This window comes from Hordeum vulgare, chromosome 7H (genome assembly GCF_904849725.1).
Source record: "Hordeum vulgare subsp. vulgare chromosome 7H, MorexV3_pseudomolecules_assembly, whole genome shotgun sequence".
NCBI classification, from domain to species: domain Eukaryota; kingdom Viridiplantae; phylum Streptophyta; class Magnoliopsida; order Poales; family Poaceae; genus Hordeum; species Hordeum vulgare.
The window spans coordinates 619,453,305-619,514,183 of NC_058524.1; the positions used below are offsets into that span (position 1 = coordinate 619,453,305).

Sequence of the window (60,879 nt, forward strand, 5' to 3'; positions counted from 1 at the left end):
TTCCTTTTTTTGGCCACTCGCATCCAATCGTGCCCTGCAAGATCTGCAGTTCTCAGAATGCCACTATTGTCTCCGCCACCCCAAGGTCCCTATCCAAGGGAGGCATCAATTCTAAACACCACCACACCCAAACCTGACATTCTATTAAGAACGATGGGGACACACATTAATGTTGCCCGCAGTGGTAAGTACCATGCTTATCATACTGCTATATGATAAAACATACAAAGTGCATAGTATCATAAGTTAGTATCTTACGTTGAACCATTTAGTGCCATTCATGATGCAATGTTATATAATATTTAATATGATATATTATCATTTCGCTCAAAATATCATACGCTACCATTTTGATTCAACAAAAATGATATTGTATAATGGTATGAGATTGCATCCTCTCTTTCTTCATTTAATCGTGTTCCTCCTTAGCCAAATTGTCTAGATATCATGCATGATAGGACCTACGATACTTTCATTAGGGGTAGCCTAACGTGTAGTGTTAAGTGTACTATTAGCCTAGTTTCTGATTAAGTGTACTATTAGCCTAGTTTCCGACCGTTGAGAATCTTGTCAGTTTTTCCACTACAAAATTTGTAATATTGGCTAGAAACAGTACATTGCATCTTGAGATATTTGTGTAGAACCGACGTACATAGCTTGCATAACCGCTAGGTAATTTAGTACCAACATACCATGCAAGGCCTCATTGCCAAATTTTAAGATGAATCTGCATCCACTTGTTATTTTAAAAATTAAGAAACATGGACCTAAGAGCATGTCTAGCTGATCCCTTCAAAACATCCAAAGAAGTAAAAAAAATCTGGTTTTATGGATCTAACTGGACATAACTGATTTCTTAAATGCTTTGGACGAGTATATTTTTTACTCCTCACGTCCGCCAGCGAGTAAATATATTCGGCCGACACAGCCTCTAGGACAACATATCAATCCCTCGCGTTGGGTGGTGGGCTGTCATCAAGGGCGAACAGGGAGATTGGTGACCGTGGTACGTGGATTCGCTAGCCGCGGTAACGGTGGATCCGGGAAGCCAAGCTAGCGAGGGAATGTCGCTACGTCGAACCACGATTGCCGTATTGCATGCTATACTCTCAGCTTGTTGTAGATATATTGGCTGAGATTTGCCATAAGCAGATCTATGATCTACTCTATCTGACAAGATGATGCTTGCCATTTATTGAAATGTAAGCCAGGACCTGATCACTGGTCCCTCCAGGTATTATATTATGTGGGACAACCAGATGACCAACCACTTTGCATGCAACTTGAAACCATCTCTACAGTGTGACTAAATCAGGTGGACATCATCTAGTGTTTTTCTTCCATTCGTTCCAACAGGTTCCACTAGGAAGAACACAATAGCAGCATCCTGGTTGGCAAACAAAAACAATGACAAAGGTCTAGTGTTGCTTCCATCTTAGGAATGTTAGATAAGCACACATATATATATATAAACAGAAACAAACAAAGGTTTTCTACAGTCACGTACACCTAGTTTGGCCTATCAAAACTCCGCGACTGCGTCCGGACGCATCCGCAGACACGACCGGACACCTCTTAATCTCGCAGCACTTTATTCTGTGGCATCATAAGAATTGCATGTAAACCGCGGCACTTAATGGTTGTAATAACATAAATTAGGAATTCAATGATTTCACTTTCCACGGATGCTCTATATATGGTCTTAATATTTGTACATTTTTTTTCAAAATTACCAAACATAATCTATTACCTTCAAAGAGTATCTATAGATGTATGTAAATGGACATACATCACTGGAACCGAAGGCATCAGGACATGTTTCTCGTATCTGTTGGACAAACTGATCATTTTTGAAAATTATATAAAGATGTAATATCACCAGTGGTTCCTAAACTTGCCATTGATGTTCACGTTAGTGTAAACTTGGAACTTACGACGTACCGGTTCTAAAACATGGCACGCTCATGAATATGCAGTGATGATCTCATCCGTCGACGTATAATTGATGGCCTGCTTTACATATGTCTTCATAACTAGCAGGCCACATATGTTAGCCCGGTGTGAAATATAGATAAAAATTGTGGTAAGCTAGACTCGAACTAGGGACATCGCTGTAGAAAAACAGGCACCATAAAGAATATCTTCCTCCCTTTCCTTTTTCTGGCCACTCGCATCCAATCATGCCCTGCAAGATATGCAGTTCTCAGAATGCCACTATTTTCTCCGCCATCCCAAGGTCCCTATCCAAGGGAGGCATCAATTCTAAACACCACCACACCCAAACCTGACATTCTATTAAGAACGATGGGGACACACATTAATGTTGCCCGCAGTGGTAAGTACCATACTTATCATACTGCTATATGATAAAACATACAAAGTGCATAGTATCATAAGTTAGTATCTTACGTTGAATCATTTAGTGCCATTCATGACGCAATGTTATATAATATTTAATATGATATAGTATCATTTCGCTCAAAATATCATACGCTGCCATTTTGATTCAACAAAAACGATATTGTATCATGGTATGAGATTGCATCCTCTCTTTCTTCATTTAATCGTGTTCCTCCTTAGCCAAATTGTCTAGATATCATGCATGATAGGACCTACGATACTTTCAATAGGGGTAGCCTAACGTGTAGTGTTAAGTGTACTATTAGCCTAGTTTCCGATTAAGTGTACTATTAGCCTAGTTTCCGACCATTGAGAATCTCGTCAGTTTTTCCACTACAAAATTTGTAATATTGGCTAGTCACCGGTACATTGCATCTTGAGATATTTGTGTAGAACCGACGAAGATAGCTTGCGTAACCGCTAGGTAATTTAGTACCAACATACCATGCATGGCCTCATTGCCAAATTTTAAGATGAATCTGCATCCACTTGTTATTTTAAAAAATAAGAAACATGGACCTAAGAGCATGTCTAGCTGACCCCTTCAAAACATCCAGAGAAGTAAAAAAATGTGGTTTTATGGCTTTAACTGGACATAAGTGATTTCTTAAATGCTTTGGACGAGTATATTTTTTACTCCTCACGTCCGCCAGCGAGTAAATATATTCGGCCGACACACCCTCTAGGATAACATATCAATCCCTCGCGTTGGGGGGTGGGCTGTCATCAAGGGCGAACAGGGAGATTGGTGACCGTGGTACGTGGATTCGCTAGCCGCGGCAACGGTTGATCCGGGAAGCCAAGCTAGCGAGGTAATGTCGCTATGTCGAACCACGATTGCCGTATTGCATGCTATACTCTCAGCTTGTTGTAGATATATTGGCTGAGATTTGCCATAAGCAGATCTATGATCTAGTCTATTTGACAAGATAATGCTTGCCATTTATTGAAATGTAAGCCAGGACATGATCACTGGTCCCTCCAGGTATTATATTATGTGGGACAATCAGATGACCAACCACTTTGCATGCAACTTGAAACCATCTCTACAGTGTGACTAAATCAGGTGGACATCATCTTGTGTTTTTCTTCCGGTCGTTCCACCAGGTTCCACTAGGAAGAACAGAATAGCAGCATCCTGGTTGGCAAACAAAAACAATGACAAAGGTCTAGTGTTGCTTCCAGCTTAGGAATGTTAGATAAGCGCGCGCGCGCGCACACACACACACACACACACACACACACACACACACACATATATATATATATATATATATATATATGTAAACATAAACAAACAAAGGTTTTTTTTACAGTCACGTGCACCTAGTTTGGCCTATCAAAACTCCACGGATCCACAGACACGACCGGACACCTCTTAATCTCACAGCACTTTATTCCGTGGAATCATAAGAATTGCATGTAAACCGAGGCACTTAATGGTTGTAATAACATAAATTAGGAATTCAATGATTTCACTTTCCACGGATGCTCTATATATGGTATTAATATTTGTATATTTTTTTCAAAATTACCAAACATAATCGATTACCTTCAAAGAGTATCGATAGATGTATATAAATGGACATTCATCACTGGAACCGAAGGCATCAGGACATGTTGCTCGTATCAGTTTGACAAATTGATCATTTTTGTAAATTATATAAAGATGTAATATCACTAGTGATTCCGAAACTTGCCATTGATGTTCACGTTAGTGTAAACTTGGAACTTACGACGTACTTGTTCTAAAACATGGCATGATCAATATGCAGTGATGATCTCATCCGTCGACATATAATTGATGGCATGCTTTATATATGTCTTCATAACTAGCAGGCCACATATGTTAGCCCGGTGTGAAATATAGGATAAAAATTGTGGTAAGCAGGACTCGAACTAGGGACATCGCTGTAGAAAAACAGGCACCATAAAGAATATCTTCCTCCCTTTCCTTTTTTTGGCCACTCGCATCCAATCGTGCCCTGCAAGATCTGCAGTTCTCAGAATGCCACTATTGTCTCCGCCACCCCAAGGTCCCTATCCAAGGGAGGCATCAATTCTAAACACCACCACACCCAAACCTGACATTCTATTAAGAACGATGGGGACACACATTAATGTTGCCCGCAGTGGTAAGTACCATGCTTATCATACTGCTATATGATAAAACATACAAAGTGCATAGTATCATAAGTTAGTATCTTACGTTGAACCATTTAGTGCCATTCATGACGCAATGTTATATAATATTTAATATGATATATTATCATTTCGCTCAAAATATCATACGCTACCATTTTGATTCAACAAAAATGATATTGTATAATGGTATGAGATTGCATCCTCTCTTTCTTCATTTAATCGTGTTCCTCCTTAGCCAAATTGTCTAGATATCATGCATGATAGGACCTACGATACTTTCATTAGGGGTAGCCTAACGTGTAGTGTTAAGTGTACTATTAGCCTAGTTTCTGATTAAGTGTACTATTAGCCTAGTTTCCGACCGTTGAGAATCTTGTCAGTTTTTCCACTACAAAATTTGTAATATTGGCTAGAAACAGTACATTGCATCTTGAGATATTTGTGTAGAACCGACGTACATAGCTTGCATAACCGCTAGGTAATTTAGTACCAACATACCATGCATGGCCTCATTGCCAAATTTTAAGATGAATCTGCATCCACTTGTTATTTTAAAAATTAAGAAACATGGACCTAAGAGCATGTCTAGCTGATCCCTTCAAAACATCCAAAGAAGTAAAAAAATCTGGTTTTATGGATCTAACTGGACATAACTGATTTCTTAAATGCTTTGGACGAGTATATTTTTTACTCCTCACGTCCGCCAGCGAGTAAATATATTCGGCCGACACAGCCTCTAGGAGAACATATCAATCCCTCGCGTTGGGTGGTGGGCTGTCATCAAGGGCGAACAGGGAGATTGGTGACCGTGGTAGATGGATTCGCTAGCCGCGGTAACGGTGGATCCGGGAAGGCAAGCTAGCGAGGGAATGTCGCTACGTCGAACCACGATTGCCGTATTGCATGCTATACTCTCAGCTTGTTGTAGATATATTGGCTGAGATTTGCCATAAGCAGATCTATGATCTACTCTATCTGACAAGATGGTGGTTGCCATTTATTGAAATGTAAGCCAGGACCTGATCACTGGTCCCTCCAGGTATTATATTATGTGGGACAATCAGATGACCAACCACTTTGCATGCAACTTGAAACCATCTCTACAGTGTGACTAAATCAGGTGGACATCATCTAGTGTTTTTCTTCCATTCGTTCCAACAGGTTCCACTAGGAAGAACACAATAGCAGCATCCTGGTTGGCAAACAAAAAACAATGACAAAGGTCTAGTGTTGCTTCCATCTTAGGAATGTTAGATAAGCACATATATATATAAACAGAAACAAACAAAGGTTTTCTACAGTCACGTACACCTAGTTTGGCCTATCAAAACTCCGCGACTGCGTCCGGACGCATCCGCAGACACGACCGGACACCTCTTAATCTCGCAGCACTTTATTCTGTGGCATCATAAGAATTGCATGTAAACCGCGGCACTTAATGGTTGTAATAACATAAATTTGGAATTCAATGATTTCACTTTCCACGGATGCTCTATATATGGTCTTAATATTTGCACATTTTTTTTCAAAATTACCAAACATAATCTATTACCTTCAAAGTGTATCGATAGATGTATGTAAATGGACATACATCACTGGAACCGAAGGCATCAGGACATGTTGCTCGTATCTGTTGGACAAACTGATCATTTTTGAAAATTATATAAAGATGTAATATCACCAGTGGTTCCTAAACTTGCCATTGATGTTCACGTTAGTGTAAACTTGGAACTTACGACATACCGGTTCTAAAACATGGCACGCTCATGAATATGCAGTGATGATCTCATCCGTCGACGTATAATTGATGGCCTGCTTTACATATGTCTTCATAACTAGCAGGCCACATATGTTAGCCCGGTGTGAAATATAGATAAAAATTGTGGTAAGCTAGACTCGAACTAGGGACATCGCTGTAGAAAAACAGGCACCATAAAGAATATCTTCCTCCCTTTCCTTTTTCTGGCCACTCGCATCCAATCATGCCCTGCAAGATATGCAGTTCTCAGAATGCCACTATTTTCTCCGCCATCCCAAGGTCCCTATCCAAGGGAGGCATCAATTCTAAACACCACCACACCCAAACCTGACATTCTATTAAGAACGATGGGGACACACATTAATGTTGCCCGCAGTGGTAAGTACCATACTTATCATACTGCTATATGATAAAACATACAAAGTGCATAGTATCATAAGTTAGTATCTTACGTTGAATCATTTAGTGCCATTCATGACGCAATGTTATATAATATTTAATATGATATAGTATCATTTCGCTCAAAATATCATACGCTGCCATTTTGATTCAACAAAAATGATATTGTATCATGGTATGAGATTGCATCCTCTCTTTCTTCATTTAATCGTGTTCCTCCTTAGCCAAATTGTCTAGATATCATGCATGATAGGACCTACGATACTTTCAATAGGGGTAGCCTAACGTGTAGTGTTAAGTGTACTATTAGCCTAGTTTCCGATTAAGTGTACTATTAGCCTAGTTTCCGACCATTGAGAATCTCGTCAGTTTTTCCACTACAAAATTTGTAATATTGGCTAGTCACCGGTACATTGCATCTTGAGATATTTGTGTAGAACCGACAAACATAGCTTGCGTAACCGCTAGGTAATTTAGTACCAACATACCATGCATGGCCTCATTGCCAAATTTTAAAATGAATCTGCATCCACTTGTTATTTTAAAAATTAAGAAACATGGACCTAAGAGCATGTCTAGCTGACCCCTTCAAAACATCCAGAGAAGTAAAAAAATGTGGTTTTATGGCTTTAACTGGACATAAGTGATTTCTTAAATGCTTTGGACGAGTATATTTTTTACTCCTCACGTCCGCCAGCGAGTAAATATATTCGGCCGACACACCCTCTAGGACAACATATCAATCCCTCGCGTTGGGGGGTGGGCTGTCATCAAGGGCGAACAGGGAGATTGGTGACCGTGGTACGTGGATTCGCTAGCCGCGGCAACGGTTGATCCGGGAAGCCAAGCTAGCGAGGTAATGTCGCTATGTCGAACCACGATTGCCGTATTGCATGCTATACTCTCAGCTTGTTGTAGATATATTGGCTGAGATTTGCCATAAGCAGATCTATGATCTAGTCTATTTGACAAGATAATGCTTGCCATTTATTGAAATGTAAGCCAGGACCTGATCACTGGTCCCTCCAGGTATTATATTATGTGGGACAATCAGATGACCAACCACTTTGCATGCAACTTGAAACCATCTCTACAGTGTGACTAAATCAGGTGGACATCATCTTGTGTTTTTCTTCCATTCGTTCCACCAGGTTCCACTAGGAAGAACAGAATAGCAGCATCCTGGTTGGCAAACAAAAACAATGACAAAGGTCTAGTGTTGCTTCCAGCTTAGGAATGTTAGATAAGCACACACACACACACACACACACATATATATATATATATATATATATAAATATATATATATATATATATATATATATATATATATATATAAACAGAAACAAACAAAGGTTTTTTTTACAGTCACGTGCACCTAGTTTGGCCTATCAAAACTCCACGCATCCACAGACACGACCGGACACCTCTTAATCTCACAGCACTTTATTCCGTGGAATCATAAGAATTGCATGTAAACCGAGGCACTTAATGGTTGTAATAACATAAATTAGGAATTCAATGATTTCACTTTCCACGGATGCTCTATATATGGTATTAATATTTGTATATTTTTTTCAAAATTACCAAACATAATCGATTACCTTCAAAGAGTATCGATAGATGTATATAAATGGACATTCATCACTGGAACCGAAGGCATCAGGACATGTTGCTCGTATCTGTTTGACAAATTGATCATTTTTGTAAATTATATAAAGATGTAATATCACTAGTGATTCCGAAACTTGCCATTGATGTTCACGTTAGTGTAAACTTGGAACTTACGACGTACTTGTTCTAAAACATGGCATGATCAATATGCAGTGATGATCTCATCCGTCGACATATAATTGATGGCATGCTTTATATATGTCTTCATAACTAGCAGGCCACATATGTTAGCCCGGTGTGAAATATAGGATAAAAATTGTGGTAAGCAGGACTCGAACTAGGGACATCGCTGTAGAAAAACAGGCACCATAAAGAATATCTTCCTCCCTTTCCTTTTTTTTGGCCACTCGCATCCAATCGTGCCCTGCAAGATTTGCAGTTCTCAGAATGCCACTATTGTCTCCGCCACCCCAAGGTCCCTATCCAAGGGAGGCATCAATTCTAAACACCACCACACCCAAACCTGACATTCTATTAAGAACGATGGGGACACACATTAATGTTGCCCGCAGTGGTAAGTACCATGCTTATCATACTGCTATATGATAAAACATACAAAGTGCATAGTATCATAAGTTAGTATCTTACGTTGAACCATTTAGTGCCATTCATGACGCAATGTTATATAATATTTAATATGATATATTATCATTTCGCTCAAAATATCATACGCTACCATTTTGATTCAACAAAAATGATATTGTATAATGGTATGAGATTGCATCCTCTCTTTCTTCATTTAATCGTGTTCCTCCTTAGCCAAATTGTCTAGATATCATGCATGATAGGACCTACGATACTTTCATTAGGGGTAGCCTAACGTGTAGTGTTAAGTGTACTATTAGCCTAGTTTCTGATTAAGTGTACTATTAGCCTAGTTTCCGACCGTTGAGAATCTTGTCAGTTTTTCCACTACAAAATTTGTAATATTGGCTAGAAACAGTACATTGCATCTTGAGATATTTGTGTAGAACCGACGTACATAGCTTGCATAACCGCTAGGTAATTTAGTACCAACATACCATGCAAGGCCTCATTGCCAAATTTTAAGATGAATCTGCATCCACTTGTTATTTTAAAAATTAAGAAACATGGACCTAAGAGCATGTCTAGCTGATCCCTTCAAAACATCCAAAGAAGTAAAAAAAATCTGGTTTTATGGATCTAACTGGACATAACTGATTTCTTAAATGCTTTGGACGAGTATATTTTTTACTCCTCACGTCCGCCAGCGAGTAAATATATTCGGCCGACACAGCCTCTAGGACAACATATCAATCCCTCGCGTTGGGTGGTGGGCTGTCATCAAGGGCGAACAGGGAGATTGGTGACCGTGGTACGTGGATTCGCTAGCCGCGGTAACGGTGGATCCGGGAAGCCAAGCTAGCGAGGGAATGTCGCTACGTCGAACCACGATTGCCGTATTGCATGCTATACTCTCAGCTTGTTGTAGATATATTGGCTGAGATTTGCCATAAGCAGATCTATGATCTACTCTATCTGACAAGATGATGCTTGCCATTTATTGAAATGTAAGCCAGGACCTGATCACTGGTCCCTCCAGGTATTATATTATGTGGGACAACCAGATGACCAACCACTTTGCATGCAACTTGAAACCATCTCTACAGTGTGACTAAATCAGGTGGACATCATCTAGTGTTTTTCTTCCATTCGTTCCAACAGGTTCCACTAGGAAGAACACAATAGCAGCATCCTGGTTGGCAAACAAAAACAATGACAAAGGTCTAGTGTTGCTTCCATCTTAGGAATGTTAGATAAGCACACATATATATATATAAACAGAAACAAACAAAGGTTTTCTACAGTCACGTACACCTAGTTTGGCCTATCAAAACTCCGCGACTGCGTCCGGACGCATCCGCAGACACGACCGGACACCTCTTAATCTCGCAGCACTTTATTCTGTGGCATCATAAGAATTGCATGTAAACCGCGGCACTTAATGGTTGTAATAACATAAATTAGGAATTCAATGATTTCACTTTCCACGGATGCTCTATATATGGTCTTAATATTTGTACATTTTTTTTCAAAATTACCAAACATAATCTATTACCTTCAAAGAGTATCTATAGATGTATGTAAATGGACATACATCACTGGAACCGAAGGCATCAGGACATGTTGCTCGTATCTGTTGGACAAACTGATCATTTTTGAAAATTATATAAAGATGTAATATCACCAGTGGTTCCTAAACTTGCCATTGATGTTCACGTTAGTGTAAACTTGGAACTTACGACGTACCGGTTCTAAAACATGGCACGCTCATGAATATGCAGTGATGATCTCATCCGTCGACGTATAATTGATGGCCTGCTTTACATATGTCTTCATAACTAGCAGGCCACATATGTTAGCCCGGTGTGAAATATAGATAAAAATTGTGGTAAGCTAGACTCGAACTAGGGACATCGCTGTAGAAAAACAGGCACCATAAAGAATATCTTCCTCCCTTTCCTTTTTCTGGCCACTCGCATCCAATCATGCCCTGCAAGATATGCAGTTCTCAGAATGCCACTATTTTCTCCGCCATCCCAAGGTCCCTATCCAAGGGAGGCATCAATTCTAAACACCACCACACCCAAACCTGACATTCTATTAAGAACGATGGGGACACACATTAATGTTGCCCGCAGTGGTAAGTACCATACTTATCATACTGCTATATGATAAAACATACAAAGTGCATAGTATCATAAGTTAGTATCTTACGTTGAATCATTTAGTGCCATTCATGACGCAATGTTATATAATATTTAATATGATATAGTATCATTTCGCTCAAAATATCATACGCTGCCATTTTGATTCAACAAAAACGATATTGTATCATGGTATGAGATTGCATCCTCTCTTTCTTCATTTAATCGTGTTCCTCCTTAGCCAAATTGTCTAGATATCATGCATGATAGGACCTACGATACTTTCAATAGGGGTAGCCTAACGTGTAGTGTTAAGTGTACTATTAGCCTAGTTTCCGATTAAGTGTACTATTAGCCTAGTTTCCGACCATTGAGAATCTCGTCAGTTTTTCCACTACAAAATTTGTAATATTGGCTAGTCACCGGTACATTGCATCTTGAGATATTTGTGTAGAACCGACGAAGATAGCTTGCGTAACCGCTAGGTAATTTAGTACCAACATACCATGCATGGCCTCATTGCCAAATTTTAAGATGAACCTGCATCCACTTGTTATTTTAAAAAATAAGAAACATGGACCTAAGAGCATGTCTAGCTGACCCCTTCAAAACATCCAGAGAAGTAAAAAAATGTGGTTTTATGGCTTTAACTGGACATAAGTGATTTCTTAAATGCTTTGGACGAGTATATTTTTTACTCCTCACGTCCGCCAGCGAGTAAATATATTCGGCCGACACACCCTCTAGGATAACATATCAATCCCTCGCGTTGGGGGGTGGGCTGTCATCAAGGGCGAACAGGGAGATTGGTGACCGTGGTACGTGGATTCGCTAGCCGCGGCAACGGTTGATCCGGGAAGCCAAGCTAGCGAGGTAATGTCGCTATGTCGAACCACGATTGCCGTATTGCATGCTATACTCTCAGCTTGTTGTAGATATATTGGCTGAGATTTGCCATAAGCAGATCTATGATCTAGTCTATTTGACAAGATAATGCTTGCCATTTATTGAAATGTAAGCCAGGACCTGATCACTGGTCCCTCCAGGTATTATATTATGTGGGACAATCAGATGACCAACCACTTTGCATGCAACTTGAAACCATCTCTACAGTGTGACTAAATCAGGTGGACATCATCTTGTGTTTTTCTTCCGGTCGTTCCACCAGGTTCCACTAGGAAGAACAGAATAGCAGCATCCTGGTTGGCAAACAAAAACAATGACAAAGGTCTAGTGTTGCTTCCAGCTTAGGAATGTTAGATAAGCGCGCGCGCGCGCGCGCACACACACACACACACACACACACACACATATATATATATATATATATATATATATATATATATATATATATATATATATATTTAAACATAAACAAACAAAGGTTTTTTTTACAGTCACGTGCACCTAGTTTGGCCTATCAAAACTCCACGGATCCACAGACACGACCGGACACCTCTTAATCTCACAGCACTTTATTCCGTGGAATCATAAGAATTGCATGTAAACCGAGGCACTTAATGGTTGTAATAACATAAATTAGGAATTCAATGATTTCACTTTCCACGGATGCTCTATATATGGTATTAATATTTGTATATTTTTTTCAAAATTACCAAACATAATCGATTACCTTCAAAGAGTATCGATAGATGTATATAAATGGACATTCATCACTGGAACCGAAGGCATCAGGACATGTTGCTCGTATCAGTTTGACAAATTGATCATTTTTGTAAATTATATAAAGATGTAATATCACTAGTGATTCCGAAACTTGCCATTGATGTTCACGTTAGTGTAAACTTGGAACTTACGACGTACTTGTTCTAAAACATGGCATGATCAATATGCAGTGATGATCTCATCCGTCGACATATAATTGATGGCATGCTTTATATATGTCTTCATAACTAGCAGGCCACATATGTTAGCCCGGTGTGAAATATAGGATAAAAATTGTGGTAAGCAGGACTCGAACTAGGGACATCGCTGTAGAAAAACAGGCACCATAAAGAATATCTTCCTCCCTTTCCTTTTTTTGGCCACTCGCATCCAATCGTGCCCTGCAAGATCTGCAGTTCTCAGAATGCCACTATTGTCTCCGCCACCCCAAGGTCCCTATCCAAGGGAGGCATCAATTCTAAACACCACCACACCCAAACCTGACATTCTATTAAGAACGATGGGGACACACATTAATGTTGCCCGCAGTGGTAAGTACCATGCTTATCATACTGCTATATGATAAAACATACAAAGTGCATAGTATCATAAGTTAGTATCTTACGTTGAACCATTTAGTGCCATTCATGACGCAATGTTATATAATATTTAATATGATATATTATCATTTCGCTCAAAATATCATACGCTACCATTTTGATTCAACAAAAATGATATTGTATAATGGTATGAGATTGCATCCTCTCTTTCTTCATTTAATCGTGTTCCTCCTTAGCCAAATTGTCTAGATATCATGCATGATAGGACCTACGATACTTTCATTAGGGGTAGCCTAACGTGTAGTGTTAAGTGTACTATTAGCCTAGTTTCTGATTAAGTGTACTATTAGCCTAGTTTCCGACCGTTGAGAATCTTGTCAGTTTTTCCACTACAAAATTTGTAATATTGGCTAGAAACAGTACATTGCATCTTGAGATATTTGTGTAGAACCGACGTACATAGCTTGCATAACCGCTAGGTAATTTAGTACCAACATACCATGCAAGGCCTCATTGCCAAATTTTAAGATGAATCTGCATCCACTTGTTATTTTAAAAATTAAGAAACATGGACCTAAGAGCATGTCTAGCTGATCCCTTCAAAACATCCAAAGAAGTAAAAAAAAATCTGGTTTTATGGATCTAACTGGACATAACTGATTTCTTAAATGCTTTGGACGAGTATATTTTTTACTCCTCACGTCCGCCAGCGAGTAAATATATTCGGCCGACACAGCCTCTAGGACAACATATCAATCCCTCGCGTTGGGTGGTGGGCTGTCATCAAGGGCGAACAGGGAGATTGGTGACCGTGGTACGTGGATTCGCTAGCCGCGGTAACGGTGGATCCGGGAAGCCAAGCTAGCGAGGGAATGTCGCTACGTCGAACCACGATTGCCGTATTGCATGCTATACTCTCAGCTTGTTGTAGATATATTGGCTGAGATTTGCCATAAGCAGATCTATGATCTACTCTATCTGACAAGATGATGCTTGCCATTTATTGAAATGTAAGCCAGGACCTGATCACTGGTCCCTCCAGGTATTATATTATGTGGGACAACCAGATGACCAACCACTTTGCATGCAACTTGAAACCATCTCTACAGTGTGACTAAATCAGGTGGACATCATCTAGTGTTTTTCTTCCATTCGTTCCAACAGGTTCCACTAGGAAGAACACAATAGCAGCATCCTGGTTGGCAAACAAAAACAATGACAAAGGTCTAGTGTTGCTTCCATCTTAGGAATGTTAGATAAGCGCACATATATATATATAAACAGAAACAAACAAAGGTTTTCTACAGTCACGTACACCTAGTTTGGCCTATCAAAACTCCGCGACTGCGTCCGGACGCATCCGCAGACACGACCGGACACCTCTTAATCTCGCAGCACTTTATTCTGTGGCATCATAAGAATTGCATGTAAACCGCGGCACTTAATGGTTGTAATAACATAAATTAGGAATTCAATGATTTCACTTTCCACGGATGCTCTATATATGGTCTTAATATTTGTACATTTTTTTTCAAAATTACCAAACATAATCTATTACCTTCAAAGAGTATCTATAGATGTATGTAAATGGACATACATCACTGGAACCGAAGGCATCAGGACATGTTGCTCGTATCTGTTGGACAAACTGATCATTTTTGAAAATTATATAAAGATGTAATATCACCAGTGGTTCCTAAACTTGCCATTGATGTTCACGTTAGTGTAAACTTGGAACTTACGACGTACCGGTTCTAAAACATGGCACGCTCATGAATATGCAGTGATGATCTCATCCGTCGACGTATAATTGATGGCCTGCTTTACATATGTCTTCATAACTAGCAGGCCACATATGTTAGCCCGGTGTGAAATATAGATAAAAATTGTGGTAAGCTAGACTCGAACTAGGGACATCGCTGTAGAAAAACAGGCACCATAAAGAATATCTTCCTCCCTTTCCTTTTTCTGGCCACTCGCATCCAATCATGCCCTGCAAGATATGCAGTTCTCAGAATGCCACTATTTTCTCCGCCATCCCAAGGTCCCTATCCAAGGGAGGCATCAATTCTAAACACCACCACACCCAAACCTGACATTCTATTAAGAACGATGGGGACACACATTAATGTTGCCCGCAGTGGTAAGTACCATACTTATCATACTGCTATATGATAAAACATACAAAGTGCATAGTATCATAAGTTAGTATCTTACGTTGAATCATTTAGTGCCATTCATGACGCAAAGTTATATAATATTTAATATGATATATTATCATTTCGCTCAAAATATCATACGCTGCCATTTTGATTCAACAAAAATGATATTGTATCATGGTATGAGATTGCATCCTCTCTTTCTTCATTTAATCGTGTTCCTCCTTAGCCAAATTGTCTAGATATCATGCATGATAGGACCTACGATACTTTTAATAGGGGTAGCCTAACGTGTAGTGTTAAGTGTACTATTAGCCTAGTTTCCGATTAAGTGTACTATTAGCCTAGTTTCCGACCATTGAGAATCTCGTCAGTTTTTCCACTACAAAATTTGTAATATTGGCTAGTCACCGGTACATTGCATCTTGAGATATTTGTGTAGAACCGACGAACATTGCTTGCGTAACCGCTAGGTAATTTAGTACCAACATACCATGCATGGCCTCATTGCCAAATTTTAAGATGAATCTGCATCCACTTCTTATTTTAAAAATTAAGAAACATGGACCTAAGAGCATGTCTAGCTGATCCCTTCAAAACATCCAGAGAAGTAAAAAAATGTGGTTTTATGGCTTTAACTGGACATAAGTGATTTCTTAAATGCTTTGGACGAGTATATTTTTTTACTCCTCACGTCCGCCAGCGAGTAAATATATTCGGCCGACACACCCTCTAGGATAACATATCAATCCCTCGCGTTGGGGGGTGGGCTGTCATCAAGGGCGAACAGGGAGATTGGTGACCGTGGTACGTGGATTCGCTAGCCGCGGCAACGGTTGATCCGGGAAGCCAAGCTAGCGAGGGAATGTCGCTATGTCGAACCACGATTGCCGTGTTGCATGCTATACTCTCAGCTAGTTGTAGATATATTGGCTGAGATTTGCCATAAGCAGATCTATGATCTAGTCTATCTGACAAGATAATGCTTGCCATTTATTGAAATGTAAGCCAGGACCTGATCACTGGTCCCTCCAGGTATTATATTATGTGGGACAATCAGATGACCAACCACTTTGCATGCAACTTGAAACCATCTCTACAGTGTGACTAAATCAGGTGGACATCATCTAGTGTTTTTCTTCCATTCGTTCCAACAGGTTCCACTAGGAAGAACAGAATAGCAGCATCCTGGTTGGCAACCAAAAACAATGACAAAGTTCTAGTGTTGCTTCCAGCTTAGGAATGTTAGATAAGCGCGCGCGCACACACACCCACCCACACCCCCCCCCCCACACACACACACAAAATACATCCTACCACCCAGGGGTAGTTACCCCACTTGTTCAATATACTACCATGCAGGAGTATATATACTAATTTATCATTTTAATTATGTTCATATACTATATATAAAATTTTTCAAAGTGAGCTACATGATAAAAATTACAAGTTGACCCATAGTTTTTTTATATTTGTGAAATACATATATATTTGTATGTAAAAAAGAGCATACACAAAATATAATACATACTACCAAAAAAACAGTATATATACTACCTAAACATGATTATATACTACATACTACACATACATACTCTTCAATTTGATATATACTCCGTACAACATACAAAACGCAAGCAAACAAAGGTTTTCTACAGTCACGTACGCCTAGTTTGGCCTATCAAAAGTCCGCGACTGCGTCCGAACGCATCCGCACACACGACTGGACACCTTTTAATCTCGAAGCACTTTATTCTGTGGCATCATAAGAATTGCATGTAAACCGCGGCACTTAATGGTTGCAATAACAAAAATTAGGAATTCAATGATTTCACTTTCCACGGATGCTCTATATATGGTCTTAATATTTGTACATTTTTTTCAAAATTACCAAACATAATCTATTACCTTCAAAGAATATCGATAGATGTATGTAAATGGACATTCATCACTGGAACCGAAGGCATCAGGACATGTTGCTCGTATCTGTTTGACAAATTGATCATTTTTGTAAATTATATAAAGATTTAATATCATCAGTGGTTCCTAAACTTGCCATTGATGTTCACGTTAGTGTAAACTTGGAACTTACGACGTACTGGTTCTAAAACATGGCATGATCATGAATATGCAGTAATGATCTCATCCGTCGACGTATAATTGATGGTCTGCTTTATATATGTCTTCATAACTAGCAGGCCACAAATGTTAGCCCGGTGTGAAATATAGAATAAAAATTGTGGTAAGCTGGACTCAAACTAGGGACATCGCTGTAGAAAAACAGGCACGATAAAGAATATCTTCCTCCCTTTCCTTTTTCTGGCCACTCGCATCTAATCGTGCCCTGCAAGATCTGCAGTTTTCAGAATACCACTATTCGCTCCACCACCCCAAGGTCCCTATTCAAGGGAGGCATCAATTCTAAACACCGCCACACCCAAACCTGACATCCCATGAAGACCGATGGGGACACACATTAATGTTGCCCGCAGTGGTAAGTATCATGCTTATCATACTACTATATGATAAAACATACAAAGTGCATAGTATTATAAGTTATTATCTTACATTGAATCATTTGGTGCCATTCATAACACAATGTTATATAATATTTAATATGATATAGCATCATTTCGCTCAAAATGTTATACGCTACCATTTAGCATGAGCGATCTCGGATTGCTCACGTACTACCTCGGAATCGAGTCAACCAGAGCGAGCACGGGATCACACTCTCTCAAGCCGCATATGCTCGCAAGATCCTGGAGAAGGCCGACATCTTGGACTACAATCCCTTCCACGCCCCGATGGAGCCAAGACTGAAGCTCAGCAAGGATAGCCGGGGCCATGCTGCAGACGCGAGCGACTACGTGAGCATAGTCGGCAGTCTCAGGTACTTGGATCATACTCGATTGGATATCTCTTTTTTGGTTGGGTACGTGAGCAAGTTCATCACTACTAGGACAAAGCCTAGTTGTAGCGATGGAATTACCCATACCAGTAGCGCTGGTGACAGCGCTACAACTAAGTTGTAGCAATACCGATAAAAACAAGCGCTACTGGTAAGTACGATTAGCAGTAGCGCTACAAGAAAACAAGCGTTGCTGCTAAACTAGCGCTACTTTTAGGCACCTACCAACACTACTGCTAATATTCCTTCTTTCGCATGTTTCACTCCCCTATGCGTATTTATGCATTCTCTATATAGTAGTTTCATCATATCATAATAAACATACATTATTCTCATCATATCATACACATACAGTAGTCTCGTCATATCATCATCATCATCATCATCATCATCATTATCCAACACAAATATCATCATATCTCGAAAATAGCGATACACAAGTCATGTGTTGAATAATTGCAACTATTTGAGGGCGACTACGTAGTACTACTTGAGGCACCGGCTTCGCTCCCTCTCTTGCCGTAGCATCCACCTCAAGTAACTATGTTCCGCTTTGGCTCTGCTGTCGAACACTCTATGGCTAGCGCCCGGGTACCTGTCCACCTGGGCCTGAGCATTTGGCCAGTGATCGTACACTCCTGGAACCCTCCCAATGAATACGACATAGCAGTCCTTCGCCATCTCCGGTCTATGTACCTGCATAGTAAATTGATAAATTCAACGATAATATGCAACATAAAGTACTTGAGAAACACAAAGTGGTATAGTTAGCAAAATACAAGAAACCTATACTAAGTATTAATAACGAAGTTCCTCATACCCAAACTAACTAACTAGAGTGATCTATGCTAGTTCATAGAATTAGTACTAATTAAACATATACATTGTCATCGTCTATCACTCCTCCATGTCGGCGCGCCAATCTACAATAGTCAGAGAGGAAGCACCCGAGCTTCGTGAAAGGTTTCAGGTCCAGACGCCGAGTGAGTAGCAGCATTCGAACAATATCACGCCTCATTGGTCCATGGTAGAACATCCCTGTTGGTTCGAGGACCTCCTTCATTATCACTTGGGCAAGTTCACACTGTACGTGATAAAATTCAGCTAGAATTCGATGATCCAGTGTCCTTCCTATGCTTGTGGCCCAGTTGATAATTTTGGCATCCCTGGAAGCAGCTGACATGCGAAGGCGTTGATTATCCCTTCTATACTCGATCATGTGATGCATGAGGTAGAATCCATCAGCCTGACTATCGTTCGGTTGCTGGATGCACCAGAAATCGGTCTTATGGCCGAAAGCCGATCCTTTATTTCTGTACTTTTTCACCTTGATATATCCACCAGTAAGGCTGAAGGTTAGAAAGGCACCGTGGAGAACACTCTTTATGTGCGTGTAATCCGTTTTCTTGATGTTCTTCGCTGAGTCCAAGTACAGAGCATGAGAGTATTGTGGGTACAGACAGATGAGGACGGCGACCCCCCCCCCCCCCGCCCCGCTGCGCAAAATAAGTACACCTCAAATTAGCCTCCATGCTTGCAAAGGAAAGATTAAAACTTACAAAAGGATATCCAAGGATGACTTAGGTGTGATGATAAGGCAGGACAATCATTTCCTTTTCCTTATTAGCGATCATGAACTCGCCGATGTACTTGCTCGCATAGTCACGATGCTCTTTGCTGACTGCCAAGAATCTCTCGTGCATATAGTACGGGTCCGCGACGCGGATATATTCTATGTTCTCGCGTCTGATAATGTAGTTGAGATACAATGCATACAAGCGGATGAACTGAAAATCTAGCTTGGTCATGTGGAACATGTCGTAGATGTAGACAAATCGCAGGATGAACTGACCATCTATCGACGTATGGCCTCGCACCCGGAACCTTAGCCGCGTAAAGCGGGTATCCTGGTTTTTCCGAGATGAGAAGGCTTATCATGAAGTCTCCTTAGATCATTGTTCAGTATGTTCTCTAGCGCTTTCTGAGGTAGGATCGGAAGGCCGGCCACACGGAAACTCTCTGCACCTACGACATGTATTCTTTCTACTTCTCGGGCCTTCAAAGGCAGCTGGCTAGTTGAAGCAGCTCTCACGCCTTTAGAGCCTTTCTTGTCCGGTCTCCTCCTTTGCTTCTTGGGGGGTGGTGGTAGTGATCCCGCCATACCTACCCTAACCACCACCCCTAGTGTAGTCGGGCTAATCAGTGGAGGACCCTCGTGTTGTTCTTGTTGGAATTATGCCCTAGAGGCAATAATAAATGTATAGTTATTATTATAATTCCTGTATCAAGATAATAGTTTATTATCCATGCTATAATTGTATTGAATGAAGACTCATTTACATGTGTGGATACATAGACAAAACACCGTCCCTAGCATGCCTCTAGTTGGCTAGCCAGTTGATCGATGATAGTCAGTGTCTTCTGATTATGAACAAGGTGTTGTTGCTTGATAACTGGATCACGTCATTGGGAGAATCACGTGATGGACTAGACCCAAACTAATAGACGTAGCATGTTGATCGTGTCATTTTGTTGCTACTGTTTTCTGCGTGTCAAGTATTTATTCCTATGACCATGAGATCATATAACTCACTGACACCGGAGGAATGCTTTGTGTGTATCAAACGTCGCAACGTAACTGGGTGACTATAAAGATGCTCTACAGGTATCTCCGAAGGTGTTAGTTGAGTTAGTATGGATCAAGACTGGGATTTGTCACTCCGTGTGACGGAGAGGTATCTCGGGGCCCACTCGGTAATGCAACATCACACACAAGCCTTGCAAGCAATGTAACTTAGTGTAAGTTGCGGGATCTTGTATTACGGAACGAGTAAAGAGACTTGCCGTAAACGAGATTGAAATAGGTATGCGGATACTGACGATCGAATCTCGGGCAAGTAACATACCGAAGGACAAAGGGAATGACATACGGGATTATACGAATCCTTGGCACTGAGGTTCAAACGATAAGATCTTCGTAGAATATGTAGGATCCAATATGGGCATCCAGGTCCCGCTGTTGGATATTGACCGAGGAGTCTCTCGGGTCATGTCTACATAGTTCTCGAACCCGCAGGGTCTGCACACTTAAGGTTCGACGTTGTTTTATGCGTATTTGAGTTATATGGTTGGTTACCGAATGTTGTTCGGAGTCCCGGATGAGATCACGGACATCACGAGGGTTTCCGGAATGGTCCGGAAACGAAGATTGATATATAGGATGACCTCATTTGATTACCGGAAGGTTTTCGGAGTTACCGGGAATGTACCGGGAATGACGAATGGGTTCCGGGAGTTCACCGGAGGGGGGCAACCCACTCCGGGGAAGCCCATAGGTATTTGTGGGGGTCACACCAGCCCTTAGTGGGCTGGTGGGACAGCCCACCAAGTCCTATGCGCCAAGGAAGAAAAATCAAAGGAAGAAAGGAAAAAAAAAGGAAGAAGTGGGAAGGGGGAAGGACTCCCTCCCACCAAACCAAGTAGGACTCGGTTTGGGGGGGGAGAGTCCTCCCCCCTGGCTCAGCCGACCCCTTGGGGTTCCCTTGGACCCCAAGGCAAGGTCCCCCTCCCTCCTCCTATATATATGGGGCTTTTAGGGCAGATTTGAGACGACTTTCTCACGGCTGCCCGACCACATACCTCCATAGTTTTTCCTCTAGATCGTGTTTCTGCGGAGCTCGGGCGGAGCCCTGCTGAGACAAGATCATCACCAACCTCCGGAGCGCCGTCACGCTGCCGGAGAACTCTTCTACCTCTCCGTCTCTCTTGCTGGATCAAGAAGGCCGAGATCATCGTCGAGCTGTACGTGTGCTGAACGCGGAGGTGCCGTCCGTTCGGTACTAGATCGTGGGACTGATCGCGGGATTGTTCGCGGGGCGGATCGAGGGACGTGAGGACGTTCCACTACATCAACCGCGATCTCTAATCGCTTCTGCTGTATGATCTACAAGGGTACGTAGATTACTCATCCCCTCTTGTAGATGGACATCACCATGATAGGTCTTCGTGCGCGTAGGAAAATTTTTGTTTCCCATGCGACGTTCCCCAACAGTGGCATCATGAGCTAGGTTCATGCGTAGATGTCTTCTCGAGTAGAACACAAAAGGTTTTGTGGGCGGTGATGTGCGTTTTGCTGCCCTCCTTAGTCTTTTCTTGATTCCGCGGTATTGTTGGATTGAAGCGGCTTGGACCGACATTACTCGTACGCTTACGAGAGACTGGTTTCATCGTTACGAGTAACCCCCTTTGCTCAAAGATGACTGGCAAGTGACGGTTTCTCCAACTTTAGTTGAATCGGATTTGACCGAGGAGGTCCTTGGATGAGGTTAAATAGCAACTCATATCTCTCCGTTGTGGTGTTTGCGTAAGTAAGATGCGATCCTACTAAGTACCCTTGGTCACCATGTAAAACATGCAACAACAAAATTAGAGGACGTCTAACTTGTTTTTGCAGGGTATGATTGTGATGTGATATGGCCAATGATGTGATGTGATATATTGGATGTATGAGATGATCATGTTGTAATAGAAATATCGACTTGCACGTCGATGGTACGGCAACCGGCAGGAGCCATAGGGTTGTCTTTATACTAACATATGTGCTTGCAGATGCGTTTACTATTTTGCTAGGATGTAGCTTTAGTAGTGATAGCATAAGTAGCACGACAACCCCGATGGCGACACGTTGATGGAGATCATGATGATGGAGATCATGGTGTGGCGCCGGTGACAAGAAGATCGTGCCGGTGCTTTGGTGATGGAGATCAAGAAGCACGTGATGATGGCCATATCATGTCACTTATGAATTGCATGTGATGTTAATCCTTTTATGCACCTTATTTTGCTTAGAACGACGGTAGCATTATGAGGTGATCTCTCACTAAAATTTCAAGACGAAATTGTGTTCTCCCCGACTGTGCACCGTTGCTACAGTTCGTCGTTTCGAGACACCACGTGATGATCGGGTGTGATAGACTCAACGTTCACATACAACGGGTGCAAAACAGTTGCGCACGCAGAACACTCGGGTTAAGCTTGACGAGCCTAGCATGTGCAGACATGGCCTCGGAACACATGAGACCGAAAGGTCGATCATGAATCATATAGATGATATGATTAGCATAGGGATGCTTACCACTGAAACTACTCCCGACTCACATGATGATCGGATTTGGGATAGTGTAGGTGGATCATGAACCACTCAAATGACTAGAGAGATGTACTTTTTGAGTGGGAGTTTAGCATGTAATTTGATTAAGTTGAACTCTAATTATCTTGAACATAGTCTAAGTCCACTTTGAATATATTTGTGTTGTAGATCATGGCTCACGCAAGTGTCATCCTCAATTTTAATACGTTCCTAGAGAAAGCTAAGTTGAAAGATGATGGAAGCAACTTTGTAGACTGGGCTCGTAATCTTAAACTAATCTTACAAGCTGGAAAGAAGGATTATGTCCTTAATGCTGCGCTAGGAGATGAACCACCCGCTACGGCTGATCAGGATGTTAAGAACGCTTGGTTAGCGCGTAAGGAGGACTACTCAATAGTTCAATGTGCAGTCTTGTATGGCTTAGAACCGGGACTTCAACGTCGCTTTGAACGTCATGGAGCATTTGAGATGTTCCAGGAGTTGAAGTTCATCTTTCAGAAGAACGCCCGGATCAAGAGGTATGAGACCTCCGATAAATTCTATGCTTGCAAGATGGAGGAAAACTCGTCTCTCAGTGAACATGTGCTCAAAATGTCTGGGTACTCAAACCGTCTAGCTGAACTGGGGATTGAACTCCCGCAAGAAGCTATCACTGACAGAATCCTCCAATCACTGCCGCCAAGCTATAAAAGCTTTGTGTTGAACTACAACATGCAAGGGATGAACAAGTCTCCCGGCGAGTTGTTTGCGATGCTGAAAGTCGCAGAGTCTGAACTCCGTAAAGAACATCAAGTGTTGATGGTGAGCAAGACCACTAGTTTCAAGAGAAACGGCAAAGGCAAGAAGGGCAATTCGAAGAAGAGCGGCAAGCCCGTTGCCAATCCGCCGAAGAAACCCAAGGCTGGACCTAAGCCTGAAACAGAGTGCTTCTATTGCAAGGGTATGGGTCACTGGAAGCGCAATTGCCCCAAGTATCTGGCAGATAAGAAGGCGGGCAAAGAAAAATCAGGTATATTTGATATACATGTTATTGATGTGTACTTAACCAGCTCTCGTAGTAGTGCCTGGGTATTCGATACCGGTTCTGTTGCTCACATTTGCAACTCGAAGCAGGAACTACGGAATAGACGGAGGCTGGCGAAAGACGAAGTGACGATGCGCGTAGGAAACGGTTCCAAGGTTGATGCAATCGCCGTCGGCACCGTGTCACTTCAACTACCATCGGGATTAGTGATGAACTTAAATCATTGTTATTTAGTGCCTGCGTTGAGCATGAACATTATATCTGGATCTTGTTTATTGCGAGACGGTTACTCTTTTAAGTCTGAGAATAATGGTTGTTCTATTTCTATGAGTAACATCTTTTATGGTCATGCACCGAATGTGAGAGGATTGTTCATATTGAATCTCGATAGCGATACGCATATACATAAACTTGAGACCAAAAGAGTTAGAGTAAACAATGATAGCGCCATATTTTTGTGGCACTGCCGCTTGGGTCATATTGGTGTAAAGCGCATGAAGAAACTCCATGCTGATGGACTTTTGGAGTCACTTGACTTTGATTCACTTGACACGTGCGAACCATGCCTCATGGGCAAGATGACTAAAACTCCGTTCTCCGGAACAATGGAGCGTGCAAGTGACTTGTTGGAAATCATACATACCGATGTGTGTGGTCCGATGAGCGTGGAGGCACGCGGCGGATATCGTTATTTTCTCACCTTCACTGACGATTTGAGTAGATATGGTTATGTCTACTCAATGAAGCACAAGTCTGAAACATTTGAAAAGTTCAAGCAATTTCAGAGTGAAGTAGAAAATCATCGTAACAAGAAGATCAAGTTCCTACGGTCTGATCGTGGGGGTGAATATCTGAGTTTCGAGTTTGGAACTCACTTAAGACAATGTGGAATTGTTTCGCAGTTAACACCGCCTGGAACACCACAGCGTAATGGTGTGTCCGAACGTCGTAATCGTACTTTATTAGAAATGGTGCGATCTATGATGTCTCTTACTGATTTGCCGTTATCGTTTTGGGGTTATGCATTAGAAACAGCTGCATTCACTTTAAATAGGGCACCATCGAAGTCCGTTGAGACGACACCATACGAACTGTGGTATGGCAAAAGGCCAAAGTTGTCGTTTCTTAAAGTTTGGGGATGTGATGCTTATGTCAAAAAGCTTCAGCCTGAAAAGCTGGAACCCAAAGCGGAAAAGTGCGTCTTCATAGGCTACCCAAAAGAGACAGTTGGGTACACCTTCTATCTCAAATCCGAGGGCAAAGTGTTTGCTGCTAAGAACGGAACTTTTCTCGAGAAGGAGTTTCTCTCGAGAGAATTGAGTGGGAGGAAGATAGAACTTGACGAGGTTGTCGAACCTCTCATCCCTCTGGATGGTGGCGCAGGGCAAGGGGAAACCCCTGTGATTGCGACGCCGGTTGAGGAGGAAGTTAATGATGATGATCATGAAACTCCAGTTCAAGTTTCTGTTGAACCACGCAGGTCGACGAGATCACGCGCTGCTCCAGAGTGGTACGGTAATCCCGTCTTGACAATCATGTTGTTAGACAACAATGAACCTGCAAATTATGAAGAAGCAATGGTGGGCCCAGATCCCAACAAATGGCTAGAAGCCATGAAGTCCGAGATAGGATCCATGTATGAGAACAAAGTGTGGACTTTGGAGATACTACCTGAGGGCCGCAAGGCTATTCAGAACAAATGGATCTTTAAGAAGAAGACGGACGCTGACGGTAATGTGACCGTTTATAAAGCTCGAATTGTGGCAAAGGGTTTTTCACAAGTTCCAGGAATTGACTACGATGAGACTTTCTCTCCCGTAGCGATGCTTAAGTCCGTCAGAATCATGTTAGCAATAGCTGCATTTTTCGATTATGAAATCTGGCAGATGGATGTCAAAACGGCGTTCCTTAACGGTTTCCTTAAGGAAGAGTTGTATATGGTGCAACCCGAAGGTTTTGTCGATCCTAAAAATGCTGACAAGGTGTGCAAGCTCCAGCGATCCATTTATGGACTGGTGCAAGCATCTCGGAGTTGGAACAAACGCTTTGATGAGGTGATCAAAGCATTTGGGTTTATACAAGTGGTTGGAGAATCTTGTATTTACAAGAAAGTGAGTGGGAGCTCTGTGGCGTTTCTAATATTATATGTGGATGACATATTACTGATTGGAAACAACGTAGAGCTTTTGGAGAGCATAAAAGGTTACTTGAATAAAAGTTTCTCTATGAAGGACCTAGGAGAAGCTGCTTACATTCTAGGCATTAAGATCTATAGGGATAGATCAAAACACCTGATAGGACTTTCACAAAGCACATACCTTGATAAAGTTTTGAAGAGGTTCAAAATGGAACAGTCCAAAAAAGGGTTCTTGCCAGTGTTACAAGGTACGAGATTGAGTAAGACTCGGTGCCCAGCAACTGATGAAGATAGAGAGCATATGCGCTCCGTCCCCTATGCTTCAGCCATAGGTTCTATCATGTATGCGATGCTGTGCACTAGACCGGATGTTAGCCTGGCTATAAGTATGGTAGGTAGGTTCCAGAGTAATCCAGGAGTGGATCACTGGACGGCGGTCAAGAATATCCTGAAGTACCTGAAAAGGACTAAGGAGATGTTTCTCGTGTATGGAGGTGACGAAGAGCTCGCCGTAAAAGGTTACGTCGATGCAAGCTTTGACACAGATCCGGACGACTCTAAGTCGCAAACCGGATACGTATTTATTCTTAATGGGGGTGCAGTAAGCTGGTGCAGTTCCAAGCAAAGCGTCGTAGCAGATTCTACATGTGAAGCGGAATACATGGCTGCCTCGGAGGCGGCTAAGGAGGGTGTCTGGATGAAGCAGTTCATGACGGATCTTGGAGTGGTGCCAAGTGCACTGGATCCAATAACCTTGTTCTGTGACAACACTGGTGCCATTGCCCTGGCAAAGGAACCAAGGTTTCACAAGAAGACCAGACACATCAAACGACGCTTCAACCTCATCCGCGACTACGTCGAGGAGGAGGACGTAAATATATGCAAAGTGCACACGGATCTGAATGTAGCAGACCCGCTGACTAAACCTCTTCCACGGCCAAAACATGATCGACACCAGAACTGTATGGGTGTTAGATTTATTACAATGTAATTCACATGGTGATGTGAGGGCTAGATTATTGACTCTAGTGCAAGTGGGAGACTGTTGGAATTATGCCCTAGAGGCAATAATAAATGTATAGTTATTATTATAATTCCTGTATCAAGATAATATTTTATTATCCATGCTATAATTGTATTGAATGAAGACTCATTTACATGTGTGGATACATAGACAAAACACCGTCCCTAGCATGCCTCTAGTTGGCTAGCCAGTTGATCGATGATAGTCAGTGTCTTCTGATTATGAACAAGGTGTTGTTGCTTGATAACTGGATCACGTCATTGGGAGAATCACGTGATGGACTAGACCCAAACTAATAGACGTAGCATGTTGATCGTGTCATTTTGTTGCTACTGTTTTCTGCGTGTCAAGTATTTATTCCTATGACCATGAGATCATATAACTCACTGACACCGGAGGAATGCTTTGTGTGTATCAAACGTCGCAACGTAACTGGGTGACTATAAAGATGCTCTACAGGTATCTCCGAAGGTGTTAGTTGAGTTAGTATGGATCAAGACTGGGATTTGTCACTCCGTGTGACGGAGAGGTATCTCGGGGCCCACTCGGTAATGCAACATCACACACAAGCCTTGCAAGCAATGTAACTTAGTGTAAGTTGCGGGATCTTGTATTACGGAACGAGTAAAGAGACTTGCCGGTAAACGAGATTGAAATAGGTATGCGGATACTGACAATCGAATCTCGGGCAAGTAACATACCGAAGGACAAAGGGAATGACATACGGGATTATACGAATCCTTGGCACTGAGGTTCAAACGATAAGATCTTCGTAGAATATGTAGGATCCAATATGGGCATCCAGGTCCCGCTGTTGGATATTGACCGAGGAGTCTCTCGGGTCATGTCTACATAGTTCTCGAACCCGCAGGGTCTGCACACTTAAGGTTCGACGTTGTTTTATGCGTATTTGAGTTATATGGTTGGTTACCGAATGTTGTTCGGAGTCCCGGATGAGATCACGGACGTCACGAGGGTTTCCGTAATGGTCCGGAAACGAAGATTGATATATAGGATGACCTCATTTGATTACCGGAAGGTTTTCGGAGTTACCGGGAATGTACCGGGAATGACGAATGGGTTCCGGGAGTTCACCGGAGGGGGGCAACCCACTCCGGGGAAGCCCATAGGTATTTGTGGGGGTCACACCAGCCCTTAGTGGGCTGGTGGGACAGCCCACCAAGTCCTATGCGCCAAGGAAGAAAAATCAAAGAAAGAAAGGAAAAAAAAAGGAAGAAGTGGGAAGGGGGAAGGACTCCCTCCCACCAAACCAAGTAGGACTCGGTTTGGGGGGGGAGAGTCCTCCCCCCTGGCTCGGCCGACCCCTTGGGGTTCCCTTGGACCCCAAGGCAAGGTCCCCCTCCCTCCTCCTATATATATGGGGCTTTTAGGGCAGATTTGAGACGACTTTCTCACGGCTGCCCGACCACATACCTCCATAGTTTTTCCTCTAGATCGTGTTTCTGCGGAGCTCGGGCGGAGCCCTGCTGAGACAAGATCATCACCAACCTCCGGAGCGCCATCACGCTGCCGGAGAACTCTTCTACCTCTCCGTCTCTCTTGCTGGATCAAGAAGGCCGAGATCATCGTCGAGCTGTACGTGTGCTGAACGCGGAGGTGCCGTCCGTTCGGTACTAGATCGTGGGACTGATCGCGGGATTGTTCGCGGGGCGGATCGAGGGACGTGAGGACGTTCCACTACATCAACCGCGATCTCTAATCGCTTCTGCTGTACGATCTACAAGGGTACGTAGATTACTCATCCCCTCTCGTAGATGGACATCACCATGATAGGTCTTCGTGCGCGTAGGAAAATTTTTGTTTCCCATGCGACGTTCCCCAACAGTTCTTGCTGGGTAGAGGCGGCATCTGGAGGTGTCCCATGCGAGGATCGCATGAAGACAGACTTTTCGCAATCAGCCTTAGGACGTTCCCGCTCTGGAAAATCACGCAGCATCAAGTCATCTCCACACTCATAGCCTGAGTCATAGGCACGACCATCGTCATAGTCGGTATTGATATACTGGTTAGGGTCATCATCATCCTCCTCCATAACATCATCAGCATTTATTTCTTCGACGGGGGCGACGTCATCTCGCACTAATGGAGGCTCTCCCTCGTCGTGTCGTCCGCTATCACCCACCATGTAGGTGCAGGCAATTGGGTAGGCGGGGTGGTGTTCATACCTTGTTGACGAGTTGTCGTTGGTGTGCTACCTGGTGCCTCGACATGAAGAAGAGTCTTCGGCCAAGACAAGAACCAGCTATTGCATGCGCCAATCTGATTAGGGGTCTCGTCGTCATCTACTGGTACCGGAGGAGGCAAATCCTTGTAGCAAGCTTTGACATTGGCCATGCAAACTTTGAAGATGCTATGGGGCATCTGTCGGTTGTGGAGCATGCGGCCTTTCGTCTTCACGACCGTTGCCTTTCACACATCCACCTTCTGGCCGTTGATGTCGTAAAGTAGGGTGCATGGGGTTTCGTGAGCCTACAAAGACATGTCTACGACGCCAGAGATCCGAAAGGCAACTGAAATGTAAGACTATAGATATGCTGGTTTAGAGTGTATTACGCGTAGTTAATGCAATCATCGAGCTCAGCCAAAGATGAAGGCCCGTCGAGCACGTCACAGACGGAGGACGGGCTGCTATGACAATGCACGAGACCAGGTACGGGAGCATATGTGTGGTTGCTGAGCAGGAGCTGGTGTTGCTATGTTCACCGAATTTCTCTCGAAAAAGCTGGGAAGGGGAAAGTCCTCTTGCCCTTTATCTGGATTGTTCTTCATCGAATCCCAAACTGCCGGAACCAAGCTGCTAAAGGAAGTTGCGAGAGCTGCATTGACCCTTTATCCGACTACCTTTACAAACTCTTCTTTGGTGTCACCTTTGCTCTTATCGACCGCAAGCACGACCTTCTCGTTGATGTTCAGTTGAGTAAGCATCCGTCTAGTGTCTTTTTTCCTCCGGCTTCTCGTGTTAGCACTTCTTCTACGAGGCACCATATCCGACGCTGTGCACACGTCCATACGACGGAGGTTTGTCCATCAAGACATTTTTCATTATGTTCAAGTCCTAGTTGAACGGGGTTGTCCCACTTGGGCCTCGCCGACGACTGAGATGACTCGTCGCTTTCGGCTTCCTTCTGGTGCTACTCTTTCTGCAAAAGGAACTTGGATGGTTTGCAAATGTGACAAAATTGTTTTCAAATTGATTGGAAGCTAATATAAGGTGGTAATAATACAATTACCAGTAGTCTCTTGAACTCCCTTGTGTTCGGGTCAGTGTAAAAGATCCTATTGGCGGGGTCCCACTTGTACCGGGCCCTGATCCATTCATGCTCATGCGGGTAGGTGAACTCCGTGAAGGGGTCTGGGATTCCATAACTTTCACGTTCGGCGTCCTCCTTGACCCTTATGTGCATCTTCCCCTCGTAACAACGGCTTCTGAGGCGGTGGGGAGGCATGTTCCTGGCCTGAAGCGCCTTCATTTTCTCCGAATTTTTCTTGACTTCTTATGTAGCGCAAGTCTCCTTGAATTTTTTGAAATATTCTTCTGTTAGTGACGGATTGTCAGCATGAATCTTGGACCATGGTTCATTCTTCGCAATCTCTTTTTTCACCCTTACTTTCCAGGCGGTCAAGGCGTTGGTGAACGTCACCATTGCCTTCCTGTTTCTCTTTATCATGGGTTCGTCATTCCACATAAGTTTGCTTTTAGTCCGCCCAGGGAACAGGAACCTATTGTGCAGCTTCGTTAGGAGCATGTGCTTCATATGTTGTATCTTCCTTAACTTTTTGTCGTTGATGTTGGCGGTTTCCCTGAGGATGCATCCTAGTTGATTGCCGTAGCACGCGTGCGCTTCCTCCCACATCGTTGGCTCTAATTTATTGGGGTGCATCGCCGTGACCACAATTTTTATTGGGGTGCATCGCCGTAACCACAATTTTTCCGATGCCGAGCTTGTTTGATTTCCGTGACCTCCTCGGCTTTCGTCCTTCACCGGCTACGTCAACATCGTTGCCGGTCTTGAGGGTGGTGACGGTGTCGGTGCCCGTGTCGGTGTCGGGGTTGGTGCCACTACCACCCTGCACCCACAACTCGTGTTCTTCCAATTAATCAAAATAATGATTTGCTGCCTCGACGGGGTCTTCTTTGACGTGACCAAACCCCGCTGCTTCCTATGAGTATTTAAGTACGCTAGTTTAATTCTAGGCTGAATAAAATAAAATATAAAAAGGGGACTATATTTGGTCGATTCATTCTCCTTCCGGCAAATCCCGGGAACTCGATATGTTCTAGTTTCTAGCACAAGTCATGCCGAAATTTACGGTAATTTTCGGCATGGCCTTTGCTAAAAGGTGGACATATGGAGTGCGTGAAATTTACCGGAACTGAAATGAATCAAAATTCCGACAAAACATAGGACACTCGGATATTCTTAGACCATTGTCCATTTGACCAACATTAATCATATCATATTCAACACTTGTAAATAAAAGATATAATCAACAATAATGGAATATGCAAATCAACATCAATGTCACATATCATATAACATCAATCTTTGTTTTTGTTTATATAGCAACAATTACTTTAACCAGGTTTTTGAAAAGGAAAGCAATTCTGTTTTTTGTTTATAGCTAAATGCCATAGTTGGCTTGCCGTAGTTGGGCTTGCTGTGTATTGATTCTGGCGTGCTTGTTTTATGATGTTGCCAGATTAGGGTGTTTACACCCTCTTACCATAATGAATTCATCAGCAAAGTTAATTATGAGTGAATGGCCTGTCACCAGTGAATCGGATTGTGCAATTCTCTCATTATTTGCTTCTTTTATTTGCCCTCTATATTGCTGATCACAGGGAGAGTCTCACAGGGATGAATGACCTGAATAAAACATTTTTTTTGCTCTAAGAAAATATAATGCACACACACAAAAAAAACAGCTTCAATCCTAGATACAGTTTTCGCATCACCGAATCCATGCTAGTCTCATTTGTTTCAGCACACTATCAATGTCCTGATGAAGAAGATGGTTTCATGGATGAATGAAACGTTCTCTGCCTGAATCCAAGTAACAGCAGACTAAAGCACGCAAGAAATAACAAGATAAGAAACCAGTGAAGCAAATTTATCATGCTAACACTTATGAGGTATGTAAGTTGCTGCCAATTTATCATACTAACAAACTGGATCGTGCATTTTTTTAACAGTTACAGTCCTCTGCTGCATGCAATGGACACACGTGTTAGTCAGTCCATCCAGATGAATGTGTAGCAGGAGCATGTCTCACGACATCATACCGGTGATGTAAACAAAACTGAAACCCACCAAACTGCAGAGCTACACAACATCGACAACACCCTAATTCCTCCCTCCACATTCATATATCATGAGAATGCCCTTTTCATCAAATGTCCGCAATAAATCGCTGTAACAATAGGCGAGAAGATGAAAAACTAGTGAAGATGCAAACCATCCATCTAGTATCTACCTCCTCCCCTCGCCTATTTTTTGCACCCAGACCTACTAACCAGCAAGGGCCTGCTCTGCGTTGAAAACCACACCCAGGCCATCACGGCACACCACCACAGTGAGGGAGGTCTCGCTCGCTCAGAACAGGAACGTTGTGGGCATGATGTTGGGGAACGTTGCATGGAAAATATATTTTTACCTACGCACACATAAGATCTATCCATGGTGATGACTATCTATGTGACGAGAGATCGGATCCACATACGTACCCTTATAGGTCCCTAAGCGTAAAGCGTTAAGAAACACAATTGATGTAGTCAAATGTCTTCGCGATCCAAATCAGAATCCGTCCCGCGATCTAATCACGATCTAGTACCGAACGGACGGCACCTTCGCATTCAGCACACGTGCAGCTCGATGACGATCTCCGCCTTATTGATCTAGCAAGAGAGACAAAGAGGTAGCCGGATTCTCCAATAGCACGACAGCGTGACAGTGATGATGGTGGAGCTACTCCGGCAGGGCTTCGTCGTGCACTACCGGAATAACCTACGTGGTATCACGAAGTAGTGGAGGGAGAGGGCCGCGCCGTGGCTTGAGGTGCGGCTAGTCTCTGTACCCTCCACTATATATAGAAGGGAGGGAGGGTGGCGCCCTAGGGAAAACCCTAGGGGTTCAGTGGCGCACCAAGGAGGAGGGAGGAGTCCTCCTCCAATTTGGTTTGGGTTCGGCCGGCCCCACCTCTCTCTCTTTTGGCACTTCGGCCGAATAGGCCCTCTTGGGATGGCCGCCCAGCCCACCAGTGGCTGGTGCGCCACCCTTGGGCCTATTTGGTCCCTCTCCGGGTGGGTGGCCCCTCCTGGTGAAACCCTCGAACCCATTCGTCACTTCTGATACTTTACTGGTAATGCCCGAAATCCTTTCGGAAGCCAAATGCACCCTTCCTATATATCAATCTTCGTCTCCGGACCATTCCGGAACTCCTCGTGACATCCAAGATGTCATCCGGGGCTCCGAACAACGTTCTATTACCAACATCCATAAGTCAACTATGCCAAAATGTCACCGAACCTTAAGTGTGCAGACCCTGCGGGGTCAAGAACTATGTAGACATGACCGAGACACTCTCCGGTCAATATCCAATAGCAGAACCTGGATGTCCATATTCGATCATACATATTCTATGAAGATATTAATCGGTTGAACCTCTATGTCAAGGATACAGTTAATCCCGGATAACATTCCCTTCGTCCTTCGGTATGTTACTTGTCTGAGATTCGATTATCGGTATCTCTATAATTATTTGAATCTCATTACCGGCTTATACAAAATCCCGTGGCTAACGCTTTAGTCACATTGATTGCAAGGCTTGTTGTGATGTTGTATTACCGAGTGGGGGCCGAGATACGTCTTCGTCATACGGAGTGACAAATCCCAGTCTTTATCCATGTTAACTCAACGGAGACCTTCGGAGATACATATAGGGCACCTTTATAGTTAACCAGTTACGTTCCGACATTTGATACACACAAGGTATTCTTCCAGTGTCAGCGAGTTACGTGATCTCATGGTCATAGGATCATATACTTGACATGCAGAAAAAGAGTAGCAACAAAATGACATGATCACATTCCACGTTCATAGATTGGCTCTTGTCCATCACATCATTCTCCTAATGATGTGATCCCGTTATCAAGTGACAACACTTGTTTATGGCTAGGAAACATTAACCATCTTTGATCAACGAGATAGTCAACTAAAGGCTTACTAGGGACAGTGTGTTGTCTATGTATCCACACATGTATCTGAGTTTCCATTCAATACAATTCTAGCATGGATAATAAACGATTATCTTGAACAAGGAAATATAACAATAACTATTTTACTATTGCCTCTAGGGCATATTTCCATCAGTCTCCCACTTGCACTGGAGTCAATAATCTAGCTCACATCACTATGTGATTTACAATGTAAGGAATCTAACACCTATACAGTTCTGGTATTGATCATGTTTTGCTCGTGGAAGAGGCATAGTCAAGGGGTCTACAACATTCAAATCCGTGTGCACTTTGCAAATATTTATGTTCTCCTCTTTGATGTAATCGCGGATGGAACTGAAGCGTTGCTTTATGTATCTGGTCCTCTTGTGAAACCTTTGTTCCTTGGATAAAGCAATGGCACGAGTGTTGTCACACAACAGATTCATTGGATCGAGTGCACTCGGCACAACTCCAAGATCTATCATGAACTGCTTCATCCACGCACCTTCATTAGCCGCCTCCGAGGCAGCTATATACTCCGCTTCGCATGTATAATCAGCTATCATGTTTTGCTTGGAACTGCACCAACTTATCGCACCCCCTTTGAGAATAAAATTTATCCGGTTTGTGACTTAGAGTCATCTGGATCAGTGTCAAAGATTGCATCCACATAACCCTTTATGACGAGCTCTTTGTAACCTCCATAAACGAGACACATTTTATTAGTCCTTTTCAGATACTTCAGAATATTCTTGACCGTTGTCCAGTGCTCTATCCCTAGATTACTTTGAAACTCCCCGCCATACTTATGACAAGGTTGACATCAGATCTTGTGCACAACATTACATACATGATAGAGTCTATGGCCTACATAAACTATCACGGGTGCAGTACGTAGCTATCAAAGCTGCAGTACGTAGTTATCAAGATTTCCTCTAATCTGAGAGAGAAATCGGTCTGCTGAAAGAGAAACATGAGAGCTTGAGAGAGAGACGTGAGGGAAAGATACTACGATTGCTTCAGGTGGCTGGTTTTTTAATCTTTCAGAGACTTACAGGGAGAAACAGGAGCGATTAAGAGGGACGTGAGAGAGGTTTTGTGGGACAAGTGAGATTACTTTTTTTGAGATAACAACTAAGATTACTTTAGGTGGGAAAACCTATTTAGCGCCACAGGCGTTGGTTAAAGGCAAAATTTGCTAACCGGCGCGTGTAGCGCTCCGTAATGGGCCGGCTCATGTAGAGATTCTTCATGAACTTTTTTTTAGCCCGTGAACTATCTTAGCCCATGAACATTTTTACAAATCGGTGAACTTTTTTGAAAACTGATATTATTTTTGGAAATTCGTGAACATTTCTGAAAATCGATGAACATAATTTAAAATTCATGAACTTTGTTCAAAATTAGTGAACTGTCTTTAATAATTGATGAACTTTTGTCAAAATCAGTGAACTGTTTTTCATAAAATAATGAACTATTTTCAAAATCAATGATTTTTTTTTTGAATTCAGTGAACTTTTTGAAAATCCGTGAACATATTTTTCAAAAGTAGGTGAATTGTTTTCATAATAATAGAACTTTTTTTTGCAAATCTGAACTTTTTAAAATTCTGTGAACTTTTATCAAAATTTTAATGAGCAATGTTATTTTTACATTGGCTGGCCCATAAGGAGGACCGCTGCAAGCGCCGTTCTCCCTAACCGGTGTTGAAGGCGCCGAATAGGAGGTCCCACTTTAGGTCGCTGGTTCGTTTACATTCGTGAGAGCCCTATGGGCCACTATTTTGGGTTCAAGATGTTGGGCTTTCAACTCATATATAGGTCCGAACTGAACAGAACTAAAGGTTTTAATCTATACCGTAATAAGTCAGTCCCACAATAGATGTACGGCTGGTAATTTTAATTAACGTGAGATTTTCTGGGGAGTGTCTAATTAGTATAAGTTTAGAAGTATATATTTCAAACACAAATATGTCTTGATATATTCGTATCTAGACAAATTTAAAAAATGTAATTGGGAGGTATCTAGACAAATCTAAGAAATGTAATTGGGAGGGAGTACTTACCAGCTTACCCTGCGCAGCGCAAAGAAATATTTCCAGTCCTGACTCCTGCATATATAGACACGGTGGGTACAGATCCACCCAGAAACACGGAAGTAGAAGTGCATTTTCATGGCGCTCAACGTCCAGAAGAGCTCCTCCGCCTTGGCTGACGCCGAGCTTGAGCTCTGGACCAACACCTTCTCTTACATAAAGTCCATGGCGCTTAAGTCTGCCCTGGACCTCCGCCTCGCTGACGCCATCAACCACCATGGCGGTGTCGCCACGCTCTCCCAGATAGTCACCAGGGTCACCCTTCACCACTCCAAGATCCCCTGCCTGCGCCGCGTCATGCGCGTTCTCACTCTCACGGGCGTGTTCAGCGTCCAGCAGGACCAGGTTTTGTCGACGGATGACGAACCCACCTATGCCCTCACGCCTGCCTCCCGTCTCCTCGTCGGCTCGCACAACCTGGCTTCGATGATGGCCATGCTGCTCAATCCCATCATGCTCACCCCGTTCCTCGGGATCGGCGACTGGTTCAAGTACGGGCAGCCAGACCCGAGCCTCTTCGAGCAGACGCACGGCGAGGGCCTGTGGAAGATGGCCCACCGCGACGCCACCTTCGACGCGCTGATCAATGACGGGATGGTCTCGGACAGCCGCTTCATCATGGACATCGCCGTCAAGGAGTGCGGCGAGGTCTTCCAGGGGATAACCTCGTTGGTAGACGTCGGCGGTGGCCTCGGCGCGGCATCTCAGGCAATCTCCAAGGCGTTCCCGCATCTCGAGTGCACCGTCATGGATCTCGGTCACGTCATCGCCAATGCTCCAACTGGTACTGACGTGAAGTTCGTCGCCGGCGACATGTTCGAGAGCGTTCCAGCGGCAAATGCTGTGTTCCTAAAGGTACGTACGTCCTCATGGATCTCGGTCGTTTTCGTTGCTAGTGAGTTTGACCTAGATCGGTATTCACAAAGTGATGGCATTATTAGCATACACGGACGAGATACTCCTGCTAAGGGCTGTACCATTACTATTTTTTGACGGACACAGCATCCTGCCAGGACTGTCGGCTGCTGCGGACTGTATGTTTAATCACAAGAAAAGAATAAAATATTACTTCCTCCCTTCCTAAATATACGTCTTTTCAGAGATTTTATTAGAAAACATCATACAGAGCAAAATAAATGAATCTATATTCTGAAGAATGTCTATATATCCGTACGTAGTCTTCTAGTAAAATCTCTAAAATGATTTTATATTTAATAACGGAGAGAGTATCTTAATAAAACCTTCAGTAAACTCAAGAATGTCCTTATGTCCAGCATGTGAGCGGGACACCCAGTGAGCCTCCGGTAACTTCCTAGCACGTGGAGGAGAGAACTGTGCAAACCGTTAGAGATAATTCTAGCATGTGTATGGGGATTAAGTCTCACTGAACTTATTAGGAGATATAGGTTGTAGGTCTGGGTTAGGTGCATAGTCGAGACATGAGTTGTGATGTGTGTGACTGTGTGTCCCGAACAGATGCTACAGAAGAAAGCTTGTATTCTCAGTTCAGGCTCAGAAAAAAAGCATGTGTATGGTGATTAATCTTGCACCCTATATGTTCTACAGACCGTTTAATCCAAATTCTTATACTTATTATTAATCAACAAAGCTAACTTTCAGTCGGCAGGAATCCTGTAATAGATCCGCACTGTTCGTATGACATACGTTTCGAAATCAACGGCATGCTAATGTCCTAACTAATTACTCATTTAATTCTTCTTTTCTACCCACTAATATGCAGCATGCGTTGATCACAATTCAATGCGTGCATGCAAACTAAGAGACAAAAAGAATGACATAAGCAAAATATCTTGGATTCTGATAACGCCCACACGTGTGGGCGTTAAGGGGTGTTGCACACACGTCCCGTGTGGTGTGTAAGAGAAACAGCAAAACAGATAACGCTCACATTGCATGTATGCATGTGGATATCTTTTTGAATTTTCAATTTTTAAAATGTTTTATCTTGTAAATGAAAATTCCGATTGAAGATCCGTTTTCACCATTAAATCCATCGCGACGAAATCTTCGAAACTAAATCTCATATCAGTATGTTTCGATGAATTTTTTCGGGCAACAGTTGCCATGATGTTACACTGTAGTTGTCATGATGTTTACAGTGAAGTTGCCATGATATGTTTCAGCTATTTTTTTCTACATTTAAAACTAAATTTTGACATCCTATAGAACAGGGAATTAAGAAACTAGACTTGTCATGAACGATAATCTAAAATTGCCATGGTCAATTTATAAAAATTGCCGTAAAAAGTAGTTAAAAATAAAGCGGTAGCTTTAAATATAGAAGAAAAAATAGGTAGAACATGTCATGACAACTTTAGTGTAAACACTATAGCAACTATAGTGTAAATATCATGGCAACTTTTGGCAAAAAATATTTCATCGATCTTCTCAAAATTATAAACTTGTCATGATCTATAAACTAAATTTGTTGTGATGGATTACTTAAAACTGCCATGATCCATGCATTAAATTTGCCATGGTTAATTACTAAAAATTACCATGGTCAATTAATAAAAATTCCCGTAAAAAAAGTTAGAAATATAACGATAGCTTCAAACCTAAAAAAAAAATAGATAGAATATGTCATGACAACTGTAGTATAAACACTATGACAACTACAGAGTAACATCATGACAACTGTTGTCCGAAAAAAAAATTATCGAAACATATCAACATGGCATCTAGTTCTGGAGATCTCGTTGATACGGATTTAATTGTGAAAACGAATTTTTGATTGGATTTTTTAATTAGGAGATAAAACATTTTGAAGCCGAAAACCAAAAAAGATTTCTGGTGACAAAGAAATGAGCGTGTGCGCGAAGTGGTTAAATGCCCACACACCAGCTCAGTCCTATGTGGCACAAAAAAACAGCTAAAAAATACCAAAATTAGTGCAAAGCATAAACTGACGCAGATCCATATTGCAAAGCTTTAAAACGTTTGGGCGCTATCTTTTCCTAAGATTTTCCCTATTTCAAAGGTTTAAAACGGTTTGTAGCTTAAACCATGGCTTCGATTTAAAATCCATTTTCACATAAAAAAATTGCCTCGACGAGATCTTCGAAACTAGGTCCCATGTTGGTATCTTTTGAAGACTTGTTTTTTCTGATCAAAAGTTACCACATCTAGACTACACAAACTATCACGGATGCAGTACGTAACTTATCAAGGTGTTTACACTGAAGTTACTGAGGGATGTTTCAATGACTTTTTTTTACCGGTTCAAAATTTACAATGCTATTTGTAAGTAAATTATCAGGTCTGGAATACCGTCGTCTACCATTGGTGTCGTGTCTCGGCCGCGAGGTGAGGTCTACATACAAAAACAGCATGGCCCGTTCGCAAAACCTAACTTTGGGGGTCATGTTGGGTCGTCCAGTGCCAAAGATAACCCGTTGACCACCTATGATCAAGTCTATTGTGAATAAAGTACCATTACCAAAGTTATGTTTGTTAACCTCTTTTGCCCATATCAAAGTTACCGAAGTGTTGGTACGTATGTTATCAGATATGCGGCCTAATATTACCATGTTTTTACACAAAAAAATATTGTGGTTATGCTTTTCTAAACCTAGTCAAAAAATTACCGCGGTGTTTGTACGTGAGCTATTAGCTCTGATGTGCATATATTAACATGCCTTTTACACAAAAGTTACCGAGGTATGTTTTGTACATGAGTTACAAACTTTTTATGTATATATTAACATGTTATTTACACCGAAGTTACTAGAGTTGTTGGGGGTGACGAGGGGTGATGAAATATACCACGTGTAAATCTTATGTGAATAGAACCTCAACTCACACATCACAAACCTGATAACTAATTAATGTACCCCCATCTTGGTAAATTTGGCGACCGGATGGGGTTGGCTTTATGTGAATAGCATGTTAACTCACACATCACAGACCTGATAACTTATGTATCACACTCCTGGTCACTTTGTCGACTCTAGCGAGGAGTGGGGGTGTTGGTGAAAAATACCCGGGTAACTATTTGTGTGAATAGCATAATAACTCATACATCGCATACCTGATAACTTATGTACCCTAGTCTTGGTAACTTTGGCTACAGTGATGATGGGTGGGGGAGAGCTGTTAGTGAGATATAACACCCCCCAGTCCCACCGGTAACTTTTGTGTGGAAAGCGCGGTAACTCACAAATCGCAGACCTGATAACTTAGGTATAAACACCGTGGTAAATTTAAACCCGTATAAAAAATTGCTGAAACAAACCCTGATTTCTTCAATGCAAATAGCACGATAATATATACATCATGGGCCATCAATTCCCCCCCCCCCCCATCTAGTGCATGTGCATGGGAAAAACAATGTTGGAGGAATCATTGTTATGCTCCAACATGATAACTTATCTTAACTCGCATGACAACTTGCGTAGCACACACGTGGTAACTTTTTCCCAAAAATAGTCGTAGAAACATACCAACATGGGTTCTATCTTTAAAGGTCTCGTTGCGATGAATCTTTTATGTGAAAATAATTTTTTAATCGGCACGATGGTTTAAGCTGTAAAGTATTTTGAAGTTTTAAAATAAAGAGAATCTTTTGCTGACATCATCCTATTTTTTTATCAGTTTAAAGCATGTATCAACCACGATGTTGCATGCATTTTTCATTAGTGGGATGCTTAACTAGGTTACGATTGTTCAGATTTATTATTTAAAGTCCTACTAGTCGGTAGTTAGTCCAATCCATTATTGATATAAAAACATGCTATCAGCCTTAAAAAATCCAATAAAATAACACCATTTTATGTCTATATAAGACTTTAATTCAGTGATCTCACCGATATATAGGGATTGACTATTCGTCACCCTGGGTGAGGAATAGTTATTCTTCACCCCCTCTATTTTCATACCGATGCACGATAATTTTACATTCCACAATTTTTTTCTTATTTTATAAATAATAAGAGGTCGTAAGAAAATATGTTGTCACCATAAAAAGTATTTATGTGATGTAAAATTACAAAACAAAAGCATAGTGTAAATTATTCATAAAATGCACCTTTTCTGGTCTTATAATCTATATTTTTGTTTTCTTATGTCAAACTTTACGTAGTGAATAATTATAAATTTAACTATTTGCATTTCAAATGTAATTTATATATGAAATGATTGTAAGATTACCTCGGCTGAACAATAACTTATTCTGCACCCTCGGATTATATATATATATAGAAAGTCTATTCATCACCGAGGGTGCAGATTAGTTATTCTTCACCTGAGTAATCTTACAATAATTTCATAAATAAATTACATTTTAAATACAACTACTTACATTTGTATTGGTTCACTACATAAAATTTGACATAGAAGCGAAAAATATAGGCCATACGACCAGAAAAATTACCTTTTATGTTTATTTTATACTATGTTTTCGTGTTTGTAATTTTACGTGACATAAAATATTTTTAACGATGATTATATACTTTTTTAGTTATTCCTCACTCGAGGTAATTTTACAACCATTTCATAAATAAATATAATTTGAAATGCAAATAGATACATTTATATTGATTAACTACGAAAAAATTGACATAAGAAAACAAAAATATAGATCATAAGACCAGAAAAATCGCATTTTATGTATAATTTACACTATGTTTTTATGTTTGTAATTTTACGTGACATCAAATATTTTTTACGGTGACTATGTATTTTTGTACGGTCTCTTTTTACGTATGAGATAAGATTAAAATTTTAGAAACGTAAAATTATGGTGTATTAATGTGAAAATAAAGGGGGGGGTGAAGAATAACTATTCCCCACCCAGGTTGACGAATAGTGCGACCCTGGTTGAAATTATGTTTGTAATTTTACGTGACATCAAATATATATATCCGAGGTAATCTTACGATCAATTTATAAGTAAATTACATTTGAAATACAGATTGTTACATTTATATTGAATCAGTATGTCAAATTTGACTAAAAAACAAAAATATAGGTCACAAAAGCAGAAAAAACTGAATTTATTCAATATTTTACACTATTTTTGTATGTTCGTTACTTTACGTGGCATAAAATATTTTTACGTTGATTATATATTGTTTACGGTCTCCTTTTACCTTTGAAATAAGACAAAATTTACATAACGTAAAATTACGGTGCATTGACGTTAAAATATAGGGGGGACGAAGAATAACTATTCCTCATCCAGGATGACGAATAGCGCGAACATACATATATATATAAATAATTTACTGAAGAACAAAGTTTTTTGTTCAGTATTGACATAAGATGCATATTTTTTCTTCTTCTTGGCATGCTTAGTGGGTTCTTCATGACTGGAGTGATGATGAGTGTGTTAGGATACTAAAGAACTGTAAGGAAGCTATTTTAGCGAAGGAAGGAGGAAAGGTGATCATCATGGACATGGTGATTGGAGCAGGACCGTCAGATGTAAAGCACAGAGAAATGCAGGCCATGTTTGACCTATATATGATCATTATCAATGGCATTGAGCGAGATGAGAAACAGTGGAAGCAAATCTTCATGGAAGCTGGATTTAGCCGACACAAAGTCATGCCGGTTCAAGGGTTTAGATCAATCATCGAGGTCTACCCATAACTATTTATTCAAAAAGGTAATTTTATTTATTATGTGGGCTTGTATAAACTAATAAGGATTCTGTCATGTTGTATGATCGTCGAAATTTGGGTATGGAGAGATTTTGCCAACTTTCCCTCTGTTTTGCCATTAATATTTTTTTCTTGTTGGAGGCAATTAATAATTCTGTTTCGAAAAGTTACATTAGTAATAAAAGATGTATCATTCAATTATGTATCCGTGTTCAATGCAAATTTCTGCGTTCTACACGAACAATCATCTTAATAGCATTTAGTTTGTATCTGCCCACGAGTTTTGCCAATATTTCTAGTCATTAGTTGGGAGTGTATCACTTATTATGGACGCTTTGTCTATGCAGAAATGATTTGTTTTTTGAGAGAAATAATTCCTCACCTTTAAAGGGTATTTCCATTGTACGCACTCACTTCATACGTAGTCTACCCTTCCCCAACATGGTGACACTAAGTGCGAAGGGTATGCCTTTTTTAGCAACACCATGTCGAAGTGAACTGTGCCCTCCACATCGATTCACAGATTGGCCACATGCATGAACTCAGTCCTTCCCCAACATGGGATACACTGTGCATAATAAAAAGAAAACCTAAATTAGACAAATGTGGGCGCAACTTGATATACGTTACAAAACGACAAGTCATAACACTAATTGAATGAAAACATATCACGCACATCATAAAGTGCTCATGAAGATCTACACAAATTTCATTGCAAGTGAGGTGAAACTTGTGGTATGCACCTAGCATCATGTCGCCATACCAAAGGCATGCTTGGTTCGTTGCGTATGTTCCTGATATGAAATAGATTAATAAATTAAAGTATAAAATAATAAGTAAAACTTTTGGATGGACGAAAACATTGGGCATGACATGTTCCAAAAAATGTAAACATTGAGTGTTAATTTTTTTACCAAACGAAAAAAATTCAAAGTTTCACCATAATTTTGACATTCCATTGATGTTGCTGATATTTTGAGCACTTGAAATAAATACCCATGTGAGACTCCATATAGATAAGAGATGACTAAAATACAAGGCTACAATATATTTACACATATGAAACATCAACTAGTACTAAAGAGCATGGATGAAAAAAAATTGGGGATGACGTCACTAGTAGGGACGGGGCCTTTAGTCCCGGCCCGTAAGGGGCTTTAGTCCCGGTTCACCAACCAGGACTAAAGGGGCGGGACTAAAGGCCTAAACTCTCGTCCCGGCCCTCTTACAAGCCGGGACTAAAGGTGCTCCACGTGGGCGCCTCGTAGCGCCCCAGGGGCAGGACCTTTAGTCCCGGTTCGTTACACGGGCCGGGACTAAAGATTTTCATATTTTGCTGGGTTTTGGGTTTTTTTTTTGAATGAAATTATTTTGGGGTTTTAGGGTTTAGGTGTTCGGGAGATTAACGTGATGCCTCGTTTGGTGTTCGGGAATTAGTTTTCATATAATTTAAATAGAAATAATTATGCATATATATATATATATATATATATATATATATATATATATATATATATAAGGTTAACTTATCTTACAAGCGAGCATATATATACAATTATATGCAGATCTTAATTATCGGGACTAGAGCCCGTTTATTCGATTACATGGACGAACATCAGTAATGGCCCCTAGTTACACTAAATCGTCCTTTGTCATCTATAGCTTCCGTCCTCAGAAATCCTGCAAGCTCCTCTGCAACAGCAATCGCGCGTTGCTCTGGTAGGACCTTCGTCCTCATGGCCGTGTGCTATATAAGAAGAGGAGATGAATATGAATATCAATCATGATAACAAAGAATGACGGGTAAAAATAGAGGTGTGAATGTTCATTGCTTACGTCGAATCTGTGATCCTTGAGCTCAGAGGTAAACGTGTGAATGGTCTCGCAAACATAGAATCCGCATAGATGCGTTCCCCGTGGCAGCTGGTCGCACTTTACGAGAATAGAATATATATAATCAAAATAATAATCTAGCATCATACATGTATTGAAAATTAATAGAAGTATATCATACTACTACTTACCTGAGCCGCTCTAAAGGTCAGCTTCTCATGCTCGATACCGGGAGTCACGCACTTGAATCGCTTCCAAACCCTGCCCGACAAGGATAATGATTTGCTAAGTTTTTCATTAATTGATATATCAGAAAATCATCGAAAGAGACCGATAGAGCGCAAGAATGATTGAAATTACCCTTGGAGCATGTCCTGCAGGCTTTGGAACTGTTCCAAGGGTCTCAATAATGGGTCGAAGGCATCAACTCTTCCCTTATCAATTTGAATGTCCAACAGAATCCAATGGAAGCTACACATGTGTATATATATATATATATATATATGTTAGTAACTTATCAATTACACTTATAAGTGAATGGACACAACAGAGTAAAGACCCTGACCTGAAGTTGTATGGAAACAGTATGTGGTCACAGAAATTTTGATCTGTTAGAAACCTTAGAAGGTTTTCCTCCGTCTCCTTGGGTTTATCAGTTAGCGTCGCTATATGTATTTTATCTGGGTCAATAAACCCAATATTTAGGATGCTCTTACTTTTACAATCCAGAATCTTCATTCTGCATAATAGAGTACAAGTTATATATAGACAATGAATTGAAATAACTAAACAAGTTATATGTAGACAACGAATTGAAAAACTTACAGACAATAGCAACTCATAAGTGATTTGTCGAGGGCGTCGCCATTGTACATCTGGAAGAGTTCATCAAAGTCGATATGGATTTCTTTGGAGCGGCCGTAGTACTCCCGTGGGACACTCAGCACGATCATCGTTCTCCCATTCTTTGATTCACTTAAGTAACATTTATGCAAGTAACACATATTTGTTGGGAGATCATCTTTGCTGACCAAAGGCTCACCCATGACAAACTGTGGCTTAGGGGCTACCACAGCCTTGGGTATCCTATCGTCTTGGGAAACCAGCAAATCTTCAACCGAGATACCACATTCAGCCGCCAACTCCTTTGCTCTTTCAAAAGCTTGCCCCTGCACCGGAGGGGGAACATTCTCGGTTAACACCTTGAGGGGTGGGATCGACTGTTTGGCCTGTTGTCCAAGCTGAGGAACGTCTGATTTTTTCTTGCTTGTAGTTGAACTTGATTTGCTCCCACTTGCACTTGCACGTGAGCTGCTCGTTTTCACTTCCTTCTGCAATGTGCGTGTATAGTCATCAGGCTTATAGTGTAAGTCATACTGTGATGGAAGGGTTATGAAGTCTTTTGCCCATGTTATTTGCTTCTCGGTGAATTCCGGGCGGGGCTCGGGTTCCTTCTTTTTCATCTGCGCATCATGTTGTTCCTTTGCTATCCTGGTGTTTTCCTCGGGGGTACGATCATAAGGTCTGATAGGAAGATTAGCATGAGGTACCTTTGGGAGGGGCGACATTTTGCGCTTTGGGGAGCTCCGTCGCTTAGAAATCATCGACGAAGCGTTCTTGCTGGCACGCTTCCGCTTAGTATCATGTGCGGGCGGCGGCGGAGACGGACGACCCAAGTCCGGCGGCGGTGATCGAGATGGACTCGTGTTGTGCTGGCCGACGTCATGTGGAGGGCTTGGAGGTAATGTAGGTGTAGGTGACCTGCGACGACTCGGAGGCGGTGTTGTCCTTGGGGCCGAGCCTGGAAGCTTGATGTAGTTCTTGTCCCATAGGATGACTCCACCCAGTACTTCTCCGAGTGTCCTCTCATCTTCGGGTCCAGCTATGTCGAGCTCCATATCATTAAACCCCGTCATGATTTCATCCACCCCGACTTTAGCAAAGCCAACTGGAATCTCACGGCCATGCCTGCGTGCATCAGGGCCAGAAGGTAAAGCTTGTCCGACGGCCACCTTCATGGATATGTTCTTGAATTTCTGATGGAGTTCACATGATGTTGACTCCTTGATTCCATCCACGGGGTAGCCGGGACCGCCCTCTATCATTCTTCGTTCATCGTCAGGCGGGGCCTCAGATTCAGCCACGCTGCTTTTCCACTTAGATGGGGCGCCGGTAATATCAAGTGCATGATCTTCCTGGCGCGGTACTCCTTTAACTCATCAATCTGCTTCTGTTGCTCGTTAATCCTGGCAAGCAACTGGTTGAACTTGTCATTCTCCTCATCATGCTGCCGCTTCTTTGCTCTCTCTCGGCTTCTATAAGTGTCTTGGTCTCTGGCAAACCCAAGCCACCACGGGTAAGAAGGACCGAAGCCTCGCGTTCGTCCTCCATGTTCGTCATTGCCGAGGACCAGTGTGAGCAAATCTCTATCTCTATCTGCAGTGAACTTTCTTGTTCCCTCCTTAATTTCTTTCACTATCCTTTTCCAATTCTCCCTGGGTATCCTAAGATCGCCATTGCAGATGAGGTCCCCTGTTGTTTCGTCGTACGACCCACCATGCGCAAGGAACCAATTTCTTGCTCTCAATTCCCACTCATCACGGAGTGGTTCAGGTACGATGCCTTTATGTATCAGATCTTGCTCTTTCTTATCCCACTTTGGGATGGCAGCCTCATAGCCCCCTGGCCCCAGCTTGTGGTGATATTTCTTCTTGTCGGCATTTATCTTGTTCTTTTCTGATAATGCATGGGCATCTTCTGACTCCTTGTACTCTTGAAATGCCTTCTAGTGATTCGCCTGCTTGGCTAGATACCCCTCGAATACTAGCACTTTCTTTGTCTTCAGATAGTTTTTTCATAGCTTCTTCTTCCAGCTACTGAACAGTTCGGCCATCTTCTTCAGAGTCCACTGCTTGACTTTGGCCCTCAGTTTGTCTGCGGCGTCTTCATTCTCACATTCTGGCAGGTTGAAATGTGACATGAGATCATTCCAAAGATTATCTTTGTACCTTTCGGCGACATAGTCACTATCGGCTGCCCCTTTGCGCTAGTTCCACTCCCGAACGCTGATCGGGACGTGATCCCTAACGAGAACTCCGCATTGCTTCTCGAATGTGTCAGCAGCATTCTTAGGAAGCTTGGGTTCGCCCGTAGGAAATATCACCTCAAATGTGTAATGCGTCTGTGCATCCAACTTTCTAGTCGGGCCTCGTTTCGTAGTTTTGCTTGATGTGGAGGCCTAAGAGGGAGAAACATTCGTCAAATGAATGTATATGTATACAATATAGAGCTATCTCCAATATTTTTCACATATTACAAGTGATTGGCGAACTTCATATGTATACCTCGCCGGACTTCTCCTCTTCACCGGCTTCTCCATCAGTGGAGCTATCACCTTCTCCGTCATTGAACCTATCTCCTGCCCCATCGGCTTCATCTTCGTGTCGCTCGACCTCCATTCCAACGTCCTGGTTTAGATATGATGACGGAGATTCAGCTGGTTCAACGTCGGGGCCGTCTTTGATTATATCTTCGAGAAGTTCTTCCTCTTCGAGGTTCCTGATATGTGGATCCATAGTTCTGCAAAAAATGGATTCTCTTAACCTTTGTACCAAAAAAGAATTATTCCATCAGGAACTCCGTTCCAAAACAACTTAAGTCCCGGGTCGTGGCTCCACCCGGGACTCCTAGATTTCTGCATAGTATTCAAAGTAGGAGTACTTTTCCAATTTGAGCATTCAATAAGCAAGACCAAATCGTAAAATAAAGTAGTATTCAAATTAGCATGCATTCAATTATAAGCTAATACATCATCACTTTTGTCCGTACATCGTCGAATATTATAACTAATACTCCTCGGATACTATCATACATATAGCATCACTGATACATCTAGAACCGTAGCGCCCGACGGGTATCGGCGCGGGCGGTGGACACCCAAAGAGAAGGAACCATCACAGGATCATAGCTCCAGTGAGATCCCCGAAGAACCTGCCAGGTATGCTCGAACCTGCCCTCCAACGCAACCATGTATCGACGGACGTGCTCATCCTCCTCGCTGACACGGTGACGTACCACCTCCGCGGTGTCCGGAAGCCTCGGCACCCTCACTGGCCCACGCGACCGCCACCAAACAAGGATCGGGTCAACGACGGGCTGGCTCCTTACCAACCTACGCCCCCCGGAAGGTAGCACCTCCCAATACCAGCCGGGCGGAGCCCAATCCCGGACACGGCCCCTCTGATCAAGCAGGTGTCCTCCGCCGAGTCGACGACGAGGATGCGGGATAGGCATCGTAAAATAAACTAAAAAAATAAACTAGTTCTATTAATTTTCTTGCTAAAAATAAACTATTAACACTTAAGCATATACAATAGCAAAATTAAACTATTAACACTTAAGCATATACAATAGCAAAATTAAGCAATAATCTAAGAAACACTATTAACACTTAAGCATATACACTATACAATAGCAAAATTAAATGACAAAAAAAAATATTTCGTCTTCTTGTAACCCTAAACTAATTTTTCCTCTTCTTCTATTTCTCCTCTTCTTCTACTTCTTCTTCTACTTCCACTTCTCCTCTTCTTGTAGTACTTCTTCTCTTCTCTTCTTCTACTTCTCCTCTCCTCCTCTTCTAATTTTTTCTCTTCTTCTACTTCTCCTCTTCTTCTATTTTTCCTCTTCTTCTCCTCTCCTCCTCTTCTTATTCTCCTTTTTCTTCTTTTCTTCTCCTCCTCTTCTTATTTTCATTTTTCCTAATCTTATTTTCTTATTTTTGTTCATATTTCTTCTTGTTGTAACCCTAACCTAATTCTAAATATTACTAACCCTAATAATCTAGCACAAACCTAATAACAATAGGAATTAAATGACAAAAAAATCTTTTTCTTTTTCTTCTTTTCTTCTCCTTTTTCTTCTTTTCTTCTCCTTTTTCTTCCTTTCTTCTCCTTTTTCTTCTTCTCTTCTCCTTTTTCTTCTTTTCTTCTACTGGCCGGAGTGTTGGGGAGGAGGGGGCGGGGGGCTTACCGGCCGGAGGTGTCGACGGCGCGCGGCGAGGAGGACGACGGCGACGGCGACGGCGAGAAAGACGGCAGGCGGCGGCGAGCAGGACGTCGGGCAGCCTGACGGCGTCGTCGAGTTCGTCGCTATGCCGCGCCGGGCAGGAGAATGAGAGGAAGAAGAAGAGAAATGGACGATTTGGGTTGGAATTTTTCGAAGTCCCGCTTATATAGGTGGATCTTTAGTCCCGGTGCGTGGCTCCAACCGGGACTAAAGGGGGTCTTTAGTCCCGGTGCGTGGCTCCAACCGGGACTAAAGGGGGTCTTTAGTCCCGGTGCGTGGCTCCAACCGGGACTAAAGGGGGTCTTTAGTCCCGGGTGGAGCCACGGCCCGGGACTAAAGCCCCTCGTTTCCCGCCTCCTCGCCTGCTGAAAAGGGGTCTTTAGTCCCGGGGCGTGCCTCCAACCGGGACTAAAGGGGGTCTTTAGTCCCAGGGCGTGGCTCCACCCGGGACTAAAGCCCCTCCTCGGCTGCACGATAAGTTTAGTCCCACCTCGCCCAGCGAGGGGGACTAACACTTGTTTATAAGCCCGTCGCAGCTTCTCCATCGAGCTCCTCTCTAAAGCAGGCTTACGGGCCTAAACTCACTGAAAATTGTAACTATATTAGAAATTATAGGGAAAATTCAATCTAAATTCAAATGAGAATTTAGATTGAATTTTCTCTATGATTTCGAATATAGTTTCAATTTTTTTCTATTTTCATAATTAATAATTTTGACTATCCAAACTATTATCTATTTTGTTATTTTCAATTAAAAACTATGTTTATTAAAAATTCTTTTTGCATATTTGAGAATTTGACAAAACTATGATAATGAAAAGTGTTTAAAATTGAATAAATAATGCAAAACTATCTTTTATTTTCATAATTAATAATTTTGACTATCCAAACTATTATCTATTTTGTTATTTTGAATTAAAAACTATGCTTATTAAAAATTCTTTTTGCATATTTGAGAATTTGAAAAAACTATGATAATGAAAAGTGTTTCAAATTGAATAAATAATGCAAAAATATTTTTTATTTTCATAATTAATAATTTTGACTATCCAAACTATTATCTATTTTGTTATTTTCAATTAAAAACTATGCTTATTTAAAATTCTTTTTGCATATTTGAGAATTTGACAAAACTATGATAATGAAAAGTGTTTCAAATTGAATAAATAATGCAAAAGTATTTTTTATTTTCATAATTAATAATTTTGACTATCCAAACTATTATCTATTTTGTTATTTTCAATTAAAAACTATGTTTATTAAAAATTCTTACAAAGGGATTCCATTTTTTTTGAACTTATTTGAACTCCATACTTTTTGTGTGTTCAAAATGCACCATTTAAAGGCACATCACAAAATTTCAACAATTTCCGACTTCATTTGGTATATTTCGTGCATTTACTAATTTTTTTTGAGCTAGTTGACCCTGAAATTGAAAAGCACTACAAATGAACTCTGAAAATGTTGAAAGTTGGCATGCTATCATCATTTCACCCACATAGCATGTGTTAAAAAGTTGAGAGGGCTACGACAAAAACTGGATGCAGTTCGTGTACAAAACGGACAATCTCTCTCAAAGTAGCAGCGTTTCGAACGAGAACTCATCTCTTACGAAGGGATTTCATTTTTTGAACTTATTTGAACTCCATACTTGTTGTTTGTTCAAAATGCACCATTCAAAGGCACATCACAAAATTTCAACAATTTCTGACTTCATTTGGTATTCTTCGTGCATTTACTTATTTTTTTTGAGCTAGTTGACCCTGAAATTGAAAAGCACTACAAATGAACTCTGAAAATGTTGAAAGTTTGCATGCTATCATCATTTCACACACATAGCATGTGTTAAAAAGTTGAGAGGGCTAGGACAAAAACTGGATGCACTTCGTGTACAAAACGGACAATCTCTCTCGAAGTAGCATCGTTTCGAACGAGAACTCATCTCTTACAAAGGGATTTTATTTTTTTGAACTTATTTGAACTCCATACTTTTTGTGTGTTCAAAATGCACCATTCAAAGGCACATCACAAAATTTCAAAAATTTCTGACTTCATTTGGTATTCTTCGTGCATTTACTTATTTTTTTTGAGCTAGTTGACCCTGAAATTGAAAAGCACTACAAATGAACTCTGAAAATTTTGAAAGTTGGCATGCTATCATCATGTCACCCACATAGCATGTGTTAAAAAGTTGAGAGGGCTACGACAAAAACTGGATGCACTTCGTGTACAAAACGGACAATCTCTCTCGAAGTAGCAACGTTTCGAACGACAACTCATCTCTTACAAAGGGATTTCATTTTTTTGAACTTATTTGAACTCCATAATTTTTGTGTGTTCAAAATGCACCATTCAAAGGCACATCACAAAATGGACAATCTCTCTCGAAGTAGAAGCGACCCCCACAATAAGAGACAACATTCTTCTTCTCTCATATATGGTGGACACTAGCTCACCTGATTTTTCAACCGTCGATGATGGTCGCTACTCCTACTTCCCCTAGTGCATAACCAATATCTAGCACAAGGAGAAGAAGGAGAAGCGACCCCCACAACAAAAGTGGTTCCGCGGCACGCCACGTGGTTCCACTGCACGCCACGTGGGACTAATGGTCTTTCATTTTTAAATGACTGTTTTAATCAAAAACAGATCTGTTACAAAAGGGATTTCATTTTTTGAACTTATTTGAACTGAAGACTTTTTGTATATATATGTGGTCGAAATGCATGATACCATGAAGTTAGAAAGGGCTAAACCATTCAAAAGTAGCAAATGAAGTTAGAAAGGGCTAAACCATTCAAATTTGGAAACTATAATGGCACAAACAGAAACTAGACATATATAAATTGGTCCAAGAAGTACATGATACTAGTCCAAAGAGTACATAATAATAGCTACCATAGATATATATACAAGTGTTCGACGTTCAGAACACTACTCGTCTTAATCGTCTGAATCAGAATGTCCACCTTCCTCGAGGTGACGCTGGCCATAGTGGACGACTCGAATCTTGCGGTACAACTCGAATGAAATGTATGCATCTTTTGCTGCATACTCAATGTTGATATCATCAAGTGGGCCCTTCTCCCAAAGTTTGTGCTGAGACTTTGGGAAACGGGTCTTCATATCAGCGTATGAATCGTCGATCAAGGCAACTGCCATATGAGTCATCGAAGTCCTGTCATGTCGAAGCCTGAATATCGTTTGGAGATCAACGAGGCAACCAGCTGGTATCTCAATACCGAAGCTGTGCCTCATCTTCAGCTTGTCGTTCCTTATGTCAACGCTAGCAAAAGAGATGCCGCTACGAAGGAAGTCCATGAGTTCTGGACAATGCTTCTCACTCCTGCAACAGAAACAAATTAAAATGGAACAAATGTTACATACTGCTGCAATAAGGAAACATGTTTCACTACAACTAAAGAGAAAATTATCTTTAGGATTCAAATAGAACATATGCAATGGAACCTAGAGAGATCACTATAGCTATCCAATGGAACCTAGAGAGATCACTAGCTATATGCAATTTTCATGACTATGGCATATCATATTGCTATCCAATGGAACCTAGAGAGATCACTAGCTATATTCAATTTTCATAACCTTGGATCAAAGAACACCGCATAAAATTGTATCACTACAACTATGATTTCAATGGAACATATTGAACCAATCAGATTTTTCAGATTGTGGAACACTATTCCAATCAGATTGTGTTCCCTTCAACTAATCAAAATTGTTTAACTACAACTATTTGAAGCGAACCAACTATGATTCCAATGGAACATATTAAACACTAGTTGATTCTAATACGATTTTTCAGATTATGGAACACTATTCCAATCAGATTGTGTTCCCCTTCAACTAATCAAAATTGTTTCACTACAACTATTTGAAGGGAACCAACTATGATTCCAATGGAACATATTAAACACTAGTTGATTCTAATACGATTTTACAGATTATGGAACACTATTCCAATTAGATTGTGTTCCCCTTCAACTAATCAAAATTGTTTCACTACAACTATTTGAAGGGAACAAACTATGATTGAAACAAATAAACTTATTACAATGTCATTACCTTGGATCAAAGAAAGCCCCAAAACTTACCTCGCCCATTGGAAGATCAAGACATGGCGTGCAAAGCATAGTTGGATGACCGCAACACCGCGTTGATCGACCGTGTACTCCAGATCAAGCCCCAAGGACTTCTCATGATCCACTGCGTTGACAAACCATTTTTCCTTCAACTATTGAAGAAAAAACGGCACCTCGCTGCTCAGGTTCGTGTACACGACATCGAGCATGGTCGTGCCATGTGCGAGCACCTTATGAAAGCTAGTTGGCATGGTGGAAGAAGAAAAGGGAAGAAGAGAGGAGAAGAACAGAGAGGGAGAGCGAGAGAGAAGAAGAAACAGAGAAATGGCGACTGTGCTTCGATTCGTGCTTTTCATCGCCCGAAACAACGCGGGATGCAAACCGTTTGGGTCTTTAGTCCCGGGTTGAGCCACCAACCGGGACTAAAGGTGTATACCAACGGTCGCCACCACTACGGCAGGACACGTGTTAGTCCTTTAGTCCCGGGTTGAGCCACCAACCGGGACTAAAGGGGGATACGAATGGTTGCCACCACCACTGCCCGCCGCGTAGCCCTTTAGGCCCGGTTTGGGACACGAACCGGGACTAAAGGCTCCTTACGGGCCGGAACTAAAGCCTCGAGAGAGGCATTGAGAATTGGGGCGACGTGGCCGGGCCTTTAGTCCCGGCCCAGAGGCAGGCCGGGACTAAATGGTCCCGGCCAAAGGCCCGTTTTCCACTAGTGCGTGCTAAATAGTTAAAACATTGAGTATGACAAATTTCACATAACGGAATTTAATTTCTCCATCATTTTAATACTCTTTTGAATCCTTGAATAGTTCGAGCACTTGATATAAGTATGCACGTTAGAATCCATATAGATAAGAGTCGACTTGAATAAAAGGCTACAATATATTTATATATATGAAACAACAACAAATTAGATTCGACGAATAGAACAAAAGTTTAGAAATTAACAATAATCATTGTGTAGAAAGGGTCCTTTCTCACTTCTCTCAGTCTTTTTGCTTGCCTTTTTAACATAATTGTCTCTTTGCTTGCCTAGCTAGTCCCAAGTCATGATATTTTTGTTATAAAGCTGTTTTTCGTAGTCCACAATAATTTAATTAAATAATTAGAGATAAACATTGGGGGTCTTGTGTAGCTACCACCATGGCCAGCAAATTATTTTTGATCTATAAATATCTACAATCTACAAACATGTGAATCAAATATAAAGTTCATCAATATCTAGAATTTATAAACATGCAAAAAAAATCTAACATTAATCTATAATCTTAACATATGTGAATGGAACACTCATCTTCAATCTACAAAACTGTGAATCTAAGCATATGTGAATCAAATATATCATTTTCTACAATCTAGAATCCACAAATGACAATCTATATATAGTTAGTAACATGAACAGTGCTTGGCGCGAGGAGGAGGAGGGATCGATAGTGGCCTCCCTGGAGAAGGAGTTGGGTTGCGGCGGTGGTGTGAGCCCCTATCGTTGGTGGAGGAGTCCATGACGGAGGAGGAGGGGTCCAAATGTTGAAGGGGGACATGTTGTAGGAGGGCCTCGGCCTGAGGTGGCCCGTGGCAGAGAAGGAACCTAGCGGAGAAGGGGTCGCGGTGGCGGTGGCGACCACGACATAGGAGGACGACAACGACACTGAGAGGATGGGCGGCTAGGGCGGTCGCGAGTAGTGGGGGAGTTGTGATTTTAAGGAACTAGAGCAACAGCGGGCATAACAAGACGCCCACCACTCCTATGTCCTTATACTGAATGTGCTCATATACGCCATTTACTATTTGCTTTTAAATCATTTGAACTTGAGTTTTTCCAAGAGTACTACACACTATTGGAAGCCTCATACTGACATTTCTTCGTGGTAAACAATTGACACCATTACGACAAAACTTGATGCATCTCGTGTACAAACATGACAGTCTCCGCCCAATTATAATAATTTCGAACGAAAACCACCTTCTTACACACACAACTCATTTTCTAAGATTATTTCAATTTCAAACTTTCCCCACGAGTAATATAATTGATTGGAAGCCACGTGCTCAAAATGTTATGATTCTTTAGTTGTTTCGTTGTTTTCTCAGCATTAATTGACTTTCCAGATATTAGAAAGGGCAAAAAAGATTTGTCCGTGTAAAGGAGCTTCGAATGGAATGAGACTTGGCACCGTGTATTCATCGGGCATTATCAGTGTGTGGTAATTTATAAAGCCAAAAACTTGATGCATCTTGATACGTCTTCGTCATATCTATAATTTTTGATAGTTTCATGTCAATATTCTACAACTTTCATATACTTTTGGCAACTTTTCATACTATTTTTGGGACTAACATATTGATCCAGTGCCCAGTGTCAGTTCCTGTTTGTTGCATGTTTTTTGTTTCGCAGAATATCCATACCAAACGAAGTCCAAACGTAATAAAAACTTACGGGGATTTTTTTTGGAATATTTAAGATTTTTGGGAAGAAGAATCAACGCGAGGCGATGGACGGAGTGCCCACAAGCCCTGTTGCCGTGGCCAGGGGGTGGGCCCGCGGCAGGCAGGCTTGTGGCCACTCCTTAAGGCGGTTGGAGCCCTTCTTTCGCCGCAAGAAAGATAATATCCGGAAGAAAATCGTGTTAAAAGTTCAGCTCAATCGGAGTTACGTCTCTCCGGGAATTTAAGAAACGGTGAAACGCAGAATCTGGGAGCACAGAAACAGAAGGACACAAAGAGAGAGATCCAATCTAGGAGGGGCTCTCGCCCCTCCGCTGCCATAGAGACCATGAACCAGAGGGGAAACCCTTCTCCCATCTAGGGAGGAGGTCAAGGAAGAAGAAGAAGGAGGGGGGCTCTCTCCCCTCTCTCCCGGCGTTGCCGGAACGCCGCCCGGGACATCATCGTGTGACGGCGATCTACACCAACACCTCCGTCATCTTCACCAACACCTCCGTCATCTTCACCAACATATCCATCATGTTCCCCCATCTATATTCAGCGGTTCACTCTCCCGCAACCCGCTGTACTCTCTACTTGAACATGGTGCTTTATGCTACATATTATTATCCAATGATGTGTTGCTATCCTATGATGTCTGAGTAGATTATCGTTGTTCTATCGGTGATTGATGAATTGCTATGATTGGTTTAATTTGCTTGTGGTTATGTTGCTGTCGTTTGGTGCCCATCATATGATCGCGCGCGTGGATCACACCATAGGGTTAGTTGTATGTTGATAGGACTATGTATTGGCAGGCTAGAGTGACAGAAGCTTCAAACCTAGCATAGAAATTGATGCATATTGGATTGACGGGGGACCAATATATCTTATTGCTATGGTTGGGTTTTACCTTAATGAACGTTAGTAGTTGCGGACGCTTGCTAATAGTTCCAATCATAAGTGCATATAATTCCAAGTAAGGGATGACATGCTAGCAGAGGCCTCTCCCACATGATACTTGCTATCGATCTAGTAACGTAGTCAATTGCTTAGGGACAATTCCGCAACTCCTACCACCACTTTTCCACAATCGTTAGACACTCGTAGTTGTTTCTTTATCTAACCAGCCCCTAGTTTTATTTACGTGTTCTTTACTTTCTTGCAAGCCTATCCTATCACTCCTACAAAGTACTTCAAGTTTCATACTTGTTCTAGGTATAGCGAACGTAAAGTGTGCGTAGAGTTATATCGGTGGTCGATAGAACTTGAGGGAATAGTTGTCCTACCTTTAGCTCCTCGTTGGGTTCGACACTCTTACTTATCGAGAAAGACTACAATTGATCCCCTATACTTGTGGGTTATCACATCTCTTGTACAAACTTGACATTCTCCCCTAAATATATGGATTTCTAACCAAAATTGTGGTCTTACAGACACAACTCATTTTTTTAAATAATTTCAATTTCAAAGTTTTTCCATGAGTAACACAGACTAGTAGAAGCCCCATGCTCAAAAAATTCCACTTTTTTAGTTGGTTTGCTAGTTTTGCGTAATTGACTTTACCGCAATTAATAGGGCAAAAATGTTTTCTCGTGTAAACGAGGTCTGAATGGGATGAGACTTGACATGTTGTAATCATTGGACACATGCATTGCATGTTAAATATTTGACACCATTCCCGGAACAACTTGATGCACCTCGTGTTCAAACAGGACACTCCCCCAAGTGTAAGGACTTCGAACCAAAATTGTCATCTTTCACACCCAACTCAGTTCTTAGAAACCTTTCAACCTCAAACTTTTTCCGTGGGTAATACAAACTATTGGAAGGCCCATTCTTGATTTGTTTCCAATTTTTTAGTTGATTTTCTATTTCCATTACATTAGCTAGCATAAGGCCCGTGCGTTGCAACGCATTTTTTCGTAATTTCTAATGGAGATGATCATATTTTACTGCATCACTGAGATACACTATCACTCTTAATTTCGTGAAATCATAAACAATTTAGAAATCATAACATTTTCTAAAAATCATGAACATATTTAAAATAATGAATATTTTTTATCACTTATAGGTGGTATTGACAATGGGTTATGCCCCCGTGCATGAGTGTCAAGCGCTCAAGCTTGGGGATGCCCCCATGCACCCCAAGAAATATTCAAGGAGACTCAAGAGTCTAAGGTTGGGGATGCCCCGTGCATCCCCTTCTCTATCAACAACCATCAGTTCGTCCATCTTCATGCTATATTTTTATCACTTCATATGTTATGTGCTATACTTGGTGCGTCCCTCTATTTAGTTTTTAGTTCGTTTTAGTTTTCCTTGCTGTTCATAACAAGTCGGAACCTAGCCTACCTTGTTTGGGAGAGAAACACGCTCCATTCCACTCTAGAACACAACATAGGTTTTCATGCTTATCCTTTTTGTTTGTGTTCTTTATCTTTACTTAGCTACTGTCATGCTTAGCTCTTAGTTTTCATGCTTATCTTTTTAAGAGCTTTTATTTAGGTTGCTTTTGGAACTCTCTTGAGTTATCATTCTTATCTTGTTTAGAGAGTTGGCTCGTTGCAATGAGTTGTGTGTCTTGCATGAGTAGGTAATTGAGGTTGCTATTTAAGTATAGTAGTAACTTGCAATAGTTTAAGAGGTATTGATTTGAGTAATGTTTGGACTATTGGTCCCAAGAGCTTGAGCCTATTAGTGATAGGTGTCGTATTTTGGGAAATCCGTGTGTTTTTCAAAAAACTAAAAATAAGTTGAGAACTCTAGCTACTAAATTGATCGCTAACCTTTGGAGGGGTTGGAATATATAGAGTAACCTCACGTTACCATGAGTCGAAGACGCGCAAGGATAACCAAACCCCCAAACACTCCTCCTCGGGGTACTTGTCTCTTTGTGAATTTCCTAACTAGATAGAGAGTTACCAATAATAAGTGTATGAGTTCTTCGGACTAATGTGAGTATTCGCTTGTTGGCACTTCCACTATCCATATTTTGCTAGCCTCTTTGTACCGTGCATTGCTCTTTTCTCACATTGAGAGTTGGTTCAGACTTCACCGGTGCATCCAAATCCATGACATGATACGCTCTGTCATACATAAGCCTCATTATATCTTTCCTCAAAACAGACACCATACTTACCTATTAAGGCATTTCCATAGCCTTTCCGAGATACATTGCCATGCAACATCCACCATCTCATGAGTTGATCTTCATGTCATACATGCTTTTGCTTGATCGCAGAGCCGCATGATAGTTGGGCCTTGCCCATATTATTGCTACATGACATGCTAGTATCATTGCATATCCTGCTACACTGGCAGAGGCATACATTTGCATACATCATGATAGTTTTCACTTGTCTTTATGTTGAGTAATTCTTATAAAGTGTGTTGATCTTCTTTTTATTCATGTAAAACATAGAGTGTTGCCCTTAAGCGTGGAAAAGATCCCAAAGAGGACAAAACAAAAGATCCCAAAGAGGACAAATGAGAGATAAATAGAAAGAGCCAAAGAGGCCACAAAAAAATAAAGAATAAAAACAGAAAAAATATATATAAAAAAAGAGAGAAGGGGGTAACACTACTATTCCTTTTGAAAGATCCACACTTGTACTCCATTGCTATATTGGTACTACATAGAGATTATCATTCATGCATAACTATGTGGGGACCCTTACACTATAGAACTTGGTTTGCATATTCCAATGATGAGCCTCCTCAAATGAGCTCTAGGTCTTCATGAGCAAACAAGTTGGATGCACCCCCACTAGTTCCATTGCAGAGCTTACCTTAGCTCATATGTGCATCCGT

The 60,879-nt window shown here is 41.6% G+C and overlaps 1 protein-coding gene across 1 annotated transcript; it reads left to right on the forward strand.

Annotated features, from left to right (window-relative positions):
- Positions 1 to 37,057: 37,057 nt before the first annotated feature.
- On the forward strand, positions 37,058 to 44,014 carry LOC123410837 (O-methyltransferase ZRP4-like). The gene is made up of 2 exons (XM_045103776.1): positions 37,058 to 37,862; positions 43,323 to 44,014. The coding sequence occupies exons 1-2, from the start codon at positions 37,086 to 37,088 to the stop codon at positions 43,617 to 43,619; spliced, it is 1,074 nt and encodes a 357-aa protein (XP_044959711.1). The 5' UTR covers positions 37,058 to 37,085; the 3' UTR covers positions 43,620 to 44,014.
- Positions 44,015 to 60,879: the final 16,865 nt, after the last annotated feature.

Bases quoted from the DNA above. Each gene is read 5' to 3' on its own strand.
- LOC123410837 (XM_045103776.1), top strand. From the start codon at position 37,086: ATGGCGCTCAACGTCCAGAAGAGCTCCTCCGCCTTGGCTGACGCCGAG. The intron at 37,863-43,322 runs GTACGTACGTCC...TGGCATGCTTAG, and splicing joins CAAATGCTGTGTTCCTAAAG to TGGGTTCTTCATGACTGGAG.